General features: G+C 41.4%; 2 protein-coding genes and 2 long non-coding RNA genes across 4 annotated transcripts; 2 read left to right on the forward strand and 2 right to left on the reverse strand.

Moving 5' to 3' along the window:
* The first annotated feature begins 2,240 nt into the window (after positions 1–2,240).
* LOC137780186 (serine/threonine-protein kinase pim-2-like) lies at positions 2,241–3,924 on the forward strand. The gene is made up of 6 exons (XM_068568581.1): positions 2,241–2,388; positions 2,573–2,772; positions 2,880–3,137; positions 3,230–3,410; positions 3,504–3,668; positions 3,785–3,924. Exons 1-6 carry the CDS (start codon positions 2,310–2,312, stop codon positions 3,874–3,876), a joined length of 975 nt encoding a protein of 324 aa, XP_068424682.1. The 5' UTR covers positions 2,241–2,309; the 3' UTR covers positions 3,877–3,924.
* A 231-nt stretch (positions 3,925–4,155) lies between these two features.
* Positions 4,156–4,636, forward strand: LOC137780071 (uncharacterized). Its single transcript, XR_011077103.1, has 2 exons — positions 4,156–4,365; positions 4,475–4,636. It is a non-coding gene; the product is annotated as an uncharacterized lncRNA (long non-coding RNA).
* Positions 4,637–26,266: 21,630 nt separating this feature from the next.
* LOC137780129 (BTB/POZ domain-containing protein 3-like) lies at positions 26,267–33,509 on the reverse strand. Its single transcript, XM_068568486.1, has 4 exons — positions 32,571–33,509; positions 31,506–31,596; positions 29,537–29,655; positions 26,267–28,871 (listed from the first exon to the last, which is right to left on the reverse strand). The coding sequence occupies exons 1-4, from the start codon at positions 32,876–32,878 to the stop codon at positions 27,839–27,841; spliced, it is 1,551 nt and encodes a 516-aa protein (XP_068424587.1). The 5' UTR covers positions 32,879–33,509; the 3' UTR covers positions 26,267–27,838.
* Positions 33,510–60,917: 27,408 nt separating this feature from the next.
* LOC137779568 (uncharacterized) lies at positions 60,918–64,824 on the reverse strand. Its single transcript, XR_011077075.1, has 3 exons — positions 64,737–64,824; positions 64,157–64,286; positions 60,918–60,949 (listed from the first exon to the last, which is right to left on the reverse strand). It is a non-coding gene; the product is annotated as an uncharacterized lncRNA (long non-coding RNA).
* Between the last annotated feature and the right edge of the window lie 7,265 nt (positions 64,825–72,089).

Consider the following 72,089-nt stretch of genomic DNA (forward strand, 5'->3'; position numbering starts at 1 on the left):
AAAGGTTTTTCTGGTGGGTTGTGCTTTTATAACAATGTGAGGAGAAAGTCTTCCAAGGACAACCAGAGCTGTCGGAGGCCTTTAAACAGTACATTTGATTCAGTAAGGCTGCCGTGTCCGATAAGAAAACATGCCCTGTACCTGTTCAGGTCCCCAAATGGATCAATAGAGGTGCAGAGTTTGTCTTTGGATAAGCAACTATGTGAGTTAGTACACTTTCTCACTTGGAACCAGTAATCTGTTGGCCTGTTGTTGTTTCTGCTGTTGTCAAGCTCCTTGAAACTGACATTTCGTTTGTAGAAAATACCAGTATTTTCTGTTTTTCATCATGAATTGTAAGGGAATAAAACTGCTTTTTTTTTTAGAAATGAGTCAACTGGATTATATTGAAACACAAAACATGATCACAGCAAACCGTAGCTCAGCTAATACGCTTTCTACCTAGATGTTCTTCATATTGTAAATTGCAGCGGTGGAAGTATGTTGTTCAAAACGTTACTTGGGTAACCAATATATTGGCATCAAAACATACTATGAAAGGAACAATATGGAACTCTGACGGCTGACGTTTAAAATAGGGGCCGCAGGCTGGATTAAAAAATCATTTGAGAGACGTCTCCCTCCTCTTGAGAGTCCGTTACCCGGGTTCTGGCCGTAGCGTTGACGCCAAAGAAGCTGGTAGATTGAATTCCCCCTGGGGATTGATGAAGGGTCGTCTTAACCTATTGTTTATTATATAGTTTATATTATTGATCTGAATCTATGAAATAGTATTATTGCAGAAAGGTGACTCAGCTGTATTATTAAACCCTCTAAACACATGTTTTTCTTCATTACAACCAGTGCTTAATTAACATATCTTTTAATATATCAAACCTGCCATGAGCACATTTCTTGAATAAATTAATGTAAAACAATTCAGATAAAAATTGTTGTGACATAATGATTTTGGCAAAATTTCAGGTAAAAATATATGTCACAATGCAAAATCATAATTATGTGCTCAGTGAAATTGACTGATTCAATGATATTTAGCTAATATATTTTATACTGTTCAATGAAAAGCATGTCAAAACAAATGTAAACAAACAAAACATGTTATATTAATTGAATTATTAATAGTAGATTTTTTTTTTTTTCTGAAAAATTTTGAAAACAATATCAGAAATATATTCAATGTGGTCAATTTAATGAGTTTTATGTCCCTCATAATTTTACTTGAAGGAGAAATGGGTCTGGGTTCTTATGGGGGATCAATATTAACAATTCATTAAAAAAACTGAGGACATTTTGTTTGTAAGAAAGTCAGCCAATATGATTGAGAAAGAGTCAGTATTGAGCAGTAGAGGCTCGGCCTTCTCTGCTGGCCTAAACAGAATCACAAAGTTATAGCTATTTTATAATATAATTAAAAAAATTAAAATCTTTTTTTTTAAAAATAATTAAAAGTTATTTTTATTTTATAATGTCAGGGTTTCTAAGCCTGTCAAAACCTAGAAGCCAGAATCTCAGGACTTACTGATGACCCCTTTCCCACAGAGGTTTATGCGCGTCTGGTAAATGAAATCCTGATGATGGTACTGTTTTTTTTTTAACATTTGCAGTCGGATTTAATCATAAACTAGCCACAGCACTGTAGTTGCTGCTGCACCTGGGGGTGCTGGTGCTTCTACCTGCGGCCTCTCCTTGGCGCGGGAAGAGGTTGCTGCGGCTGCAGCTGTGCTGCAATGTCATGTCTGCACTGTGCAGGGTCAGTGTGGCGGTTTTGTTTATAGATTTGGACAAGGAAGGTGGCACGTCGGCTCCTGTCGCGTGCTTTAGAGCGCCCGTGCCCGGACCTCGCCGTACCTCGCCGTACCTTGCTCACGGCGGCTCCTACTTTTTTTTTTTTCGCGTCATGCGGAGCGTCACCGCGGGTCAGTCCCCTCGCCCCGTATGCTCGTGGTGGAGCCGTGTGGCGGAGAGGACTGTATGATTGTGTCGGTCTGTGACATTTTTTTTTGCTGCGATCACAGCTGGCCGAATGACCAACACCACAGACCGCCACTGGTATTGAGTATTGTATGCTCGTACACATAGTACTTTTTGCACTGTATGAATGTATTCAGTGGATAACCTCCATCTTTACTAATTAACTGTACACATACATACACAATTTACGATAAACACTAATCTGGAACACTCATGAAGGAACACGTCATCAAAGCCCTCGCTTTAGAACACTCGGAGGCCAGGTCAGCTATAGGCTCCAGCCTTAGAGGAACAGACACAGAAGTCGTTAGAAAGATCTTCAGCAGTCTTCAGTTATCATGGGCATCATATTTGGAAACCCACAGGAGAAACATAAGCCCTGTGACAATGAGTTGCCGTCCACCTCATGGGATACTGGTAAGTATATCTTATTTTAGCGAGTTTAAAAACAACTAGCCTAAACTATTATTCTACTATGAATCACACGCTATTAAAGAGACATCGAATGACGTCTTGTGTTTTAGTTTGAGGGCCTTTTTGTCCACGTTCGTGTTGTGACTCGGTAAACTCATGTTGTGATGTTTTTTTCTCTCATTTCTAGAAAGCAGAAGCCCATTTGTTGCTCTGAGCCAGAAACGCGGCAAGAGGAAGGCCTTGGACGATGACGGACCAGTTGAGACGAAGAAGAGGAGATTGGACCCGTCTGCCATGTTTAAGGCCAAGTACGAGCAGCTGAAGGAATTTGGCAAAGGAGGATCCGGGTTTGTGTTAGCTGGCTACCGCAAAGCGGATCATTTGCCTGTAAGTGTTACTCCCATGTTCTCACACACACACACACACACACACACACACACACATGCAGACACGGTGAGGAAGTGTAACCAAAAAGTCTTATTTGTATCTCCTAGGTCGCTATCAAGTACATCCCCAGACACAAAGTTGTCCACTATCACAAGGACAATACTGGGAAGCTGATCCCCATGGAGGTCGCCATCATGCTGAAAATAGCGGCCGAATCAGAGCGGCATTCAGCAACTATCGACCTGCTGGACTGGTATGATCTGGAACGGGAGGTGATTCTAGTGCTGGAGAGACCGATGCCGGCCGTAGACCTCCTCAAGTACATGAATGCCAAAGGAGGCTGCTTGAACGAAACGGAATCAAAGGTAAGCTGCTGCAGGCAACTGAGGCACAGCCATGAAAACATGTCAAAGCATTCTCCTCTCTGATCCCTCATCTCTCTCTTTTTGTTTGTCAGATTATACTGAGGCAGCTGGTGGACGCAGCCATTGACCTCCACCGGAAACACATTTTCCACCGGGACATTAAGGTGGAAAATGTCCTTATTGAGACCTGCACAGACCGCATTAGAATTCGCGTCATCGACTTTGGTGCGAGCTGCTTCTTCAAGGAAGGAGATGCTTTTGAAGACTTCAGGGGTATGTCCAGTTTTACGCCAGCTCTTCACTAGCTGTACCCATCAAACAAAGCTCCTCCTCCTCACTGTTTTTTTTTATGTCTCTATATTTTAGGTACTCACATCCCCCCAGAGTTCTTTAGTAGGAAGAAATACAAAGCTGGACCCAGCACTGTGTTCCAGATGGGAGTGCTTCTGTACAACCTGGTCCAGCCCACCTCATTCAGATGGGAACTATACTGTCAAGAGGGGCAAAGAATCACAGGGGAGCATTCAGAAAGTAAGAAAAACAAACACAAACATGTCGGCAGACAAAAATCTATTCATTTAAGTGCACGTTGTGATGGATCACCGGAGCTGTCGTCCTCACCCGTTCTTCTCCTCCTTTCTCTCCAGATTGCAGAGATTTCTTAATGGCGTGTTTACATGAGGACCCGGATCAGCGTCTCACCCTGGAACAGCTGAGGAGTCACCTGTGGCTGAGATAGTATCACACACACACCACACACACACACAGACCTATATATATAATGAACATATGTGACATATGTGATATATGTAATATATGTATTGTATAAGATATATGGAACATATGTTATATCTTTAATATATGTGATATATATATATATATATATATATATATATATATATATATATATATATATATATATATATAAATATATATAAATTATATATATATATATATATATATATATATATATATATATATATTATATGTAATATATAAGGGGCAGGTATGACCTTGGGTGGTTGCATCGGTCATCAGTCCATCTACTATCGTTTGGTTAAAAATACAATGTCATCAATATATAACATAATATATAATTATAATAATTAGCATTACATTATTTATTATTGAAATACTAATGTTGGTCTCTCTTTGACAGGAAGGAGGATGCGAGGAGCTCCTGCGGGACAGGTTTAAGGACTACAGGATTATTGAGCATCTCCAGCAGGTATGTAGATAGATGGATGATGGATGGATAGATATAAAGATAGACATTTTAATTGGACTCACATTATCTCTGAACCAAGTAACTGAAAGAGTTGTATTGTACTAATTAGATTACTAACTCTGCGCTTCATCGCCTCAAGTTTCCATGAATTGTAGCTGTCTGGAACCGGCCCTGCAGCTTCAGTCACTTCAGCTGGTTTAATTCTTTTTAAATGGCTTTATGTGTTTGGACCAATCACAGATTAGCACATTGCCTCCAAACATCACTTTCATACCCGTCCTGCAGGTGTTGCTGTTGAAGCACTTGAATCAGTATTTCAAATCAGATTTATTTCCACAGAAGAGAGAAATATATATCTTATAAGCACCTTCACCTTAGAACAGCAGATACGAAACACTCCCTAGATCATCATACACTGCTCGATATCTTACCAGGTTTATGATCATTATGATAACTCAACATTAACGTTGCGGCTCATAGGATTAATCTTAATTTACCTCAATGTGTTTCCTGACGTTGGATGGGGAGTTTTTGAATGCCAATAGTTCAATAGAGGCACTTCATCTGGTATGAAGAAGGTTTCACTCCAACATAAGAAAACATTCCTCGCAAATATGGCGATGTGTGTTGGTCTTCGTCGTCATGTCGTTGCGTGACTACCAGGTGTTTCCATTTCCACTTCCATCATGAAATCAGTCATCGTAGACTCATATAGTTGCTCGCTAGCTAGCATTCTGGGAATTCTGTGTCAGTGTCACCACAGTCCCCGATGTTGGTCTCATGATTAATTTTTTTTCTAAAGATAGATTTCATTTTGTAGCGAAGTAACGAAAGTTTTAGGGGGAAATGTATCAAATTCAAAGTATCCGTTTTCTTTGCCAAATGTAGTAAATTAAAAGTGAAAGTCAACAGAAATATACAAGTAAAGTAAAGTACAGATAACCAAAAAATACGACTTCAGTACAGTAACAAAGTATTCCTACTTTGTTACTGTACACCACTGGAAATGACAAGAACTGCTTTTAAAGAACATTGTGTCCTTGCCATTTTTTTTTTTACCCCTTCCACTTGTTCTTTTGTTGTGACTGAATGAATAAGTGGATGATATTGACTTCGAACAAAAATGTCAATGAAGATTGAAAGACAGCGCTTTGCATACTTGTGGCAAGCAAAAAGACACTCTGTGAGAGCAGAGGGTGTCTATTGAACCTGGCCCTCATCTCACCAGAGAATTGAGATGTTAGTGCGAGCTGTTAACAGACCTCCTAATCAATGATTCACAAACACCAGGAATTATCAGCAGGGACTTTGCTCTGCTTCACAAAGAGGACCAAGGCAAGGACATCCTTCATTTTCCAGAAACAAAAGATACCACAGACATTTTAAAGCCCATTGACGATTAAAAAGCAAAAAACTTCTTTAGTCATTCAAGGAACAACTCGAAATATTTTCCCTATTTAACAATTACCACTCGGTACTGGCAGTAAGTTTGACTTGGTCTTTTTTAAACCAAGCTCATACGTGTTTGAGTTCTTTTACAGCACGTAATTATCTAAATGTCCTTATATTGTTGTTGCCTTAATGAGTGTAATTGGAGCTGCTCCCCGAGCATCAAGAGGCTGCGGCGCTGTTCTTTCAACACCTGTTGCCCTTGGGTGTAACAGGAAAGCCCTTTCAAGAAAAAGTCTCCCAAAAGAACCAATTAGCTAGTTTGACAAGTTTGCATAGCAATTACCACTGAGAGGAGATTGGGTAGCACTTAAAGCCAATCAAAGTGACAAGCAATCAGAAATTAAAAGACCATTACGTTTCAGCATTTACTTAGAATAATCGCCACTGCAGAGTGGAAAGGAGAGAGATTTACCATGTGTCCAAGTGATGCGTGTTTTATGGGAAATTTTTCTGCTTAACAGTCAAAGTGCTTTTGCATTTGGAATGTATATACAAAACCAAAATGTCTTGTGTATGATGGCAAAAAAATGTATGTTTGCAACCATAAACATCGAGGCCGTGGAATGCTAAACATAGGCAGCCAAATAGTTGAATAAGGATGCACCGCTCTTTTATAATATATGAACAAAGAACAGCTCTAACTGAATGTATATAGCTAATCAGGAAGACAAGTGTCCTTGTTTATAGCCAATTGGCAGTAATATCTAATAAAAAAAGATCCACTCTGACTCACCAGATGTAGAACGCTGTATAAAGCCTTTTATCTATGCCGATTGTATTCTGTTAAATTACCCTCCACTGTCATCTTCCTCTGTTATACTTTTCAAATATCTCTATCTGTTCATTGTTTGAGAGATAATATTCATTGATATTTTAAGACAACACCTTTAATCATTTTCACGTGAATATTTTAAACACAGACTCAATTCATATTATAGAAAACAACACAAAAATATTTCCCTTCGGGGATACAAATGTATGAATAGAAGATGTTTAGCTTGGCAGGAAGGGAAGCAGTAGAAGTACAGTATAGTGGAACATTGCAGCGCTTAAAGTTCGCTATCAATTGAGTGGCATGAAAGAACATTTGTAGCATATCTGCTGACATACTAGAAACATAATTTCTATTGATTTTTTTACAAAATACAGTGAAAACAAAGGAGGAGGGGTTGCACAGAGAAACGGACATTGCAGAGGCATCAGTATAGAAGAAAGATGCATGAAGTGAATAAATCATGATTTTGTTAAGAAATATTTAAAAAAAATGCTTGTTAATAAGGAGCATTATATCATGATACCAAGTACTAGAATAAAACCGTGGAAAATCCTTCTCTTGACTAGCATGAAGTCTCAGCAGAGTATCACAGTTCCTGTGATCAAGGTCAGCTCTCATCCTCCAGACCTGATTTTTTCTTGTCGGTATTCCAAGCACCTCAGAAACCGTTGGCAGCAGTTTTTACTTGGCAGATACTTCCTCGACTCGATAGGGCACATGGAGGAGACGCGCTCTGAATAGTCGATTCTTCCAACCTGTGGTCAGCATTCCACATGCGTCCCTCGGAGCTAAACGCTCTTCCTCCGCTCTCCTTTTAAGCCGTCTGACAGGAAGGATGCGATATTGCACCTGGCCTCTTTCATGGCTCCCTCCCCCCTTTCGCCTCTGCCTCACTGTGGAACTGTTCCACCACTCCACACTAATTGTTCATTCCTTCGCTCCCTCTTATTCCGCTCTGACACCTCCTCCCTGTAGAGCTCCAGCGCTCACGCCTTGAGAAAGGAGGACAACTCGTTATTCAAACTGTTAAACAGATGAGTTCATAAGCAAGAACGGCTCTGCACCCCGGGATACTGAAACACTGGAACCTCCCTATAAATCCTTTTTGATCTGGGCAGAGTTTCAGCGCAGCAGACCTTTCTGATGCCAGAATGATAAACATAACATCCCCCCGCTCAGCCTCAATAAGTATGTGCTGTTTAATGAAGCCCAATCAGTGGGAACAACCTGGCAAAAGATCTCAATCAAACTTCATGTTCTTATCTAATGACGCCCTGTGGGACTTCCAGGTCCAGGCTGGATGCACCTCGGCGTCCAACGCCTATGTCCTGCTTTTATGGTTAGCATCCTGAACCCAAATGTGAATCTGTGCTCATTAAAGTGCATTAAATCAGGAGAACGCAACAGCAATATTCTTTTATTTTTTTAAATGCTCTATATTTCTACGACAGCTCAGAAGTTGTCTATAAAGCTGTAGCCTTAGGAGTAGTTTGTACATTAGCACATGCTACATCACAGTACAGTGGGCGTCATGCGCTGTGATGGTGCTGAATCTTCCCATTTATATTAAACAAAAGAAGATAGAGGAAATCTATTGCAATATTCTACACATGTACAAGTTGTTTGAATTATTACACACTAGTTTTTTATGGCTTGTGTAGTATTAAGTGTGTCTGTGCATTCAGTAATCTTAAAGTGACAGGACTTTTAATAAATACAACTCAAACGCATAGTACAAACAATATTTCATAATGCAGCATAGTTCGTCAGTACATGTTCCAACATATACAGCGTAATAAACTATGATTATTTGAGTTATGGCTAGTTATTATTTACATTGATCTCTGAGTCTATATAATTAATAGTTAATATGTTTTTTTATGATGTTTGCCAGTGCCACTTCAGCTTCCTAGCACAACACACAACCTTTTTAATAATAGGCAGAAGCTTGTTAAATGTAATTCCCAACTGATGTTCAATATTTGGTCTTCAGCACATGCACAAATAAATCAAGGTTTAGTTCACAATATGTTTATACGCAATTTTCTCCTCTGCTTGAACCAGAATCAGATGCATGCAAAATATGCATCTAACAGCAAGGCATGCTTGAGTTGCAGATTTTATTTTTGTATTCATTGTCCGTGATCCTGTCACGTATGAGAAGGATTAGGGATTCATTATAACATGTCCTGTCAGTGTTCAGCCTGTGTACATGTGTGCAGCAGATCAATGGCGATTCTCCAGCAGGAAGCTTGGCCTTGTCGTGTGGCGAGGGGGTGCACACAGAAAGAGTGGGCAGATTAAAGCAGCTTTGTCTCTATGTAAGTGGATTATCAGCAGGTAGAGTGCTCCCTGTGTTTCTGCAGGGATTGTGTTAGTGCACTTCCTGCCTGGCCAAAGAGGGGACCATCTGCCATTTAGCTCTGATGGATGGTCCCAAGCAGACGTCAGTCTCCTCTACGCAGAACACATGCTGAATCCTGATCAGACGGTTGGCTCGTATTAGTGAAGCCCATCACTTTGTCACGATGGCACTCTTGCTGCTGAGGTTCAAACAGGAATAACTATGCGCACGCACGCATGTACGCACGCACGCGCGCGCGCACACACACACACGCACACGCACACACACACACACGCAACACTCAGACACTCACAGGCATTATGAACTGTAAGACAGGGTGAACAGATTTGGGTGCTTAAGCAATGTGGCATTGTTCCAATACACACTACACCAGGTAGACATATAAACAAGCCTCATTATGGGCTGCATTATGTCCATTCCTCATTATATCGGTGAACAGACTGTAATATTTTGACTGGCATCAAATGCACGTGGCTGTGCCAATTCCTAACAGGATTGTGTGTCTTGAAGCATAAGCTCACCCAGTGACAAAGTACAGTATGTCTACTTGCACACGAGAGATAAAAGAGAAACTGAGGGACAGAGAAGGAAAGAAAACAAGAACGAGGAAGAGGAGAGGGAATATAAGATGCAGTTTATCGAGAGAAACATCACCACGAAGACAAAATATCCAATTGATCAAAGTCCTACTGTAACCCCATGGATCAGGCCGGGGATCATCCAGACATTAGACAATAGAGAAAGAGATAACGGCCTTTTATGTGACAAGTGGGAGACATTTGAACGACATAATTTATTCATTCATTGGTCCATATGTAATAATAGAGAAGATGTATATGTGTGCAAAGATAGCTGAATTCTCAATTGGCAAAAAGATACTAAAGCTTGTCAAGTGACCATCCACACCTGCTTGTGTGTAAATCATTGACAAATAGAAATTTCATTAAAAGTTGTTAATGTGGTATGTTCAAATGAATGTATATTATTTAAGTTACCACATGACAGTTTATTTAAGGTCAGATAATACAATCTATACATTTCATCAGTAGCTAGATTCTTGATGTGTCATAATAAACACAAGACTTGTCTTTCTGCCTGTACTGTGTTGTAGATCGTGCCACACAGCCACATGTGTGCTTGTAGATAACAGTGAATCATTGTGAGCTTTCAGGCAGTATCTGAATCAGTGTCACCAAGACACTGTGGTGTATCTCCTATTATTCTACCATTGTCTCATTGATTATCATCTCTCCGTTTACCTCATATATAATACATTTCCCATTCAGCTTGATCTTTGTGGATTATTTATTTTTTCCTTTCATCCCCAGAAGGGAAAGGCTCTTTTTTTCTCCCAATAAGATATTTATACAATTAACAGCAACTATGTGGATGGTGAATCGGTGTCAGTCACAGAGCACAAATGGGTTTTGTTGCGTTGTGAGGAAAGTGGACCCTCTCAGTGTGGCAGGCATGCTCTCGGCCAGATCTGATGCCCTGATATCCACCAAAAGGCAGCCGGGAGAAAGGCCCTTTCTATTCCTGTCAGCCGTCTCCTACCACTCTAACTTTATCTCATCAAGCCTGTCAAGAAACAAATTAGAATATGGCAAACGCTGGGGAAACACAAGCCCCGTCCTTAGTGACACACGTGGCATTGGCTGACAATCTTGTTTTGCCACGAATGCTCCCATAATTTCATACATGCATTTCTAGATTGATTACAGTTTGATGCACAGCTCTGGTTTGTGGACATTGCCTTTTGAATGATGAAAAATGTAATTCCATCATGTTGGTGTGATGCACATTACACATGTAATTGCCTTTAAAACCTAATTTGCAAAGGGGTAGAATTTTGATTATACAAAAAAAATGGTTTTGGATAGACAATTCACCTTTAATTTAATATTTAAGGTGTATAGACACTCTTTAAATCTTTAACTATCAATATCTAAATATCTATTTCATGATATTCTGGGTTTAGTGAAAATAAAGATGGAAAGAAACATTCTGGATCTCTCCATGTAACACTGGGTCCTAGATTTGTGACCTGAGCACTCAAAAAGCAAGAGTCAGCATTGAGAAAGCAGTCAGAGCAGAGGGTCAATGCAAGCGGGCAGAACTGTGAGGATGTGAGGTGTTTTCAGAAACTAGCTCCCAGAAGCTTAGTAGCGAAGGGAAAGAGATTAATGGTAGCTCATACTGTCCATTGGACTTCATCTATTTGAGACCAATCTGTCTATCCTTATATGTAGGAATAAAAAAGAAACCTTCACGCCAGGGTGATCCCAAAGCTCTGCTAATTAGGATTTTGGATTCACCTAATTAAGTAATTCACATAGTTTAGTGTTCAGTTGTCAAATATCTCTGAAGGTTTCATGATCTTTCACTGCTGTGGCTTCCAGTTGTTTCTGCAACTCTGAGAATCTAATCAAGCACAAAGACCCAGTGAAATGGAAAAAAACAAAACATTTTTAATCCTGTCCCCATGATAATTGTTCGTTTAGCTCTTCCTATATGCCAACTATATGTCAACAAATCTATACCACTGTATTTTTGCATTAAATCCCCCTTTCTTCTTTGTAAAATGTTTTTAAATGTGAGATGACTCATTCTGTGTTAACAAATAATCCGATCAATTGAGGCTTGAGGGGAGTAGCAAGCCACACCAATCATATGAAACCGCACTTCACAGTCTGTGTGTTGTTAAAGCTAACAGACCAATTTGGAGAGATAAGAAGAGATGTGTGTTTGGATAGCAGGGGGCAACAACTCTGTTTCCATAGCCAAAACAATGTGGCTGAGGTCTAATTAATTATGACTGTCGGTTGCACACACACTGCCCTCACATATTGTGAGATCAGGCGGAGCACAAGATGAAAGAGAAACTTTTCTCATTCAATTCAATTGGCTCTGTGTCACTGCACTACATACACAGCCGGCAACCTCCAGTTCTACCGAGTGAAGATCATGCGGACGTGTCTTATATCTTGCTTTATCTCTACAGGGAGCGACTCATCCGGTTGCAAAAAGAAGTCGGATTCTATGAAAGTGTATAAGAAAATGACACTACTTTTCACTTGATTTATTATTTTCGTAAGCATTGCAAACATGAGTTTATGACCTCAATTGCCAATTTAAAGTCTTCTTTGATACCATATCACGTCTACGTCACTCTTTAACATTCTGGATACTGAATATTGTAACTTCCGTTTATTGGTTGGGTAAAAAACTACATGGCAATGGTCATAATCTAAGATGGCGATTCATGCCTTCAAAAAGACAGTGCACACCTAATGCGTGACATCACGATTTGATTAATTTTAATTACATTTTTCAATTAAATGTATTTCGTACAGCCCAAAATGATCAATCTTTACAATCAGTACACATATGACTTCTTATAAACTACTCATGGCAATGCAGCAGCTGAAGGTATGCGGGATTATGCGATACGGCCAATGGCAATGTGTGAATCATGAGTAAATGGTGAAACACACAACAAGTTTTACTGACGCAGGAGACGCAAGTTTGCAATAACTTGTTCACTGACAACTCGCCCAGCCTCCCTGCTATTACTAGCCCTGCTGTGACTCTGCAGCTAATTTCCCTTCAATACACGGTCTGACTCACTCACCCACGAGTTCCACGATACGGTTAACTGTCAATTAATTTAAATGTGTCCTGTTAAAGTAGTTTATCACTGATAAATCATGATATCTGTAATTAACGTTTTATTTGATTCATTTTCTTTAATCAGTTTGTTGAAGTTGGTCAATAACTGCTTCGTCCGCCTCCTGATCTAACAGGGAGATGTGTGTGTGGATCCATCAGTCCTCTGCAGCTCACTTAAAACTCTAATCCCGTCCACTTTTGCGAAGTCCAATCCAATGTTAAGGATGTTATTTAAATCCCCCTAGTGACTGTACACTGCTCAGATATTCCGTTTCACTGTGAAATATGTCACAGTGTGAAAAACTACTGTCTCTAACTTCCTTTTATCCACGAGAATATGGAAGAGCCAGAGCTTTAGCATTCCTGGCATCACCTAGTGAGTGCCATCCTCTGACAAGTGTGAAATTAATACAACTACCCTGATTAGAGTGTGAGCAGTACACCGTACCATCAATCAAACAAAATAAGACAGACAATGTGACAGCTTATGGCGTCATATGGCATTCAAAGGGAGAGGGCACTTTAATATAATTAAAAAATCACTTGCATGTGTGCCCATGATTACGCCACTACTTGCATGCGCCACATGGATCTGTTACACAAAGAACAGAGTGAACAATACCCTTAAATTAAATGTGTGGCATCTTTAATAATAGTGGATGTTATATTTCCTAGCCTGCTCTATGCTGTCTGTTGTATGCTTTGTAGTCTCCTAGTCTAGATAAAGTAATCATTCCTGCAGGGCAGGACTCCTATCTCACCAATCTGAAACAGCTATCAAGCCCATGCCTTGCGCAGCTCTCGTGGTCCACCATGCCTGCCTCTCAATAATAACCCTAAATCTTCACTCCAGCCGTCCATCAGCTGTCCACTGCCTCGGGCCACTTATATTCTATCAAAACAACCAGCATGAACATCTCAGTCTTCCACCACCTGCAGTGCCTTTCACGGGCCTTCTCATGAGCGCCAGGTGGTAGGTGTGTAACTAAGGTAAACACCTACTCACCTAACGGCCGGCAGGAATGGTTTCGCCTTCAGCACTGAACGCACTGTAGAGGGTTGAGCGGAAGATTCGTTGTTTCGCTTCAGTGCCCCCACGATTTCTGATATAAAAATCATCACAGAGGATCAGTGCAACTTCTGAAGTCAGTATTTAATCTTTGAATGCTTGCTTAACCCCAAGAGTTCTCGCTGAATGTGAACAGTCACACCCAGCCGCAATCCAAAAGCAAAGTGATCCGGTTGTCAGTCAAATAAAGCCCCACACATCACTCCCCCTCACTCCCCTTCTTTCCTTTGCTTTTTGACCCATTGCTGCTTTCATCTTCCTCCTTCAAGTACAAAGTGAACGCTGTGCTGCTGCTGGGACTCAGCCAGTCAAGGAAGGAGTCTACCACTCAGACACTGACTACAAACTATAAAATCACCGCGACAGCCTCGACTCTCTCTCTCTCTTTCTCTCTCTCTCTCTCTCTCTCTCTCTCTCTCACCCTGTCTCTTTTTCTCGCCAAGCTCATAAACGATCAGGCCTCCATTTTGCAGAAAAGACATTTTGCCGTAACTGCTGTGCTGTTCGTTTTCTGGGCTGCAGGATTACAGGTTATATTCAGGCCTCCAGATATACACTGGCAGACCAGTGTCCCACTGACCCTCCAAAGCCTGCAATTTAGCAGGGTTATTTATGAAGCGAGGAGAACACATCCTCCCCGCCTGCTCCTCTGCTTTCATGATGCCGGACAGCCGCAGCAGCCGCTCACACTTGCGCCTCAGCCCTCCCCTGCTTGGTGAGCATGGCACTTTCTCTGTGAGTCACAATCCTATTACCCCTCTACGGCCTCGTGGTGGGGCGATAAGAGCAGCCCGGCGTCCTGCAAGAGGGGTAGAGCTGAGCCTCCTTTAGCTGCGGTAGGTGGCTTAACCATGGGAAGAATGCTCCGCACAGCTTTCGCTCTCATCATTTCAGTGGGACTTAGCTTCTGCAAAGAGGTGTGTGTTTGTTAAAGATGAAATTGCCCGAGAGAAATAGGCTGGAATATGACTGTTAAAACATCTGTAGCATTAGAGGCTTTGAAATAAACATCATGATACAAATGGGTCAGGAAATAACTGTGACATTGGAAGAGAAAACAGAAATACATACTTTTTTTTCCTTCATAAAACAACACAATGCAGTATCATATTGAAAATGTACTTCCTGAATTTAACATTCACTCTAATATGCAGGAGACTTTGTACAAACTGAGACAAATACGCAAATAGCAAAACACACTCAAAGAGATACATAGGGATATTCATCCAAATCCAACTTTATATTTATGCAAAAAGCAACAGTTTTCTAATAATGATAGAGTAATTTGAAAAATGCAGTAGACTGCAGTATATCTCCCCGTGTACTTGCCTCTGCTGTGTACAACCAGTGGCTCTGACATAGTGTGATATATTAAAAAGCAGACAGCCTATCTCATCCTCCTCTCACCACCTGAAAGGAAATGAATGTCACATCATTGAGATTGCCTCTCTTTCATTGCAGGTAATATTTTAGATGTCTCTATGCTATTTGGAGCTGCCTCTCCTTTCCCCCATTTTGCAAATGCACTGAATTGCACTGGCCTTTGATTACCTTAAAAGTATCTTTTATGCAAACATGCATTTGATATTTCAGACCATATTCTGCGCATGTTGCAGGTTTAGCATCCGCATTGTCCAAGTTTCTTGTAAGTCAGCTTGTGTGTCATCTGACAGGGTGTTTCATTGTTACACGTGTAAGAGAGAGTGTGCTGACAGTGCTCTTAACCCTCTCATCAAAGCCCCAGCTTTCCTCCGAACCCCGTCCTCGCTAAGGCCTTCATGTGAGCATCAATCCCAGTTCAGCCCTGTACACTGCGCCTAATTATGCCGAGGCCAGCATTAGAAGTAGAAAGAGACTGCAAGAAGGATAGGGGCTAAAAAAAAAAGGGGCGGATAATTAGGAATCTGGTCCGTTTTCCTTTTCCACTTTCGCTCCTCTCCGTCTCTCACTGTTTCATCTGCATGTTTCAGAAGGTTTCTCCAATTACTGAGGCAGTACCCCCAACTGTTTCTCCATCCGCCACCACGGGGGAAAGTAGGAGGGTGAGTGAGGGGAGGAGGAGAAAATGGAAGGATTCTAAAAACAGTGTGAGTTTAAATTAATGGTTTAAATTAGCAGTTCTACAGGATGGAGTAAAAGTGAAGGTGAGGGATTTTTTGCGGTATTCACATTTCAGTGGCAGTAAGAGAGCATCTGACCGGATGCGCATGGACAAACATGCGGTATGCCACACATATGCACACACAATGCACTGCGCTTCTTAAAAATGGCTGTATGACGTCAGTTGAAGTAGGATATGCTGCCAGTAGCCCCAAGGGAACATATAGATATCATGCATTCATGCAGAGTTTATCCAGGTTGTATGAGTCATTGAGGTCTTTCCCGGCCATGAGTGAGGACAGCTGCTTTTAAATAGCAAAGCAGTAATATCAATCTTATTGAAATATTGACTGATAAGAGACACCTTGGGGCTTACAACCACACACACACACACACACACACACACACACACACACACACACACACTCACACACACACACACACACACACACACTCTTATCCCATTTCTCAAATTTGCAGAATCAGCAATAGCTGAGGTGACAATATCACGCTGCTGAGGGGAGGATGGTGAAGGTGAAAATGACGGAAACCTGGCAGTGAGAGTGGACTGGTGATTTAGATTCACTGTCACCTTTCCACACTGATTGGAGTTGAGGTTAATGTTCTGGAGAAAATACACGATGGATACTAGCTTCTCTAGTAAGCAGTACTATCCCTTCTGTGAGAGGTAAGCAGATTAAAATGGTTGACCAGTGAAGATGCATTTTTTAAACAGTACGACAAAGTACAAATAGCCTTACCACAGTAACATCACTGCAAAACAGAGGCTTTTAAGAACAAACAACTGATAGCTTTTATGACAGGTTTTCTATCAGGCTTAATTCCTTCATTATTCCCCGGCATGTCCGAGGAGCATGAAGCTCTAGATGACTGCACAGCTGCCGTGTGAAACCCTTTCACTGTGCCGGAAAGAGAAAAATAGTTTTAAAACAGACAGCTATTACACTTTAATAGTCCCGACTGCTTAAAATATCAGCTTTGATGGAAAAAGGCCCTTTGATGGAAAAGTTTGGAGTACTTGGCTTAATGGAAATAATGCATCTCGAGCGAGACATGTAGAGAAGAGCATTTGTGACAGTAACTACAACCATTATCTTCCATTTTCACCTGGAAAGACATTGAAGAAAGGACTCCCCCGCCCATGTCTCCTTCAGCTACTTTTCCTGGATGTGGAGTCATTGTTTCCCTGTTCGGTCGCCATTAGTTTTCCTCTAAAATAGCAGACGGCAGCAGAAACCTCTGTAGCTAATCTCCTCCCTCCTAGTTGGTCAGTATCAGCCCCTTCCTCGCTCTGCCGCTCACTTTCAGCAGAGATTAGGATGTATGAATTCATTGGGCTGGCTGTGGCTGTATAAAATGAACACATGTGAGCCTTGTATCTAGCCATGTGTGCTACACATCCACGGATACACTATCACTTTATATTTTTGTTGACCCCATAATTCTTATTTGTCCATGATTTATAACTGAGAATTGCTTCAACATCCCCTCCACCACTCTGCATTCACACACAGAAACCAATGAGAGGCATGTCATTGCACCTTATGAATAAAAATGGATAACATTATGGGGGTTTCATTTCAACCATGTAATGTTGCTGTCATTTCTGCTTCTCCAAGCCCAATGTATGCTCCACCAGAGAAATATCCCCCAGATCCCAGGAGAGAAATTTCATTCTCACATGGCCATAAGTCCTGCAACATCCTCAGAATAGGCAATCAGCCAGCAGGGATGGATGGAAACAAAATTGCTACTGGGTATAATAGGCAGACCTATTAAAAACATACTGCGGTCTTGGGAGGAGATTGTGTGGTTACAAGGTCAGAGTGGGGCCCAACCTAATTTACACGAGCCAGTAATGTTGCCTCAAAATGATCTAGAGTACCTACCTGACAGTGTTGTGAGACACTAATGCATTAATATCATGGCATTACTAATTTTCTAAATTGAAATAAGAGATTTACAGCAAAAACAGACTGGAAGAGTGGCACTAGCATATGTGGTGGGGAAAGAAAAAGCAGAGAGAGAGAGAGTTAGTTTTAGACAACACAACATACAACAGATTAACAAAGCACCATATTAACCTTCAGGTGCATCTAATTGTTGGGAAACGAATGCAGCGTGGGGGTGGAGGTGTGGGGGAGAGGGAGGAGGGTTAATCAATATTTCAATCTGGCTGGGTTTACAACCTCTAATCCTGCAAATCTTCTTGAGGTCCTGAAGTGCTGTATTGAATATGTGAATGACTCGGAGAGCACTACTTAAGCATAATATATGTAATGTGTCTGCTTGCGTCTACATTCATTCCCACTAGTGCGCGGTGATTTTTCAAGATCAGTCAACCTTTCTTCAATTTATTTAGAAGCAGTTTTCATTGAGTATGAGGTTTAATTAAACCTCATACTCAATGAAAACCGTCATATATTAACGTTTAGAATGTGATTTGAAATGGTGAAGATAAGTGTAAACGAGAGTTTTAAAACTGAAAGTTTTGTTTTGAATCCTATCCTTCAGTTCTGCATTCTGGGATTTCTGAACGTGTTTCGACAGACACAAAAAAAAGGGTTACGTCAAAAACCCCAGACAAGCCGGGAGTTTATCGTTCAGATTGGCTTGAATTCTATCAGAAGATACATGATTGGTTGAGCCTCAAGCTTCTGCCGATGGCTTTCAACGCCGGTTTTTGTTTGTTTTAAATAGTTTCCTTTGGTAAAGATGTTTCAGAAATCCCAGAATGCAAAGCTGAAAGAGCAGCTTTTATTCTTTGAAAAGGCAGTGTTAAATATCTAAAAGGAGTTTGTTAAATATCTGCAAAACTTGGTGACACAGATTTGTTACACTAACCACAATTCACTGCAAAAATGTAAAGTCTGAAGCACTTATCTTACACATTCATATTTTATTTTTAAATGTTTAAATCCTATTTGTACATTTTTAAACTGCACTTTGCACTTTGAAAACATACAATAAACCTTGCAGATATGTGTTGTAGTTTTAACTTGATATGCAACTTTATTCTTATCTCATACTTTAGTCTTTGGTACAAAAAAAGTGTGTTGCTTTACCTGCTGACTATTGTGTGCAGGTACCTAGAGTCTGTTCAGACCTTATGAGCCATCAGCTTGATCTAAATACTAATGATACACAATTAGAAAGAGCAACACCTGAAGCTGTTGACCACAGTTGGTTCAGTCGTAGACAAATCCAGTACGGTGCAGAGAGAGTTAAGAAATCTTCTTTATCAAGAGCAAAGTGAAGCCGGCACATACGCTCTACCTCGCACATAGCAAATGTGTATCATGAAAACACAAGCTGATATCAGAGGAAATAACAAATATACATTTTCATACTTGCCACTCTTTCTTTCAAGTGCAGATCGGTTACTTTTAATCAAACGCTTTCTTATTTTGTGTCTTTGAGCTCCGTGATCCACCCAGTATTGTCATTTCTGCGGGATGAGGTGCCCTAAAGCCTGCTGTCTGTTCCTCCAATCACAGGTTGCTGAGCCACTTGTCATCTGCAGTCAGGCCAGTTATTGAGAGGCCTCCCTCAGGCTGCCTCTTTGTCTTTAGTGGCTCGATTAAATTAGAGTGACACCTGGCATGGATCCTCCGCTGTAATGGCCCTTCGTTTCATCCCATCCCTTTTATCAGCGTAAAAACACCTCTGATGAAATATGACAGACCTATATGTCCTTCTCTGTGCTCCCTAAACTGTGTGAGGTCAAAAGAAACAAGCCATTAGTTCATGAGACTTTAATGATACAGCACATTTAACAAATGTATTCAAACAGGTATGAATAAGAAATAGTAAACGGTCTGCAATCCTTGCATATTGTACTCATTGGATGAATTTGTTTTTAAAATGACATGAGCACTCTAATATTAAACATATGGTTAGTGACTCATGTGCACTTGTCATGTTGAGATTGTGGGAGATGGTGAGATTTCTAACCTTTCAAAGGCAATGGCGAATATTGTGCAGAAGCATTTTGCTTTATTTCCTGGAAATAGAAGACTGCTTCGTAAAGACAGCCTTCTTGTGGTGGTTCTCTGTTACACTTTGCCATATATAATGCATTTTATGCACCTTTGTTATGCAAAAGAAGCATGATGAAAAGAATTTCATCATTGAGAAAAGGAATTCCAGCTGCCCCTCCTCCTCCCCGTGGTCATGAGTGCTGCTGGAGGTGCAGCACTGCACACTGGAGGAAAATCCCCTCCACTCCAATCTTGTTGAGCTGACGTACATGGCCTTTTGAGATTACATGCATCTCTTCTGAGCAATAGACACAAGGGCAAAGAGATGCTAATGGGGCATGCTCAGAGCAGCTATACCTGGATTCAAACTCCTTCAGCTTGCTTGTATTTCGTGGAAGCAGAAACTACAGACTGTGATCTCAGTGCACCAAGTACTTGATGAAAGATATTAATTATTCACATAGTATCTTGCTTACGGTGTCGATGCACATTTCCTGACCTTGCAAATTTTGAGCATATTTAACTAGTCTATTGTTCCACCTTTATTCACAAATGCTAATTCTGCAAGAACTGCAAACAGTTCTATTTGAGCATTGGATGCTTGCAAGTGTTTGGTTCGGGCTCTGCTTGCTTGAGTTCTGGTCTGGATGACGACATAATAATTGATAGCAAAAGGTATAAAGTCAGAATTAGATGCACCACTGGTTGGTGGTTATTACATCTCTCGGTTTACTCTTTGTTGCCTTGGGGTGACCAAGATCTTCTGCAAATTATCTGACTGAGACTCCAAAGGATTTATCCTGTTTTGCTTTCAGGCGGTCATTAAATCATCAAATATTTAAAAGAAACAAGGAATCCTTTCAAGGTTAAAAGCTAAATATTTCAATAACAAGTATGTCAATCCCATCTTCTATCATAGCAATTTTATGTTGTGGTGAACAATCATGATTACACATTGTTATTTTTCTTCCTCTCATCCCACTACTACTATCTAGTAGTTAAACAGGTTCAGTCGAAATACCACTGACATTACATCTGACCACACATTGAACATCAAATGTATTGTTCTTCCTTCTTTATAGCCGTGTGAAAACACACATGAAGTGTAGATCCCCCCTCCCCTGAATGAATAAATTATGCTCATCCTATATATTCATGATTGCCTGCCAGTATAAACACACATTACTCACAGTCATGCAGACAGTGGGTCTGTTCAGGACGAGTGCTTCAAATAAAGGTCGGATGCTCTCTTTATCTATCGTTCATACATCATTTCAGTATTTTTATGGGACTTAGAGTATAAGCAGCTTTATTTATCAGAGCTGTCACCTGGCTTTCTTCACCACAAAACATGTATAATACGCCAGGTTAGACGGCCTGCACAAGAATACAAAACCCACCAAGTCAAACTAGGAAAACTTCCGCAAAAAACACTTTCATTCATCTCATGTCCAACGATTATTTCCAGCAGCTCAGAGCGAGAAAAGCTTTGGTATCTCAAAGGGAAATGAAAATAAGGGGAAGGTAAGGCACGGTGAAGCTTAAATTGAGGCCATTATTGAGGGCAGTGAGGAAATAGTTTGGGGCTCGACTCAAAGAAGCATAGGCAGAAAGAGTTTTAGTTAGGTCAGATGAAGGATGGCACCTCCTCTAAATCTCTCAACTGATTTAAAGGTTCAGAACATTAACCTGCCAATTAGAAGATATACAGTTTACGGCTGAAGTGCCATCCTTTGACGTTACCTTGTCTGATTTTTTTCTTTATCTGAATCAACATAGAAAAATAACTTCTGACACTGAGAAACTTTGAAACTGTCTTTCTCTTAGACAGTTGAGACAGCAGTAGCTAATGATCTCCGTTTATGGTAAGATGAGAAAAGATTATTTGCTTCACCAACATCAGATTCATCATCAGCTTGACAATTAGACCGGCATCGTGCAGCTGCGCTAATGTTCATGTCGACGGATTATGGAAATGCAGGGCTGCTGGGACTGCAGACGTGTTACTCTCAATCCCCTTTTGATTGAACATACAATATCCGCCTCAAAGTTATAATGAATTGTGAGACTCACGCTTTTAAAGTATGCATTAGGACATAATCTCCAAAGTAATGTGTTTCTGAACGATGCTAATTGCATGGACTTTGAGATACGGTGACTGGTTTTTCCCTTTTTTAAGCAGGACGTGAATATGGGCAGAGGAACAGGAGAGAGCGGCCCACTTCCTAAATTAGGCCACAAAAGCAGGCTGGTAGAGCTCAGTCGGGCTTCAAAGAACTCGGCCACAGTATCACTCCACTGTAGATGTTGTTATACTCATTGCCATAATTCAGACAGAAATAGCAGATGCAGGAAAAAATGTTTGGTCATTTTAAGGTTAGAGGGGAAAAAAATGTGCATTCAGCAAATAAAATTCACCTTTGTGAATGTGTATTCAGGGACAGGAAATGTATTCTGCACAGTTAAATTGGGCTGACTCCCAGTCCAGTTGATTTGTCTGACAAAAGAAATATCTCGTTGTCAGGATAATGGCTTCATGAATTACCAGACGCCACCAAGTGATAAGATCCTAAAGTAGATAAAGTTGGAATATGAGAAATTACATGGTCAAAGCATTATTCTAGCAAGGACTATACAATAATACAATATATTCATATTCACAAATAATTCACAATCATTTCAAATCTGTCACAAACCTGTTCTTTGTGCTTACAAGAAATAATTAAACCGTAAAGCTTGATTTTCTGTGTTCGTGTTCTGAATGAGTGCTCACAAAGCTCGACTCCTGTGCCTCCCTATGCTCTTTCCCCGTCTCCGTATCGCTCTCTACGACACATTAAAACACATTAGCCCTCGCTCATTCGGCTCACAGAGACAGCGAGAGGGAGCGAGAGCATGTGTACAAATGAATCAGTGCTGTTTGTTGTACTGTTTCAGGCCCAAGCTGTTTCAAGTATCTTTTTTGAGAGAGCCGCAGATCATGTTTAGTAAGCTCACCCTCATTATATCAGACCCTGGGGAGAGAAGGGCCCTCTCTCTCCATACTATCAAAGCCACGGAGCTGCCTTAGAGGACATGCTTCAGTATGAACAGAGGCTCTAGAGTACATACAAAAAGCAGCATGCTCAGCCCTCATCGCCACTCTCAGTGGGAAGCTGCCACCGTTCAAGGTTTTGATCAAACCTCGCCGTAATGGCTGTGGATGACAGGTATACAATACCGTGGTTGTGGGAATAAATAGCTTGATTAGCATAATGCATCACCAACAAATTCCGCTTTCATTGCGTGTGAAAGAACGACTTTTTGCTTCAGTGTGGCATTCATATATGCCTTCTGGGATCGTATATCATAGGACAAACACACAATTATGTAAACAGGGTATTTACCTCTGCACTAACGTTATTTACTTCCACTGTGTGTCCGATACTCTGTCACAATGTTGTCTGTATTTTCTGGCTGCTTTGAATAGGCTCCGCAGCTCCCATTGTCCACCGAAAGCATATTTCCACTCTTTTCAGCAATCATAATTCACCTGATACACAGAGCTCTTAACTCCAGAAATCCCAGTCATATTGATCCATCTGGAGCTGAGCGACATCGCTATAAACGGGCTAATCTAACATAAAAGCTGCCCTTTCAATGCCCCAGCCTGTTGAAACGATTTAGCTGTGCCTGGTAGCAATGAATATATAAATAGATAAATGAGACACAAAATCACAGGCGCCATCCCGCAGTGCATCCCAACCGCACCTGACCGGAGGCAACAGCTCTGAGATGAGAGATTATTAGCAATAATATCCCATACATTTTGCAGGTCTTTTTTACCGCTGGGTTTTGAATGAGGATGACAAAGAAGTGAAGGGTGGCTATCAGTCAAACTCCGGTCTTCTCCCTCCCCACACTTTCTGAACTTTGTGACCTTTTGACATTCTCACGTGTGATTAATTGCCACTAAAACTGTCCACTAATAATCTATGTGATAATTATCAAGAGAATGAGAAATTCACCTGAATACTAGTCAGACCGCACTTAAGGCTTCCCCTTTTCCATCCTCCTCCGACATCCTGCACTGTTCCTGCTCGACTGGCTGCCTGTAGGCTGAGGTTAGAGCAATAAGGGTGGCAGGAGGCTCAGATACCTTTACATCTATCAGGATTACAGAAATAACCTTCAGCAGCCCTTGCCAGATGCTCCCATAAGACTTACTGGACAGTTTTTGCTCTTCAAATGCAGCTGTGTACAATGCTGTACAGAGACATGTACACCTTTGGAGAAAGCATATGGTTTAAGAGGATGTAGGGGAAGAGGGCTTTGAGATTTCCTTTGAGATTTGTTGAATTAAAAAACAGATTTTAAAAATGATTTTCTTTGATGAATTCATTAAAACCCACTGCTGTATTTCCTTTCCCTTTTGGCCATTATTAATTCAATGACATTTTGCTCGGATGGAAATTATCAGGATGTTGAGTAGCGGGTATAAGATTGCCTGCAGTGAACAAACTGATGTTTGATAAAACAACAAATGTGGTTCCTCTCACTATTTTCTTTTTCCTTGTGCGGTGTTTTTTTTTCCAGTTCAGTGGATTTAGGAGACATTTTTATTCACGTTGAAACCTCGCACCTCAACCCCGTAGTCAGTGAGGGGATTATTTGTGCAGAGTGATAATCACAGAGTAAGGAAACAACACCATCCTTCCTGAGATACAAAAGCACCTTCTGGTCCTCTTTCTGAGAAGTATCTGCACTTGGAACAATGGTTCTTCGAGGGCATTAAGAGTCTTGATCAGTGGTAATCCACAGTCCTCCCCCAGGTCAGACTGAATCTGCTCATCCTTAATGTGTATTGAACAGTAATTTAACCCTCAATAAGACTATCCTTGGCAATATGTGCTGGTGTGTGTCAGTATCCAACAACTACCCCTTTTCTCTTCCCTAACTGAACCCTATGTTCATTCCAACGCTTGTCTATGTTTCGTCCAAAATTTACAGTCACATTCCCGATTAATGATGAATATTTCATGTCATCTTCCTCTTTATTCTGAATTATATATCTGAATTATACATCACCAAAACTTCCGTGGTAAAATCTAACAGGATGTCAGCTCTGTAAATATAAGTAAAAAAATGTGAGCGATATTTAACATTTACTTTCTCATTTGGATTAACATATTGTATACACACCACACTGACTTCCTCGTCAGTCATACATTGTTTTCCTTATCTGACCAACTAACTTTAATTACATGCCTAACCATGCATTTTATTTGTTACCCCGTAGGATTTAATTGCATTTCATTCATAAAATCAAAATGACATACCACAATAATTGCCACCTCTCGTGAAAAGAAAAATACTGTTTTCACTAAATATAGCCTCTCACATAATGAGTCTGTGATATATTTGTATCACGTGCCATCACTTGCTATTACCATGTAATAGCAAGTGATAAGAGCTGGCAACGTACTTGATTGAAGTCTATCTATTGATCCAACAGTTGTTTTTCCTTCATGCAGACCAGAGCTGTTTCCATCACAGTTCTGGCTGTGAGCTGGTCGACTCTGGCAGCACTGTGACCAGCACCAAACAATTTCAGGTCTCCAGGCTTCAACAGCAGTTGTTCCAGGAAAACTAAACAAGAAATGGTCTTTGTTTTTTCTTCAGAGGTGACACACATATTTATTACAAAGTAACTCCTGTTTGGGCTGTTTCACTCTAAACTGTACCTGAATTGTAATTTTGTCACTATAGACCAGTTACGTTTGCGAAAAGAAACTGTGTCTCTCTGGTCTGTTGAAAGCAGGCCGGCTTCAGACTGTTGGCACCTTCTATTCCCTCGCCGCCTCCAATGCAATTAATGATCTTGCTTACAACATTAGCTCCACAATCATGAAAAATCGCACTGAAGCACCAGGTCCCCCAACATATTGAGTTCAATTCATCAAGGCCTTCATGCTCTTTGGCGATGTCAAAGTTGGTCTCAGTGTTATTGAGTGTCTTGGTAATCAAGTACCTGCCAAAAGCTCACAAAGAGCGAGGATTCGTCTCCAGATTCAGTAAATGACTCGACTTATTTTGGAGTTTTGCAGCATACTGTCTCAGTAAACTCAGAAATCCATAAAGTGTCTTAGTTAATCCATTTTTTGGTCAGTGCTTGAGCAATTGTTTCTGGATTAGAATGTTTTCACTTCATCTGCAACACAAGTGAACCACCGAAGTTTCAAAGATATGAGAGGAGGAGAAATCCTTGTCTGTGACTTGCCGGCCTTGTTTTTATCAGCAGACAGACACACCAGGTCTGAGCATGGGTCAAAGAATGTGGTACGATGGGAATCAAACATGTGAGGTGTTTAAGATATTCAAGATTGTAATGCAATGCTTTCACTATCTCTTGAAACATGTGCCATCTGTGCCAAAAAGCCATTCTTTACAACTGCAATCTGTAAAAAATGCAAGATATGTGGAGAGAGTTTGCTATGACGTCCATCTTTTCACAGTTTGGCAGAAGTCTATCACCATATTTGAGAGTTTTGGCCTATAAATCTAGTTCAGTGGGATGCAAAAAAGTTTGACAGACAAAAAGCAGGGTGTACAAGTGACACGAAGACAGGGATCATCAATCAGGACAGCCCTGCTTGGCATCGTAAGTAACTGAAGGGCATAACCTGTTCCCATCTGCTAATGTCAGACAAAGTATGTGCCATTATCACTTTTTACAGACGAACGACAAACATGTACCACTCGTTTTGTTTATTGGCATCATTAACAATCATACACATTCGTTGGTCTCCCGGCAATGTAGCACGTAAACACAGGACGTGAACACCAGTTTGCCCATCCATTGCTACAGCAGACAAGCCTGTGTATCCCACACCAGAAAAAATATCCATAGCACGAGTGAAGCAGAGTAAAGCAAAATTAACAAATTTGATTACAAACCAACATCAGTGCAATTCTGTAGCATATTCAGTATGCAAACACTGATACTGTATGGGATCACATTGCGAGGGAGAGCTCAGCAGTTCCGATTTTTTTAACAGAGAGAAGTAAAACTCCATCAGGTAAACAGTTTCTATCTCAGATTCGATTATTGATCTTTTTGCTGTAAACAAAACCAAGGCGTGCCAACGATTAGTAGTACACGTGTAAGCTGAACTGTAACAGTTCTGCCCATGCTGTAAGCACTGCAATGCAGACAGATTAAACCAAATAAATCATTCACTCTGCAATGGAGTGGTGAATGGCGATCAGTAGAATTTCACTGTAAACATCATGATACTGATCTAAATGAAACCTCACTGCAGTGAGGCGAGTGTAGGCCGACATGCTACAGAGACAGATGCTGTATGGTTATGTGTTTCATTACATCGAGTGCCCCCTAATCTAAGACCCCTGAAACCCTTTCTAAGTGCCCCATCCTAGATTCAAAGTATCAAAAAGCTGCAGATTCAAGTGAAACCACTCAAATACAAATACTAATTGAGTTTTATGTTGGGTATTAACTGTCATACAGCTTTCTTTACCTGCTTTTGTAATGTTGATGGTCCAGACTGAGTCGTGGCATGAAACGCTCATTGAATAATATAGAACGTGAAATATTGCTGCTTTATACTGTATGTGCATTCTATGCACGCATAGAAATAATAAACATACTGTAGCATATTCATCATATAAGATATCTTTGTGACCTGCGTTGGCCACAATTGTGGCATCATATACATTTCAGAATTTACATATATGCATATATACCTGCACATCGAGTGTAAGATATATATATTTTTTTATCTTTAAGGACTTTTGTTCATCCACGTAGTTGGATGATCCAACATCTTGAGACATTTATCTGGTCCTACTCAAGTGGACCATTTACTGAAATCAAAACCACACAAGACCTTAACACAGGTCTGAAAGTTTTTTTTTTGTTTTTTTTTGCACAATTGTGACAAAAATAAATACCAGAAAGTGACACTATCCACAAAGTGATTATTTTCTATCGTCCTTAAGTGCACTAAAAGTCAGTCAGGTGTGGGCACGGGGGATTGTCAAGCGTAAAAGATGAGCTCAGGGATCTGTCCCCCCTGCACTCCAGTGCCGTTAGTGCTGTCCGAGGAGCACTGGAACTGAAATGTCACTTTCCCACACTGCACCTCTGTCATCCCTTCCTGTCCAAAGTAGCTGAGCTCGCTCCCGTCCAGAACCACACTGGCAGTGTAGAAGGTGTCAGGCTCGATCTGGACTGGATACTCAAAACATACTGGGAAGGTGTTGCTGGAACCATCAGAGAAGTATTTGCTGAGGTGTTGTCCCAGCAGTACTCCTTGACGTTTCAACTCAATCTTGGCACTGTACTCTGCTGAGCCACAGCTAGATCCATACAGGCCAAACCCTGCGATGAAAACTCTTTTATCCACTGCAAACTGTATGCTGTCACAGCGGCCCCGATAGCGCCACTGATTGCTTCGGTATGCGCAGGACTGGAATCTGTGGCAGCGCTGGGGTGTCAGGCCCTTCCTAGGCATGCTGACAAACTGCATTTCAGGCTTCTTGGCTGCTGTGTACCACAGGAAGATGTCATTAGTCTCGTTAAGCGTCAACACGCCCGACTGGGCTGCTCCATTGGCAAAATCGTCCAGAGCCATTGTAGGGATGCGTATCAGGTACATGGATTTGCCCAAAACCTTACGCCTGTTGTCAGTCGACGAGGTAAGGTCCTGTCTCTGGCACTCAGCCTCAGCCCAGCTGAGCGCCGCCTCAAATACCACTATCTCTTTAGCATTAAGTGTCTCTCGCTGTAGGATACTCTCCAGGGTCTGGGTGTCGATGTCGCAGAAGCCCTCCGAGCGTAACGCCAGCTCTGCCTGGGCATCAATCACCTCCCAGCAGCGCTGTGTCAGGTCCGGCTCCTCGAACAGGCAGCTCTGCGAGAGTAACACACAGGCATTCTTGGCACTCAGGCTGGTTTCCAGGAAGTTGACGCATGCACGTGCCAGATGAGGGACAATGTACTTCTTGGCAGCATAAAGAGTGGCCAACACTGTGTCAGCACTCAGGTCAATCTCGTCACAGTAAATGTACCTGTTGGCATAAAAGTGTGACTTTCTTAGTTTCATAGACATCAGCTCAAACAGTACATAAAATACATGCAATGTCACATGGTTTGTTAAGAGGAACAAACTGTGAATGTTTGGATAAAGCTGACCGACATCACAGCATTGTCAACAGCAGCATGCTGTTTCTGTTCATATCATATTAGAAAACAATGACATGAGATTTTAAGCAGAGTGAAACTATTGTGCAAACTAATCAAATGGGCCAACAAAATAATATTCCTCATACAACCTTATCTACATACCGTAGCTCACATGCAAGGACACAATAAGCAAAACCCAGAAAAAAATGTGATGGAGGAACAGCAAGAAGGATGGAGGAAGTTATTCACTGTCAGGAATAAAATGAATCAAATAAGCCAGATATAGATTATATAACTCAGATAGAGGAAGAAACACTGAATTGAATACATCTGGCAGGGACAGTGCAAGACAGGTTTGTCCAAGATGTGCCAGAGATAGGTGTGAACTCGTTCCATCAAACCTTTTTTTTTTCCACAGACATCAAATGAAAATAGCAGTTATACATAACGAAGCCACTGTTTGTGTGAAAAGGATGGTATAGGACACACACAAGATTGGGATGGTTGAAGGACGCACTGTGTCTCAGAGGTAAGAGAGGAGAATCCTTACTTTAGCATTGCCAGAAATGCTGCTGGTTCAACATCTGGAATGTGGATCTCGTCATTGTTCTCAGCCAGTTCGCCATAAAACATGGCGTGGAACACTGAGCTGCCCACTGCCAAAACATACTGTTGGAAGAAGAAGAGAGAACAACATGACGGAGTGAAAAGAGAGATGAAAACATGCCGTATAGTTCGTCTGTGATTTCACTGGAAACCACAAGACGTGCAGTGACACTGCAGAGGAGAAATGTGAATTGTACTAAATCCAATTAGTTCACATGTTACTCTTTACATAAAAACACAAATGCCTTCATGGATATTGAACAATGCATCATTCTAATCAGTGGAGAGACTAAACCTGTTGAGTTTCTCTCATAATGAGCAGAGCTCAGCCAGTTACTGTTTCCCTTGAGGACAGGGAGACACATTTCTAATGAACCAGATTGCAAAAAACAGGAAATCTGAATAACACAACTGAACCGAGTGCAGCAAAAGTTCAATTAACTGAAATTAATGACTTGTTTGAACTTATGATGAAATCAGATGCAACACAATGCTACTAATAATTGCAGTGAAAACCACTGTATACAAGACTATGAATTCATATTACACTCAAATACATTCATGTTTTAGTGTGTGCATGTCTGTGCTGTGTGTGTGAGTGTGTGCTGCACAAAGTATGTGTTGGTGTGTATGTAGGTGGAATACATTTTCTCAAAAAAGACACACAGACTTTCACTAAAAATTGCTGTGAACCCAACTTTAAATAAACCTCGCGAAAAGAGGTATTTGAAAAAGCAATGCTATTGTTGTCACACATGAATGTTACAATGAAATTCATTGAAGGGCGAGTATATAAATACTACATATTAAAATAAGATTAGTTCCACCTCTTGACCTCTTGTATTTTACAGATGTTCACATACATTCCTGCTTTTAGCTGTTAGCGGTATCCTCCATCTTTTATGGATATAGCTTTGTAAATTAAATCATAATGCATATCTGAGTTCCTGCCAAATAGACACAATAAAGATTGCTGCGGTGAACGTCACTATACCCCATTGGTATAATGTCTCAGCATAAAGTGCAGTTAAGTCATCCTCAATGTCCTTCCATAAATGCTTTCTATAAAGGCACAGAGGAAGTGCACTGCAGCTTCAAATCATAGATTATACATGTGGGTCTCATATAAAGAACAGAAAAGATGACCCGTGCCGGGCTGATCTGACAGGGTGGATGTGGAATGGATAGCTGAGCCAAATTCATGGCTGCAAAATGACTTATCAGATTTAATGTGAACATTATAATCATATTCAAATGGAGTAGAGCAAATGATGTGCTTTTAGACAAGGCATGTGGTCAAGGCAACCATAAACCTTAATCATTTACTGTCTGTGAACACCTTGGAAAAAGCAATGAGGTCATATGGTGGACTAAACAAAGAAGCATGTTTCAACTGGCATAAACTGAATATGGGCCTAATTATAATAATAAGGGCTACTTATAGTGCACTCATTGTACGTCCAATCCAGAATGTAAAGTAGTAAACAAGTGCACATGTATTTCTAAGAAGTGAGATGCAGAGTTGAATGCAAATGACTCTTTGCCTTATCACAGTAACTGTGTGCCGTTCGGTGTGTTTGATGAAAAGTTGAGTAATTGCACCGCTGTGTCTGAAAAGCTGCGCTAAAGCAGAGACAAAGGCACTCCATCTTTGTGAGATGACTGCTGAAGAGGAGATCCCTTCCTCCTGCCACTAACCGTCTGCCTCATTTACATAAATAATTGACGACTGTCTAGAAAAGACACATGGTGCGGAAGTGAGCGTGGAGCACAAAGGATTTAACTTCCATTACTGCTGCCAACGAGGGAAGATCATTCTTATGCTGATATGATATGAACAACATTGCGCTGATTGCCTGTTTGCTAATTTCCTCCACCGCCACCGCGACTTTACTGTTTGATGAAATTCTTACTCTGTGTCCTGGCAGCCGCTGGGTCCTTCCAGGCTGACCCACCACAAAGTGAACATCTGCCATCAGCTCATTGTTGAACATTACGGAGTTTCTGAAAAGGGAAGGAAGCAGTGTCAACAAAACAGGAGACAATTAATTGCACATATTTTACCCTGTACTTTTGTTTTAGTAGAGAAGATAGGAGGAGAAAACACATAACTCTGAGATAGGGTGAAATTAATCCATATAAACTCATATATATGTATTTTATGTGAGTGATAAAACATATACCCATTAACCTTTGGAGGAAAAATAGAACATTACAGGTATATTTTCTTTTTGTTCCCCTTAAAACAAGAGTTGTATCATTGTATAAAGTATTCCATGTGCTCCAGGCACGGCGAAAGACATTTCATTGATTCAACAGTCTTATTACAATACACTTAAACTCTACATAAAAACAGGCAAACAAGACAATGAACTGAATGGAAAATCCCCACTGTGAAAGAATGGGACCAACAATAAAGCGGCGTTCATATATTATTGAATAGTGGAACATGTCACCGGGGTGGGTAAACAGGCCCGTGAACTCTGGAGCGACAACAAAGCCAGGTCGGAAAACACACACTTTGCTCTGGACAACTGGGGTCTTTTACTGATGGGCCAAGGTAAATATTTAGCTTTTAGAGCGCAGCGTCTGCCTGTTGTGCATATCAAACGCACAGAGCCTGTCCGCCCTCTGTTATGTCCAAGAGGGTGTAAACAGAGATACCCCCCAGCAGAGTCAGGGCAGGGCAGAGGGAACACCCACACGCACCCACACACACACACACACACACACACACACACACACACACACACACACACACACTATGTAGTAAGTATAAACTAATCTACATTCGTCTTTATACGTCTAATGGATGTTCTGTTCATAAAACTTGAAAAGCAAATGTAGTGGAACCTTTTATGTCTCGTTCTTCATGAGAGATGTTCAGTTAAAATGTGTGATTTTTCTGCCCTAAATGAACTCTTCAGTGAAACTGTAACGTGTTGTGAGACAGAGAGAGGCTTGCTGGCTGTGCTTACCTTTCTCTGATAGTGGAGTAGAGTCCTTGCCAGTTACAGTTCTGTATGGTGTTGTTGTTGTTGAGGTTCTGCTGCTGGTACTGTTGCACTGTGGTGGTGGACTCCGGGTTTTTGGTGGGAAAAATATCCGCTGCCATCTTCTTCTTCTTGCTCCTCAGAGTGATGATCTCATAACAGACAGGGGGCAGCTTAGAGCTGCCACTGGCATTCCCTTTCTTGGAGCTCTTACTTGACTTGCTTTTCACTGACTCCGGAAGCATTAAGAAGAAAGTCAGACATTTCATGTTCCTTCCCTTGGCATCGACCATGAGTGTATTCAACTGCCGAGCAGTGGGCTTGCATGCAGAGAAGACATCCACCAGGACCAGGGCAGGTGTGAGGGAGGTCCGAGGGAGACAGTAGAGACTTGAGCCGGAGGCAGCCGTGCAGCGATCACAGGTCCTGCAAGAGGTTTCGCCCTTCTGTAACTAACAGGACAACTCTCTTTTTCGTTCCTGTTATTTCACTCCTATGAAGAGACTGGCCATCCAAAGGCACTTTTCCTGTGTGAAGTTTGATCTGCTGCCTGAGAGGCTCTTGTGGTTCCCATCCCTGCTTGTCCAAAGTGATGAGATCAGCTCTTTATTAAATCACTTCTTTTTCTCCTCAGCTCCCTTGCCTCTCTCACTCACTGCTTCACTGAGGGCTGGCCTGACAGCCCCAGATTTAGTACAGCTGCAGTGGTCCTCAGGCAGGCAGCGGTGTTTACTCAATTCCTTTCATTTCCCACTCTTACTCCATCTGTGCGTCTCTTCTTCTTTTCAGATTCTCCTCATCTGTGGATCTACCCTTTTTTTTTTCTCTCGTTGCCCCTCTCTCTCCTTCAGGGAGTCCTCTGCAGGATGCTGTAGCCGTGGATACTGTGCAGCTCCGCTCAGCCACTCGTTCTGCTGACTACGGAGGTTGAATGGGAGAGCGCAGAGGAGATGGAGAGCCCCCCTCCCCGCCCCTCACAGCATCGTGCACGGCTCTCTCCGTAGCTCAGCCAATGGCAGCGCACAGCATTTATGATTGGCTCATGCAGACTAGTGCAGCACAGGCTCAAATATGCAATAGTCAACGTCTCAATTAAAGTGACAGCCATTTCTCATCAGAATGATATATTTGTCTGTAGTTTTTTTCCCTGTGTTTGCTTTACCTGAAGCCAGAACATTCAGTTTGCGCTACAGGAAATAAAGAGTCTGTGTTATGTTTCAAAAGGGCAATGCAAATTTACACGCTCTTTTTAAGGGCAGAATTTGCTTAATTTATGCATCCTCTGACAGTCATACTTATTTTTTTAATGAGTTCTTGTCATCAATGTGTACAAAGAGTCGACTTTGCAATACACTGGTTTTTCCTGCTTTAATTGGACTTATGACCTCTAAACAGTTCATCCAAACGAACCTTTTATAATAGAAGTAAAAGAGCCCATATGTAAATGTCTTATACCACTAGAATTATATCATGTAGCATATTGCAGTGTACTAATATTCTCATACTTTTAAATATTTTAGATTTGAATAAATGTCTAGTTCATGCATTTGAAATATGGGAAATTGCTGTGAAATACCATTGACTTTCTTATGAAAAGCTAACTGTTTATATTCCCAACCCAGAATATGTGCTCGTGCTTAAGCTTTCTTGTTAAGTCATCTCTTCAGGAGAGTACATGGGGATATAAATGTAATGCACTCCTTGCACTATGTATAATGCATAACGTTCCTTTGCTCTTCTTGTCTAGTTGGGCTCGTGCACAGTTGGTATTCTATTTAAAGTGCTGAGATGATTTTGCTTTTTGGTGGTGTAAAATGTTATGAAATGCTGGCATATTCAATTTTAGAATACTGCTATGTTTTATTTGTTTTATTTAATGGCGCTTTGGGAATTCTACTGCTCTCATGTACTTTGTATTAATAATAGCACCATCACTATATTAATAGCAGTTAATTTCCCTTTTTTTATCACATTATATTTGCAAAAAATACAAATTTAACTTTCGAAAAGAGCAGGAAGAGATTGAGAATGTCTTCCTGGATACACATCCCATTATTGATTGTTCATAACCCTGATTATGTCTTAGTGTTCGCGGTGCTGATGAAGCTCCCTCACGGCGTGCTAGGAACAGAGACACTATGGTAACATGGAGCCAACATTACGGCACCATAATACTCTCAAATTGCAGGCCACTAGAGATGTTACCTTGGTAACCATATCCACAAGCAATAATAGGATACATGTAGTATACAGACAATACAGACATCAAAATTAGGAAAATAAATCCAGTGTCATATTTATCACACAGTTGTAGTATTTAAGAAGCAACCTTGATAACTGGTGAGAGGATACACGTGTTGAACCAGCGGTTATGTGATTTGTCTGTTATCCGTGTCTAGGGGCCTATATATGATAAATAGGATGTCGTTTTACATCAACCCCAGATGGATTCCTGCTTTCTTTAATTGCATTTCCTCCCCATTCATCAGCAGAAAATGTAATCGTGTTATTCACACGTTCAGAGTGACGAGTGAGAGGAGGAAGTAATGGTGGTGTTGTCACAGCGTCAACATCACCTTTGTCTCGCACTTCGTCATCACATAATCACACATTTTTACGGAAAATGAAAAAGTAGCGCGACGGTAGTAGCACGCTAATCAGCCTTGTGGTTGACAAAGATCTTTATTCTGTAATTAATCCCTGACGTTAAATATTGTAGAAATGAACAGCACCACTGGCATGTGTGTGCGCAGAAATTCAATAGATGTATATTATCCATTTTAATATCAGGCTCAACATATCTCAACTGTCACTCTTTAGCTATTTTGAAATAATCGCACTTAAACTGTGAACATGTGCTAAGATATTGGATCGTTTCCTTTTTTTAAACCAGTTTAAACATTTCCCTCGTATTTCAGTGCCTGCAGTGCTCCAGCCTGCTCTCTGTATTAACGTCAAAAGGTGAAGTTAAAAAGCAGCAGAAGTCCAGCTGTGCCTTTGTCGATTGCCTTTTGATGACTCAGTGCAAACCTTTATCTTCAAAGTAGTTGGACCAAGACGCCTTCATCTTCTAAGAAGTAACTGCAGCCGGTGTCAAATAGGTAGAAAAAGCAGAAATAATCTGGTTCTTAAAATGTCATGAGAATACTTGAGTAAATAAAGTTGCTCTGTCAGTTAATCTCTGCTGTTTTTCACAGCTCATGCTTGTTTTTTTGTGTGTTTTTAAAAAAAAACATGCTTCTTAACAAGCTTAAGAAGCTTCCCTGAATTACCCTGTACAAAAAAATCATGCAAATTTATAAAAATGTCAAACTTGACGTGTAATGGCAAATTCATTAACAACTGTATATATTTATGTAGATAATATTTATATAACAGCAAATTCTCATCAAACAATTCATCCGTGCATCATATTGCAGTGTAATGACTGGCCTGCGCTCACAGCGGTGCAAGACACCAATTTCTAACTCGAACAAAAATGAAAGTACTGGGCAGATTTTTTATGTAAAAGCCCTACTCGTGATCACAAGGTGATGCGCGATCCCAATGGAATTCGGGAGAAAAAGCTCAGGAAAATTTCTCCAAAGCCTGTTAAATACTGAGGTCCTTCGTTCTGGTGGGGAAGTGACTGCTTGCCGTTCTGAGCTGGAGCGCAGAGATGCAGCAGTAAGTGTGTGTGGTGGCAGGACTCTTCTGCAGAGAGACACCTGCTGTGAGGCTTGGCTGAGTAGAGAGGAGGCTGTGAAATGAACTGTGAGGCGGGCCTGGCACACAGAGGCAGGGACAGGATCCAGCATCTCGTCCAGTGTTCTCCCCCACAGCCGCCACCAGTAAAGCAGGCAAGGGCACCTGACAGGTGGAAGGGGCGGAAGTAATGGCATCTGCCCAGAGACGGGGCTCAGAGCTCCTGAAAAAGAGGACCGTTAGTCAGCGGGGTCTGAGAGAGAGAAAGCCGGCAGTCATGCACAAGAACAGTGGGAAGCTTGTGTGTGTATTCATGTGAGTGTGTACGTGGGAAGTGTCCATATGAAAGTTATTGTGCGTTTATGAAACGGAAACCTGTGGTGAATCCAAACTCTCTTTCTGACACTGCAGTCTTTCTCCTCCTTTTTTTTTTTTTGTTCGGCTTGTTCACAGAGACAACAAATTCATCCAATTGCCTCAGATTTAGTGTGAATTTAAAAGAGAATTGGAAAAACAGCAGGAGATTTTAACAATGTCTTTTTTTTCAAACATATGGACTATAACACACTTTAACTGACCAGAAAAGACAACAACACCATAGACGAGATGATAGCCTCCCCTTCAGCTCACAATCAATATGTCACAGTCACAAGATGTATGGGGGTAATTTTACTTGTCTCGAGAGCACAGAGGAGCCGGAGACTGTAGGCGGGCTGCAAGAGCCACCAACTTCTCTGGATCACATGCACAAGAGCAAGCATTTTAGGCTCACTTTCCAATCTATATCTCTGATATATATATATATATATATAATCTTGCAGCTATGAGTGTGTGTGTGTGTGTGTGTGTCCTGCGCAGTGCGTGGACACAATAATGATTGGATAGACTTTATAACCCCGGCCCACCATGTACTCAAACCCTGACTCCCACACACTTTCTACCAATACTCACTCATCACCCTCTCTGCTGTCATATAAAAGTTGATAGCCATGCTTCCCAGTGTGATTAAATGTATTGGGCGTAGTGTGAGGGTAGTGTATTTTCTGGCACACAGGTTTGTTTGATATAGTTGATTAAATGTGGTTTGGTTAGCGGGGTGCGGCACTTAAAATCTGTCTATCACAAGCTAACTTCAACCAATCAACCATCATCAGTTTGGAGCCAGTTTGGAAATCAAACACTTGCTGAAGTCAGTCAGGAGAAGAGCTAAAACATCTTTTTTTATTAACAATATAAAAAATACTCTTCAGCTGTGATATAACTGATGCTAGTGCAACGGCTACGCAAAGCCGCCTCCCTAAGCCACACCTGAAGCTCCTCCCGGGATGCTGATTGGTCCAAACCACCAGTTACAAACAAACACATTAAGCCTGACCAAATGAAGCTCCAGTGTAAGTTTGGTCTGGAAGACGAGGCTATTGCAAACCTAAGCCTGGAGTTTACCTCTCGAACGTCAGCCATTGACTTCTCAGGCATGCTCACTTATAGTTTCTTTGGAGCTGTCAATGATGATAGCAGCCGTTCAAATCAGCTGGTCTCTTCTAACCAATAAGCACAACAAAGCAATTATAACAATCTAGCAATGACATTGCTAGACTATCATCCTGCAGCTGTCTCTCTATTTTCAGGTCCTTCATGCTTCTGTTACGCTCCCCTTCACCTCCTCATCTCCGCCCAGTCTTCACTGGTCCTTCAGCTTCATCAACTCATCATTCAACAGACTCCATCTTGCTGCTGCTCGTGGCAGATGCCCTCGATTAGAAATTTATCAAAGACTTTATCGTCACATATCATCTGTTACTAATAAACAATTATCGTTTATTCATCTGACGTATCTCTCAAATGAATTTGTTTGTCATCCTGTGATTGAAATTGTGAGAATCCAGCTGTGGTGCAAGTTAATAGTTTGATAGTGTGTGTAGACCATGGAGGGGAGTTATTTCACAAAACCGGTTCTCAATTTGAATTTGCGTTACACCTAATTGCTACTTCACCTATGAACTGCAGAATAACACTGGAAGGTTACAACATTTATATTGATGACTGGAAAACTTAAAAGGGTCTGACTAAGAGAAGCTGTACCCAGTCTGTTTCAGATGAAGAAAATTCACAACGAATACCATGGTCAGCTTTTCCAAAACAATAAAACACATGAGCAGAAGAGTGAGGAATGGATTAAAAAGTGGCGGTGTAAAATATAACACGACCAACAACTGACTAAGTTCATTTTGAAGATTTAATTTACTTTGTGCATGATTTATTGTTTTAATAATAAACCATGTGTAAAAAAACATAATCTATTTTTACACAGTAAAAAAGGCTGTGTGTGATTTTAAGGTGTTCCAAGCAAAAGCAAAAGCCCTCTCTCAACAGCATTCATTGAGACTAGAAGACTCAAGCAGTGTGGACTTTGTGCTTTTCAGTGAGCTCACTTCTTATGAAGATCAGGATAAAGTGTGATTAATACATATTGCGTGTAACACCCAGGAGGACATACTAGGATCACTCTTATCCTTTTTCTTTTTCTACAACCATCCAGATCAATATTCAATTTATAAATTGCAAACACTTTTGGCAGCAAGCTTACTTTACTCTACTCAAGTTTGACTGGGAGGATATACTTCTTAACTAGTTTATGAGAATAATAAAGTACTATTTTATGAGCCCATATTGTTCATTAAAATCACTGACTTGGATGCTCTAAATAACGTAACAACATTGATTGTCCTGCAACAGTAATTCAGTCTGGACACAGTTTATCTCCTTTGCATAGATCACTGAGGCCGGAGCGGAGCGCTGCAGTGGAAACGCTTGATGTTTCGCTGACATGATAGTCCTGATTTATGGGTGCTGGGGCAGCCACAGGGTGACACCCGGTACTTTTTAAACTCAGACGGAGAGGTGATTTGAAATATTAAGCTTTCAGTAAAGAAAATGGGGGGCAGTGCAGGGAATTAATTTTAGAGACAGAAATCCAGACGTAGTGTCTCTTTCAGCCTCATATGACTGTGATTGCACATGTGGAGTGTTTTGCCACCCAGGCGGGGATCAGCTCAGAGGTTCTTCATAAGCTATCACTCAGACCCTGTTTTCTCTTTCCAAGCATTTCAAATATTAATGAAAAAAAGAGATTATTGAGATTATTAGAAGGCAGTGGATAGGTAATGATGACACCAGTGGGTTCAACCCTCACTCTGATGCTCCTCACAAACAACTTTTAGCTCTCCATAGCTTTCCATATTCTTGGATTTAAACGGTTAATCCATGACAGTCTTGTTGTTAAAAGTAAATTATTCACCATATCTTCCCTCTCTCTATGGTTAGTCCTTAATCATTTTTTAAATCAGTCCAATGCCTCTGTCTCTATGGTTACTATCAAATTATTGAAAACATCTGCTTGCTTTTGTCTTTTTCTATGGGAACACTGGAAACGCATCACAACCTCCCCGTCATACGGTATGCTAGCTCTGCATATTGTCATCACACACACACGCAAACACACACACACACGTCTGGGCACACACTCAGGTTTGTATGACTTCCGGGGCCATCATTATGAAGCCCTCCAAGGCAAATTTGTATTTGTGATTTTTAGGCTATACAAAATAAACTGAATTGAATGGAATCACATTGATTTACATTAATTTCAGGGAGATTTCCCCGAACCATAACCTCTACCAGCATAATCCCAACCCTGGCCCAAACCATTACCTACGTCTTAACCTAACCTAAAACCAAGTCTTCACTCTTATTAATAAAAAATAAAAAATTGGAGTCATGTGTAATCAGAATAATGTCCTAACAAGACAGGACAACCCAAGTCTTACACACATACTTCCTCACAGGACCTCAACTGGTTCAGCTTCAGGTTTTACGATCTTCTCATCCCTAATCTGATGCAGACAAACTTACCTGCAGCACAAGCTCAGCTGTTCAATGTTAAATGGTTTAGTGACAGGGTTTCAATTGTGCCGGTTTCCTTTCCAACCAAACATCACAGCAGACGATTTACTGATGAGCAGAACATCAAGCAGACAGAAGGCGCTTTTCATATAAAATCTGTGATCTTTAGGAGCAAAAACCTGCATGTTCTCAGAGCTACAGAGCTGCCTATGCCTGCAGAACAGCATGATGCTCTGCTACGACTAAAATATGGAAATTAATGTGTTGACGAAGCTGTTTCAGTGTTGGCTGGAGTCCCACGGATGCTGAAAAGGCTGACCATATGGTTCGTCCTGTGATGGGATTTACAGCAACATGTCTGCAGCCTATGCAGATGCAGGAATTGGTGTATTTACACAAGCCTCCCAGTCACGGTGCACACCTTCCTGTATCTTCAGCTTACACATTTTCAAACCGCATATTACCATAGGACCTGTACTGTCTTGGATTGTGATAAATATATATATGAGCATCTAAACAGACTCCTTATGTGTTCAAGCTGTGCCAAAGGAGCCCCAGAGGAGCAGAGTGCTGACCAGGCAGGAGAAAACAAAGAGAGAGAGAGTTTGTAATGAGGGTCCTTTTGGCGAGGGAGGAGGAGGCGTCTCCTTCCTGTCTTAATGAAGCAGGAGGAGAATGGCAGTGGGATAACAGTAATAATGTGCTCAGCTGTCATATACCCATGGCATTCATACAAAGAGAGACGGAACTGGTAACATGTAAACATACAATAACCAAGTGAAAGCAGATATCAACATGTTATTGTACGAGATGTTTCGCTAGATTACTAGTTTTTGTCACTTATTTTAGGTCCAGGATTTACAGAAATATGCTGCCATTAAGATGCTGTGGCATTGTAGTCTGTGTTATAGGTTGTTGCAATGTGGATGCTGCCAGGGGACCCCAATGTTCCATATTACAACTTGCAATTGTGTGTGTGTGTGTGTGTGTGTGTGTGTGTGTGTGTGTGTGTGTGTGTGTGTTAATCACCAGCAACCACTGGGCAAGAGAAGGTCACTGAGGAGATTGGGTTTTCTGAACTGAGTGAAAGCGTTCCCCGTAGAAAGCCGTGGAAAAGTAAAACGTGAGATATGGTTCTGTGGAGCACATGGGAAAAGCCCTTCAAAGCTGATTCTTAATCCTCTTCTACCCTAGACCTCCTCCCTTCTCCTTCCCTCAGTTTAATCTCTGACACTGCATTAACATTTACATTTTTCATAGCAATTTGAATCTCGTGTGTGCCATGACCACCTAGATTTATTCATTTACACTAATTACCTCCTGCTGGGATGGGAATGGATTTAACCTTCTCACAGCTAATTTCTCATGATTTCTCTAAAGCTGCACCCAGCCCCATGGGGGCAAAATATGACCTTTTCCTACTTTATTATCAGCAACAAAAACAAAATGACACTAATCAGGGTAATGTGGTCCCTTTAAAAAACATTTATTCCATTTCAATTTGAAGCAATAGATGTTGATAATGAAGATGTACTTTCAATTTATGTTTGTCTGTTTGTTTCGTGGTGTTTTTTTTTTCACAGAGATTGCTGTGGAAGATTGTAAAGTTTGGCTGATGTCTTTCCATCTAGCCACCCATGCTAACAGACAGCCTTGGGCTTGTTGCTTCTGGCAAAGACACAATAATGGTTATTTGAGACAAAGAGACTTGTGTATATCCTTGAGAACAATGCCGTACGTGGCGATGTCTTGGTACGGCACAGGATAAGTGGTGGTGAAGACTGGTGCAAATATGTTCCATGAATTTTATCACCAACTTATTCACTAAAATAAAAGACTTAACCAGGGATGTCCGCCATGATAGCGAGTAGAAAGTGACATTTATGCAAGCAAAACATTTGTAGGAGGATCAGACACAGAGGTTTTAAAAGCCACTTAAACAGTCCTGCGGGCCAGTTGTCCAGATGGAGCACGTTCCCCAACAAATCCAGCAAATTAATTGCTAAAATATGTCATTTCTCATCGCCTTCCAAAATGATGCATGTGAACTTATTTCGCTGGTGTCCCGGGACGACAACTTTTGCCAGTGTCCCATGTCGTCGCTACAAAATGGATTCCTAAGAAATGTGACGCATGAGATCATGTGTTTTCTGAGCTGTCACCTCTGTGGTCGAACAGTCGGGTCGGGTTCAGGCATCAAAACCTTTTGGTAAGGTTCGAGAAATATTGGTGTCAACAGTAGATCTGCGAGACAACAAAAGAGTCCCTCGTACAGAAACTGAAAACATTTAGACTGATACTAGATTTTCTGGGAAAGTCCTATATTTCCTGCCGTTTCCGACAATTATAGACTAACCTTTACACGAACGCAAATCAAACATATGCACAGTGCCAAATAGATTGCCAACTAAAATATTGTCTATTTATTTTCCTCTTTGATTAGTGTCTAAGGCCCCAAGGTGTCAAGTAATTTATCAGCACGATTAATTTGAGTCCATTTTTTTTAAAAGTTCAGCATTGAATGGTGGATTATGGCTCGTTCTAATTAAGATATTTTTCTGTGATGCGATAGGAAGTGAGAGTGATTCAACACAAATGCAAACAGTTTTTACCCTTTCTACCTCGCACATTCAATAATTTGTATCTATTATTCATGCTGTATGCATCTCACTGAGGTATGTGTGGCTGCCCTGATACAGTGCATAATTTAGATATCAAACTTAATGTTTGTCATATATACACTCAAAATAATCCCCCTGATGTAAAAAACAACCTCAACAACAAGCGTCACAGTCCTGAGAGATAAGGTCCCATTTTGTCCTCTTACTTCTGAAGAACTGATTAATATTTGTGCATTGCTTCATTTTTTATTTCTAATAAGTGAACACACATATAATTCAACATGCTCTTTATAGTAGCACCACCGCAGTGTCTTATTTTTTATTTGTGATCAATATTAAATCGTAACCCCCTTCTATGTTTTTTATTTTCTTGCTTTGTACCTAATTTGTGCAGTCTTATGAACTTCAAAGTACATGAATTTAAAACAGAGTGTGTTTGCAATATCCTACTTTGCTTATTATCCTCATGGCTCGTTTTTTCAGTCCGCATAATGGGTTCAATGTTACCCGAAGCTGTTGATTTACGTAATTTAATTTCTGTGGTTTAAAAAAATCCTTCATATAAAAGTGCAAATATAGATCAAATCTTATGTCACCGTGGCTCCAAACAATCTATTTAGACCTTCACATCTATCGTTCTTTTGGAAAAAGGAGCCATGGCTGACTAATTAGACTGCTTTTGGAGATTAGTCTGACAGTGGTGCAGCCTATGTGGGTGGTGTGAATGCCTGCAGCTCATATCCAACATTCCCAGAGAAAAGACTGCACATTATTATTATGAGAGAATCTTTGTCACACTATAAAATATACAATAACTTGTATTTCTCATCCCATAGATTAAATCCTTCAAGGATAACATAAACAGTTTTTTTTCTTCACTTTCAAGGATGTTCATGCCGTAGAAAGAAAAGATGCCATTTAACATGTAACACACATTAACAGTACAGGATGAAATAAAAACAGATCAGCATATACATTTTAAAATAGAATAGGTTAAAAATATGTATTTGTTTTTAACAAATTACAAATTTAAAAGTGCCAAACACATCAAACTATAAAAGCACTTTAATGTATATTTAATGATAAGATATGAGACCTCTAAAACTACCTTGAAGTTGTATCTCCCATCCATCTGGAGGGTAAAAGCAACATTTGCACATACGGTTGCTGCAGGCTTTCCTGTCCTGCACAGGAGGGGTGGTGCAGCCTGTCGCTGCTGCACCCCTGAGTGCTGTGAAGCTGATATATATAAGAGGGAGGGGCCTGTGAGCTGCAATCAGCCCATTTCCATCAGCGTTATTGCTGCCTGACAACATCCAGCTGTCCCTGATGTGCCAGCAAGGGCCGATGGTGCGCGTGGCAGATCTGCTGCTTTACTGCAGCACTCACTTAGACGCACACGCATATACACAAAGGCATACATGCCCACACAGTCACACATGGGAACAGCTGTGTTGACACACACACAAATTAAATAATTTGTCTATTCCAGTTATGTCATGGAATCAGATCTGTTATTATGGGTTATGAATCTAAAATTGTAACTCTGAGAGATTATTTATGTCAGGTATGAATAACACTTTATCAACCCACAACATGAGGCATTACTGGATAACTCATTTTACAAAAAAAAAGATGTCTGGTACTGTGTATCAGTCCATGGCGTGATCATTATAAACATGCACACATTATGATAATATTAGAATTATAACAAACTGACAGTTATAGATGAATAAAGGTAAACGTAGTTAAAATGTTAGTACTCACCTTTACATTCCACAGCGTCCTTTACAGTAACCCCCACACTTACACTGTCCTCAGACTCTTTCTACTGTACATACAATATCTAGTCTTCATGCACATCAATGTTCCATAATAGGAATCCCAAATTTTACATTGCATGTGTTTACTAATATTTAATATTATTGTTAAAAAAACACCCTTTCTCCCATTCACTTTTGATACTTTTTTGGTTCCACAAGGGACTTGAAAGACGCTCCTCGGTGCCAGAGTTTGACGAGATGACGCCCTGTTCTACTCGAGACTGAGAGCACACCTCAGCAGAAGCTGCACTCAACAGTGCGTCTGTGTTGGGCCTCGCCATCCTTTTCCTGATGTGTTCTCTCCAGCTGCTCCCACTAACTTATGATATAATGACATTATGAATTGTGAATCCAGCTGGCTAAACCTGATTTTACCTTTCCAACAGCTGGACTGTTACGTGCTCTGGGCACCCACCATGCAGCTGGGGCAATGCCTGACACCAAAAACCTACCTGATGACAACATTCTACTTTAGTGGGTGAGACACTTAACCAGGACAGTCAGCGCTATTTCTGACTGCCGGCTCTCTGATGGATGCTGCCGCTCTGTCAGAGCTGCAGATGTGAACAGTGCTCTTCTAACTTGAAGCTGTATTCTTAGTATCACATACTTATATGAGAACCTTTTTGTAAAGAGAACATGATACAGACATCACTGTTGTTTGGTTGCTCGTGGACTCATCGATGTTAAAAGACAGATAAATTCACTCATGTGTCTGAAATGAGCTGTAGATAAATGGGTCAACCATTCGGTTAAGACTTAAAGTCTATAACAATGCTCGGAGCAGTCCTGTGACCCCATAACTATTCCTCAATATATAACAAGAACTGTTATATAAACGGTGTACTTCAACGAGTATTTTCGTCCTAACATGGCCATTCGCGTAGCAGTTTAACATTGCATGAAACATGTAGTTGAGGCTAATAGGAATATGGGAATTGGTTTTCTGGATATATTTTTCCATTAAGTGTTAAACAAGAGGGGTTCGACCTGCTGTGATGAGAGCAACTGGTCGACACCATCATTTCAGAGCCAGTGGGGCTAAAAAATAACAAATACTATGACATATACAGAGGAGTAGATGATTTTGTCTTTCCTGTAGGTCAGTCCTATTTCATCCATGCATATTGTCTTCATCACTGTATTGACAGTCAGTGCCTCCTGACTCTAGTACATAAGGTATTATTGTAGAAAAATTGCAATGCCAAAGTAATCAATTGCAATTCTGACGCTTTGTGACTTGTTCTCTTATGTGCATCGAAGACTCGAGCTGGCTGCTGTGGACAGAGGACTGCAGGGTCGAGAGCGTAGCCACACGGAGAAAGTAACCATTTCTAATGTCTTAACTTAACCATGGTCAAATTCTGTTCTCTTGGCAATTTCATTTTTAGACAGAGCGTGAAATAAAAAATGTGTTTTTCTGGTCCGGCAGGCTTATTGATTTTACTCATTTAATACATTCAAGATATAATACTGTAGCTCCACTGAGCTGAGGAACCTGTCTATCAGTCTCTTATCAAGCATAACTAACAGCTTACATTTCTTTTGGAGCATTTTTATTAAGCCAGATGGAGGTCGACTAAAACAAGTGGTTTTGGCGTCACTGGAAAAAAAATGATGCTGGAGAACCTTTTGGATTGTTAACATCCATACTACAGCTGTATTTCACATTTCCTTTAAAGCATGCATTACAACATTTTCATCCCTTTATTTGCAGTTAGATATAATCAATGAACATAGACACAGGAGTAAACATGTTTTTAACAGATGCAATTCAAGTCCACTGAGATCGAAAGCAACAAACAGGAATCTGTTTAATTTGGCAGACATGTAAGTTAACAGGAAAATGGTGGTAATGGAAATGCAGTGTCATTTGGCAAACCGCTGAGCTGAGAAAATGAATTAATGAAAAATCAAATAGTTCTTAACATCTTCCCTCTCACTTTCTTTTTTTATCTCCTGTTATATCATCCAAGAGACAGTTATTGCTCAGTTGCATCCCAGAAGAAACTGTGTTTAAAAGTAAGGACAATTTCCCCCTTGCTCTCAAAGAGGACTTCAGATCAAACTAATCAGATTTAAATGGATGTAAAATGAACCAGTGGAACTAACAATATCAATCCTGTTCCTTTCCTTCCACTGAAACACCACAGACGTGTTGCTCAGACAGCACACGCTGTTACTATGATTGATGTACAACATGAATTGATTTGTGCATTTTGGGCCATATTTTATGGCTGAAATAGACAATATAAGCAGATCCCTTGGAAGTCCCCATGACTCTTAGGATTTTAATAACCACATATAAGTCATAGAGCATAGAACCCATGAGGTAAGAGTAAAGAACCCTAAAATCATAGAACCCTGAGGTCAGAGCATAGAACCCTGAGGTCAGAGAACCCTGAGATCATAGAACCCTGAGATCATAGAACCCTGAGATCAGAGCATAGAACCCTGAGGTCATAGAACCCTGAGGTCAGAGCATAGAACCCTGAGGTCATAGAACCCTGAGGTCAGAGCATAGAACCCTGAGGTCATAGAACTCTGAGATCATAAAACCCTGAGATCATAGAACCCTGAGGTCATAGAACCCTGAGGTCAGAGCATAGAACCCTGAGGTCATAGAACCCTGAGGACAGAGCATAGAACCCTGAGGTCATAGAACTCTGAGATCATAAAACCCTGAGGTCATAGAACCCTGAGGTCAGAGCATAGAACCCTGAGGTCATAGAACCCTGAGGTCAGAGCATAGAACCCTGAGGTCATAGAACCCTGAGGTCAGAGAACGCTGAGATCAGAGAACCCTAAAATCATAGAACCCTGAGGTCATAGAACCCTGAGGTCAGAGCATAGAACCCTGAGGTCATAGAACCCTGAGGTCAGAGAACGCTGAGATCAGAGAACCCTAAAATCATAGAACCCTGAGGTCATAGAACCCTGAGGTCAGAGAACGCTGAGATCAGAGAACCCTAAAATCATAGAACCCTGAGGTCATAGAACCCTGAGGTCAGAGAACCCTGAGGTCAGAGAACCCAGAGATCAGAGATTAGATTAGACTCATGTAATCACAGCTGTGATGACTGGTACTGAAGATGCAGGCAAAGTGGCCCTAGACAGACGTGTGGATGACAGAGCATGCGGTGGAAGGGGAAAGGCCAGGTACAGCGCCTGGGCTCCCTGATGCCTCCTAGAAATTGAGCTTGACTGACCAAGCTTTAGTTGTGTCCCAAAATAGACAGATAAGTACCCATGTCTCTTTGTACAGGTGATCGCTGGGTTGTTGGCAGGCTTTGCAGTATGTTGCTGCATAGACGTGTTACATTTTGCCGGATGTTGACGTCCAGGTCCAGGTTGTTAATCAGCCACAGTCAGAAGCAAAGGTTTCTGTCCTCCCTTCACCTTGAATACCATATCATAGCATGCACTTTGAGAAGAGCATGTTTGTAATCATGCCACAGACAGAAGGGATGTTTCAAAATACTTGTGAGAACCCTGCACTGCTACGCATTGTGTGTGTTGTTTGTGTTTAATTCATACTCAGCGTCTGCGGTGGATTGGCTCAGAGGGGTGGCTTGCAGACATTTGAATTAAAGCTGCAAAACTATTAAAAATGTATGGTTTGCATGAATGCCTGACCTATATTTTCCATGGAAATAAATAAATAAACAGGGTTTAGGGGAGGATGATGCAAATCTTCAGAAGTGGGACACAGGATGAGCTAATAACATTATAACAATAAAGACTTTTGGATTGCACACCGAGAGTCTTATGGAGACCAATCCCATCTTACTCATTCCCGCCTTTGCTCTCTGCCCATAATCAGTCCATCCCAAAAAGCAGCCCGCACGATCTGTCCCAGCATGGCTGCGTTTGAATTGGCCTCTCCCAGTTCAAGTGTATATTGTGACTCAACTCCCTGCGCACACTTCAGGATTGCAGAGAAAAAAGCCTTTGCTTTCATGTCGTTGTGTATTTATTTTTTGGCGCTAGAAAATTGACACAAGGTGTTTTTTGGAGTCTTTGTCTTACTGACAGGGATGCAGCTTTTCTCCTTCATAGTCATTAGTCCGTCCATCTTCTTTTCTTCCTGCCTCTCTTCATGCTCCTTTCCCCACCCTGTCTGAACCCCTCTGTTGTCTCTGTAGGTTTCTTCTTCACTCTGCCATTCAGTCAATGTCAGGGACCATTGCAGTGAGAATAAAGGCCACTGGTTTCTCTCGCTTCATGATGAACTGTCGCTGTCTGACTGAAGCAGCCTCTAAAATCCAGAGAGAGAGAGAGAGAGAGAGAGAGAGAGAGAGAGAGAGAGAGAGAGAGAGAGAAAGAGAGAGAGAGAGAGAGGAGAAAACAATCCCATCAACAGCAAGTGATTTGTGTGAAACTTTCACAGGCTGAGTTGTGGAGCCTGGGCAAAGCCTAACAATTCTAGCTGTTTGAAGGAGAAGTAAAGGGGTTTTAATTCAAGACTTTAATATCAGTTTGTCATTTAGATCCTTTGCATTAAAAGGTCACCTTGTCGTCCCTCCCATGGTCTCGTGTGGCATTAGTTTTCAGCCTGAACCCATGTATACAGACAACTGAACCAGGGACCTAACACTGACCCTCACTCTTAACCTTTAACCCTTGTTTTTTTCTGCGAAGGCCATCCAATCTCTAAAGCAACTCAGAAACCACTGTTTCTCACTGTCTGCGTGTATGTGCCTGCGTGTATCCATTTAGGCGTGTATCTCTGTTTGTTTGTGTGTCTAAGTTCGGGCGAGGCTGTTGGCTGTTGATATGAAGCAGAAGAGTGTATTCATGCTGAAATGACTAATCGGGAAATATAGTGTACAAGCTCATTTGATTCACCAAGCAACGTATTCCCTTTGCATGGATAACTGCAGGTTTATACCCTAAATATAGTTATTGTGTATCTTCTCACTCCACTGCAGCCAGTGTATTGTTGACTCTCAACCTTGCGATAGATTATGAGAATCACGACGCAGCATTATGGTTTTTTTTTTGCCTTCTTGTGTGTCTTCTGTTTTCTACCCTGAGGGACTTTTGCCCCCTCCCCTCTTCCTTCCACACCTCTGCTCTGTCTACTGCCACAAGCTTGGCATCAAAGGGCCATTAAAAAGGCTTCCTCTAAATGAACTTGACAGCAAAGCCACGGCGTAGTGATATGGGTGGACATGCAAATCAATATTTAACATCATCAGCCACTGGTTGGTTGAGAACGGGGACAGGGTGACGAGGTGCGGCCAATACTGTCATTGATTTAGACCACAAAACAAGTCGAGGAGGTTCGGTCAGGGCTCAGCGGTTGCATCTTATACTTGTACTGAAAGTATTGTGGTGGTATTCAAAAGCTAAGGATCGTCAGGGAGCGTTCTGCTTCAGCTTCCACAACTCTGTCATCCTGCTCTGGGAGAGTTCAGCTCACAATTTACAGCAGGATGAGTTGGAGGCTGTTGTTCACGACGAAATCTCATCTGTGCTTTGTTTATCCACCAGTACATGCCATACCCGTCTGTAGTCTCATTGCAGAGAGAAAGGATCAGTGTATGTAAAGCAGATGGAAGGCATATGGTGGCAAAGACATTAAATTGTGCCATTCGGTTCTACAGACCGGCTGAGCATTGTTCCACTGCACTAACACTGTTGATGCGGCTTGGCAGCCCCATGAACAGCAAACATGTCATTCAGTTGTAAATTATGTTACACGCAAGGTCACCTTGTGTATAGGTTGGGAGGGAGGAGGAAATGAGCTGAGGGTGTAATTCATCTCTTCGTGTCAGAGATGTACATCACAGGGTGGAAATCGAACCACATGCAGTTAAAGTCTTAGATAACACAAACACAAACATAGCACAGATGTCTATATTTATGAGCCTATCGAAGTGTGCATCTAAAGACTGCCAGTTCTATGTTTATTGCTATAAATCATATGTTGTTGGAATTTCACTATCTGCATCGCTAAAAGTATAATTTATTATTGAGGTGATCAACCTATATAAACATAGCTATTCAAACAGTTTTTTGAAAATATTTTTGGGGCAGTAATCTCCTGGCCCCACTGATTCTCCGTCCTTGCTTGACTTTCAATTCCAAGCCAGGCTCCCTCAAGGATACAAGTCTAAACATTATACAGAGAGCTTAGGAGCCATTGAGATGTGGTCCCTCTACTCCGAGAGGCAAACGCTGCCAGGCAAGGAGTCCCCCTCCCCCAAAACCAGCTTGTTGCCAGCAAAATGCCAACTCTGTGCCTCTCCAGCTTTGGCAGTCTTGACCATAGACTCTAACTCCTTCACACATCCCCTCCCCCAGGCAAACAGGATGCAGTGTGGAAATGTATGCTTCACGTCTACTTTAGCGATCCTTTCTATTATTGTAACGTCAAATGTCTTTAGAACGGCTGCGTAAGGGGACATCTTGCATTCTCAAATTGAGTGGCTCACATTTTTTTTTCTCCAGTAAACACAGATTGCGTCATCTAATATCACTCTTTAACTTGATACCGTGCCACATGGGGAGACTGGCAAGGTCAAATCCATCCCCACAGCCCCCAGCTGGCACTAACCCCAGTAATATGGGTGTCTGGGAGAGGGAGATGTTTTCATGCTGGATGCACAATTTATCTAGTGTTTACTCTCCTGTCCATTTGCATCACTGACTGTAGACCTGAGTGACATCAACAGGAAGCCGTAGTCACAGAATGTTATTGCTTTTCTTCCCTGCTTGAAAAAAAATCTTGGTCAGCCTGGAAATTGTCTCCTAGGTTCTGCATGGTTTTTCAGCATGCATGTGCACGCACACACACACACACACACACACACACACACACACACACACACACACACACACACACACACACACACACACACACACTTATTATTTTGACCTTTCATTGATGATATCACTCTCTAACTTTAACCATCCTCACTCTGCATGCTTCATTTCTGCACCGAAATCCAACGTTGCCCGTGTATTCATTCTGCAGCAGAGCCTCGACTGTCTGTTATATATATATATATATATATATATATATATATATATATATATATATATATATATATATATATATATATATATATATATATATATATATATATATATATCAGAGATATAGATTGGAAAGTGCAGAGAAGATAACGCATGCTGGTGTGGTCACAAACAGGCTGAGGGATTCAGTGTTTTTGTGTTGGAAGCTGAGCTCGACCAGAGAACATTCGGTTCACAGATTGGTGACGCTGTTTTGCTCTCATTGTTTGCGGGAAGAGATGTAATGTAGACTCAGTGTGTTTTATGTGCAGTGAGCACTGCACTGAACTCCCTTCAAAAAATAGACGTTCAAACGCTCCATTGCTTGGGCAAAAAAAGCAGATCAAAGTAAGTTTGAACACCAAAAAAAAGCTGAAATGCTGTCAAAAACATATTGTTGACTCTAAAGGTTTGAAACACAAATTAGAAATTGGTAGTGTACTTATACATGTTGAGTGAGTTTCATCTTTTCAACCCTTCATTACACTACATTTCATCACAGCATATTCACACAGTGTTATATGTATCTCCGTCATTGTTCTGCCCCGATCAGGTTGTCAGTAAAATTAGCAAAGACCTACTAGTATATGTAGTGTCTGAGCAGATTATCAAGATACAAAACTGCAAACATAAGCTCTCTTGAAAATGTGCCTTTTTGCACCAAATGGTGCCAATAAATCTAATTCAGTGATTTAAATCAGTTGGTTTACTGGTTTATAATCGTTTGCCCTTTTATGTCACTCCAACATTTTTATTTTTACTTTCACAGGCCATAAGAAAATATCAATTGTGCACAGCTGGATATGCTTGTTTAATATCCAGAAATATGCCATTGGGAAAGTATGGTCCCATGTTATAAATTACATAAGCACAACAGGGCTCCTTAACCCTGCCAGCAAATACATAGTCACACCTGATGATGAGCAGGATGACCTGATTTCCTGTATCTCCAGAGACATCTGTGCAGATGAAGGAGCGCGATGCATCAGGACCATATTTCACTTCCACAACCTGTCATGGAATCAATCCTGCCTTTAGATGTGCTCTCTGTAGGGAATGCATCAGTGAAGGTGCTGTGGTTTAACCTTCGCTGTCTCTCACTCTTTTTATATTTCTATCTGTGAATAGATCGATTCATCCATCCTTATAGTTTGTCATGCTTTCTCTTCGTCCTCCTAAGAGATTAGCTCTCCGTCTTTTTGCTCTCATGCTGACTTTCTTTCTGCCTTGCTCCTCCTTTTTTTTCCTCTCTCCTTGTCTTCGCCTCCTTCTCTCTCTCTCTCTCTCTCTCCCCCTCTCTTTCTCTTTCTATGTCTCTCTCCCCTGTCTTGGTAGCGCGGCAGCTCTTGGAGCTGAGGGACTATGATTAGGACAGAAGAGAACTGGCTGTAAGACAGAGACAAACTCAGAACTGGGTCATCATTGTTTCTGTGTGAGGGCCCGCTCTGCAGATGAAAAGCTTGAAGACAAGAGGAGCAAACGATGCTCAGTACAGCACCGGGAGCCCTAGACGTTTCTGGGCTCCAGAAATACTCATGCAAAGGAGGAATCGCAACTGCAACACAGAATTTATGTAATAGGAGCTGAATAAAACATGCTTCTGGCCCGCTTTTTTATCTGTGAACCCTTCAAGTTAGTAATCATCCATTGGCGGGCTCTCGCTACGTGGCAGAGAGGCGGCACAATTGCAGAGAAGTGCCGCGGTCATGAAGAACAAGACAAGGAAAACCTTGGTTGTCACAGGGTAATAGTATTTTGACATTGATCATCATTTTTCTCCTGCTCTCTCAAGCTTTATCTCTCTTTCTCGTCGTCTCTCTCTGTCTTCCAGCCCTTTAGCAGACAGTCTGACAAGGTCTGTCCCACTGGCCGACCATTCAGCACTCATCATGCGCATCATTTCCTCTCATCATTCCCCCTAGTGTGCTTCTTCCATCTCCTCTAGCCTGTTCACTCTCCATCAACCACTCCGCATAAACCCTTTTATTTGTGTGTGTGTGTGTGTGTGTGTGTGTGTGTGTGTGTGTGTGTGTGTGTGTGTGTGGCATGAATGAAGTGTATAAAGGTGCTTACTGTGACATGTAAATGCTTGTTTGTTTCAGTGTGTGTTACGCCAGGGTGAGTTGTGTGTCAGCACAACATGGGGTACCCGTTTGAAACAACCAGATCGTGTTAATAACAAACTTTCATCGTTTCGTAGGTTGTATTGAAACAACAGGTATCCGAATCAGAAGGCAAACTGCATTCAATGTGATCGCTGGTCCATTAGATGGCAATGTCTCTAAGATAAATGAGTTGAGCAAGGCAGTGTCGAGCCCTTATCCTGCATGTCACCGCCTCGATTGCCACAAACATGGCATCAAACGGAACATCTTGCATGTGCATGTACTTGTGTTTTCTTCTGTCTGTTGTTTGTGTCAACCCTTTTTTTGCAAATCAGAATTAGTGGTGCCTTGGCCTACTTTCCAAACCATCGAGGAGCAAATAATCAGCCCGAGCTGAGGATTTGCCTGGCAGTCTCTCAAACATGGATGCTTGAGAGGGATCCTTTTCTGCAAGTGTTGGGTTTCACCGCTAGGCTTTTAGGAGCATTTGAATACTGGGACTTCTACTGCCATCTAGAGTGAAATCGCAGGCAGTTCATGGGCAAGAGTAGGAGTTTTAAATGATTGTCCCAAATAATTTACCTTGAACATCAAAGGAAATATCTCTATTTGTGCGTGGAATAGGCACTAATGTAGGCATGCGTCATTTAACTACTTTTTCATGTATTCACCCAAAGTCTGAAATATGCTGATTTACTCCTACAGACGATACCATTTTGGCATTTTTTTCCCCTCCTTTGTGGACTTTCTCTTTCGCTGCCTCTCCGCCTCCTTCCTACTCCTCACAGCACAGAAGTAATGCCAGAATAGTTCCCAGTGCCAGAAATTGCTTGGAGGTTTATAAATGAAGTACTTGTTGTTCAGAGTGTGGGAAGATTTTTTTTTTTATTATACAAATAACCCAACACCAGCTACAAAAAAAAGAGAAAGCTAGGGATCATCAGAGGCTTAAAAGTCTTTTGATGTTTTATCCACCTCAGTTTCTCATTTGATTTCTTCCTCTACCTTATGAATATGTCTTCCTTTGTAGTCTGCGGTTAGCTTCTACCACACAATTCAAAATACCCCAACCATTCTTCACCTATTGTGCTCCACAATGATTTTTCTAATCACCATTTTCATCTTTCTTTAATTAAACATTATATTGGACAGAGACACGGGCCATTATGCTCTCCATATTTTACAGAGAATGGATTGGGAAATGACTAATACCTTACGCCGACCTTTGTCGATCGCTGCATGCTGGCAAGTCTATGCAAAGCAATTTCACCAATACATTTATCTCATCCGAGGCACACCTTGGACTTAATCCTAATGGCCTTTTCATTAGCCTTATAATTGAGCAGCTTGGAGAGTGTTGAAATGTCTCCCAGCCGCTTTTGAAAAGTAGCCCCACGTCATCTCCATCCTATACACATTATTATGGGGTAGTTAAACCCACGTTAACCTCCAAGTGCAGTCATCAATCACACACGTTCTCCCCACTTTATTTGTAATCTGTGTGATGCAGTAAATAACCTGCTGGATTTAAAAAAGAGCCTGTATCACATGGTTGGGGGAAATGAATGTAATTATATGATATACATAAATAGTTACCTCATGACAAATAGCTGACTGTTCTTTAGTACATCTAGTATAAAACACATCTCAGACAGTAAAAACTAAATGTAACTGTTGAATGCCTCTTCGATTGCATGGTATCGTTGTATGATCCATCCACTTCAATATTTCCTTTGTCAACTCTGAACGCTGGTATTCATTGTAAAAACATCAATAGATTCAGATTGTAATTAATGACCGACACACAAATTACAATTAAACACATACATAATAATAATAATAATAATAATAATAATAATAATAATAATAATAATAATAATAATAATAATAATACATATTTTAGGTAACTGTTAGAGACACATAAAGCTACTTATACGGCAATAAAACTCTAATATAAATCATCCCTGGCCAGATCTGTGGATTAATTTTCACTGTACACATTTACACACACACACACACACACACACACACACACACACACACACACACACACACACATATATATATATGTATATATATATATATATATATATATATATATATATATATATATATATATATATATATATATATATATGAATATATATATATATATATATATATATATATATATATATATTCATTTTGAATATATCTATATATGTCTATCTATATCTATATCTGTCATCCCTGTTCTTATTTTATTCTATTTCATCTTATTTTATTTTGTGTGTTTAGTTCATTCCATTTGATGTCTGTAAGTGTGGGACGCTACTATGACAAAAAAATAATCCCTTGGGTATTAATGAAGCAGATATCTATCTATCTATCTATCTCTGTCTGTGAGACAGCCACTAGATGGCAGTACTTACCCGGCTTGTGTGGACTGGCGGTGCACGCAGTGAGAATATTCCAGGGACAAAGGTCAAATCACACTGCAATGTTGACCAGGAGAGGGTAAATGTCTCTGTGGACTTTCTCAAGTACCCAGTGCAGCTACTTAGTGTGAGATTTGCCAGAGGAAAAGGCAGAAGTCCCATTTCCACCTCAGCAAAATGAAATCAGAAGCCCCTGGGATTTGACTCTGACCTTCCTGGCTCTCGCTGCCGCTGAGTGATTACTGAAATATAAGAGGCTCGAAGGTGTAGAGCTTAACTGCAGGAGGGTTTGCTGCACAAAGTTACATGAAAAAGTGAGATGATTTACATCAATTCATAATGAGTATCGTCTAATTAACATCTCGATGACTGCTTCATTAACTGTAATTAATTGTGGAGCAGTGAGGCAGTCACAAACGCACAAAGGGATTATGATAAGAAAAGGAAGATACAATATTGTATGCATTAAGCAACAATCCTTTCTGCTGCACAGTATAAAACAGGGCCAATGCCAGTATTGTTTGTTTAACGGTTAGTGGACAGGAATTCCTTTGGTTCGCTGCAGACCTGCATGCATTTTATTGGCTTGTGTGGGATTTGGGCAGGAAACCAGAGCTAATGCCCCCTCTCCCACTTCAAACGGATGCCAGGCACCCTTAAATGTCATTGGGTGGTTAGAGAGTTGAAGAAGGTGGGAGGGAAAGGGGAGAGGGGGGGGGGGTGTTGAGGAGCTGGGGCTCGCTGGGCGAAAGAGAGAAATCCACAGCTCGCCCCACAGCTTATCAGTGTGTGCTGGATGGAGCTTTACCGGGCCGCTAAGGAAAACCAGATGCAGTGGAGGTTGCTCTGTGCCACTACGTGTCAGGTACAGCCTGGGTCAACCTGAGGCGCCTGGGTAATGCAGGAGGAGGCCACTGTACAATTCAAACTGGCTGCAGATGTTTCCCGACGAGCATACAGTAGTGTTAGGTCCTGCCATTCGTCCTCTTGCCATTCGACAGCGTCTTCGAAAACGTTTTGAAGGTTTCATGGTGTCACTTCAATTACTCACCCACGGTGGATTCCCTCTGCGTCTTGGATTGACAACTTGCAGAGGGTTTATAGCTGAGAGTATCAAAGCCTGTGAGTGTGTTTTGGGGTGTGTTGGTCACTGGGAATACCATGGTGTCTTTCTTCTCTTGCCAGCAGCAGTGTTTATGGGATTTTGTCTCATTTTCTCCAGTGTTAATTTATTTCCATAAAGGCAGCCATGACACATTCTCTCCTCTGCCCCCTCTGTCTCGTGCGGCGCTTTACTTTACCAAGCTATAAATTTCTCTCCGTGTTTGTCGGTGCTGAAGGGTAGAACAGAACCGATTGACCTCAGACCCTACTGGTGGATATTTAGACATTCAGCTTCATCATCATCATTATGATGAAGCTGAATCGGTTGACAACCCGTCTCTACCTCTCTATTTAGCCCTTGCCTCTCACTCTCTTTCTTCGGCGCGACATGTGTCTACATCCTTCTATTGCATTGCTCTGTGGTTTGGGATCATTTCTCACTATATTGTTCTGCTTCCCAAGGTCTGTTGTTATGATTTATGTGTCAGTGGGTAAATGAACATGTTGTGCCATGGTCAACTTCAATTTCTCATGTCTGCGACTAAGTCTCCCAAATCTCCAGCTTGTCAGTATCAAACTCCTCCCTGGCAACCAGACAAAACCATCCATCTCATCATCAGGATTATGTGGAGCTCATTTGTCTTTGATTGCAAAAGCATTAATGCACAAATGTTTTGGTGTCTGACCTGTGAACTTTCTCAACAACTGGCGGACTGACTGGTGAAAACTGACTGGTGAAACTGGTCTCATCACTTCTCCTCTCAGGCTTTTTAGACTGCAGGGGTCTGAGTCAGGGTTTGGTAGCGTTTGTGCTGTCTCTTTGTCGGACTAGCATGATCCACTGCCACTTAACGAGGGAGAACAAGGCTGAGAAATGAGGCATTTCCGGGCCCAAGGGTTTATTCCTACAGCACTGTGGATTACTTTACAACAACAACAAAAGAGACGTGACTCATAATTTAAGAAATCTTCTGCTCTGAACACTGTTCCAGACCACCATAGTGTCTAATCTTCAAAGAGAAATCAGGATACAAAGTTCTCGGACGTGTCTTTACACTATACTAGTCCCTATACACCACAGTCACATATTTTCAATCCTATCTGTGCTTTAAAAAAGGTGGAGCATGCTCTAACCTCGTCAGGCTTACATAGTTGTACCCTCAGACATGACTCTGCTGGATGTAAAAAAGAAAAAGAGAAGAAAAAGCTTGATCTGTCTCTGTGCTTCTTCCTTTTACTTTCCACTTTCCCTCATGCCACAAATACAACAAATATCTGAATGAGTCTGTTGTTTGTGTTTCTGTGGAAATGTTTTTTTCGTAGGTGTTCTGCACATACATTAAACTTCCAAGTGGGGAGGCTTAGTAGAGAAAACGTCCCGCAACAACACAACTAAATAACTATTTGATGTTCCAGGCTGAAAGGCCTTTGGCAACAAACTTTGAAGAATATTTCAACACACAGACATTTTCACATTTGGAGTTAAATAACTAACAAAAGATGACATGGCATTTCAGCCACACTTTGCTTCATCCTCATCATCAATGTTTTAGTTGTCTTTTTTCTCTTCGTCGTATCATCAGATGGCCATCACCTTCCGTTGTGGAGGGGTTTCCGTTGTGACCACATCCCGTTCCGGGTTGATTGTTGGCAAGGCATCGGGGTTGCCAATGCGCTGCAGGACAAGTGGGTGCGGCTGGGAGGAGGAGGTGGACGGGGGCTGGCGAAGGACAACAATTTTAGCGCTGGGTCCCTGCAGCAGGATGCCGGTCAGCTCTTCCTGTGTGGAGTTGACCACCGGCACACCGTTCACCTCCACCAGTCTGCACGTTAAATTACACACACATACCCCAAAATGACAGAAAGCCAAGCAATGTACAAACATTGATTGTAAAAAATTTTTTAAAAAACATAACAACATGACAAAATAAAGACGCTTTAGCGGGACTCTCTCTTCAAGTAAAGGAACAACACAATGCTCATATTGAGCCCCGAGTCCCCCAGGCCCCCAGGCCCTTTGAGGTCTATTCAAGTAGTCATATGAGTTCTGATACTTGTGTTATTTTATATCCTTTCTTTTCAGAATTTATTTGTGAAATTTAAAAAATAAAAATACCATATTTTGATCATAACATCCATCATGATTTGAGAAAGATTTCCCAAAAATGCCTTTTCGAGCCACCCGCTAGTTTTTCCACCTCCATGGCTTAAGGCCTAAACAACAACAACCGACAGAGTTGTAAGACCCCTCTTTGTGAAGATGAGGACCTTAAGAATTGGAATCTGCAATACAAATTCACAATAAAACAAAGCCTTGGCCGGTTACTAAAGATTTTAGTCAAAAAACTGCGTCATTGGGTCCAACAATGGAAAAGTTATAACCTTTATGACTAAACATGCTCAGATTAGGGCATGCTGTGTATTCAAATATGCATACATTTCTGCTTAAGTGAGAAGCGTTTCTTTGAACACGTTACACGAAAGCCGTCGAAGTCTGAAAAGTTGAAGGAGTAGGAAAAAAAAACTTTTTCAGCTACTAATACAACCCACGAGGATGTATCATATTTTATTAGATTCATACAACCTCGGACGGTTACAGAGAAGTGTCTCTTTGTAAAGTGTATCTATTAACAATTTAATGAAACGTGCGAAGTTACAGACTTTATGTAATTACATTAACTCAACGGTAAGTTAAATTTGTTCTGAACGGATAGAACTCTTCCCACAAAGTTTTACTGTATTTCAGCAATTTAAAGTTCATCAACATTGTGGTTCCAGAGATCACGTGGGAAAGGTTTTATTTCCTTGCCCGATAATGTCCGATAATGTCCAATATTGTCTGATAATGTCCAATAACGTCCAATAATGTGCTTAGCGGGTCTTGGGCTGCTCGGGGCTAACGCAACAAAGACATATTGAAGACCTCACCTTTAAACGAAGCTCATTGAGAAGTCCCCTTCATTAGTTTTTGTTTACAGCCAACAGAATAACACTTGAGCAACGCTTTGTGTCTTTTGATTAGTTGTGTGAAGAGCATTGGCAAAGCCTCCATGATGAGTGAACACACAGTGAAGCTCAAAGGCTTCCTTCAGCTTCGGGGGTTCGGTCTCTGCACTCGTTCTTGGAGATTTATATTTCTTTTGGATTGTCTCAAAGAGGAATATCAACTGCACTGCGCTGTGCACGCCCGCATTCTTTTCACTCTCTTCTGCATCCAAGTATTACATTACAGTATTTGCTTTTGCTTTGGGGCCAGTATCTGATGGGTTTCCATAGCTACCAAGCACAGGACAATAGAGCGATGAAAGAAATGGGTGTGATGAGTGACATGCTGAATACTCTCACTATCTCGGTGGCCTCTGTGAACACTTACCAAGTATTTGTCATTAAGGCTAGATAAATTACCTGGTTTTCTGTGTGCGTGTGCGTGCGCGCGCGCGTGTGTGTGTGTGTGTGTGTGTGTGTGTGTGTGTGTGTGTGTGTGTGTTACCTGTCATCCACAGAGAGGTGAGATTTGTCCACCTTCACCACCACTAGTCCACTGCCTTCTCTGTAGCGACATGAAAAGCCATAATGGCCGTCAGGGTTATGGATCTCTTGCACGACCAGCAGCATGGCGGGAGACTGCAGTGACACCAGCTGGCTCAGGCTACCGATGTCCAAACCTTTACTCCGATCTTTCTCCTGAAGGTAGAAACAGCAAAAACACGTTCACAAAGGCAAAGAAACAAAGTTTGACACTAAAAGTAATATTTTTATAGTATAAGTAAGTTTAAGTAAGTAAATAGTTCAGCATTTTGGGAAATACACCTATTCATTTCTTTGGCTGAGATTAGATGAGACGATAAATGCCACTGTCATATCTAACAACCAGGAGAGGGTTCGTCATTTTAGCATGAAACAGTAATATTTAAAATGTGCACTGCGAAATTGGGAAATGTGATGCCAAACTAAACAACATTTTCACTGCAGGCAAAAACTGTTTACTCTCCTGCAGGCACCTGTAGCTTAATTCGGCATTGTAGGGACTACAACACCATGTTTTACATTTATATAACCACAATGACTCATTTATATTTTCACCATTCTTTTAGATTGATAACATTACAAAATATGACCACAGTACATTTGGTTTATCAAAACCTACCTTGCTTTAGAGGTTTATAGACAAGAGGTGATAAGTCTGCATTTTATGAAGGGGAATGACAACTTTTTTTGTTTATATGTTTAGTACGAAAAATGTAAAAATTACATGGTATGGATCATAAAAACAATGTGTAAATAATTATGTTAATGTGGTAAAGGTGGAGGATAGGCAGATGCATGTCAGGCTCGCTGATTCCCTGTGTTTCCAGCCTTTATCACTTAACTCTCGGTCAGAAAACAAATAAGTGTGTTTGCCAAATTGTTGAACTGTTCCTTTTGGGTTCTGTAAATAGCAGAAAGAGAGGAAGAGTGACAGTGCAGCCTCTTGTATGGTTTTCTTTAGCACACCCCTAATGAGTCATATAATCTATCAAACTTTCAAAGGTGTGCTTCTGTGCTTCTAAAACATTAAACTCTAATTTATTTGACTTAAGATTGTAACATTATTTCTCGGGAAAAGATTATACCACTCCATGGAGGTCGACAAGAGATACGATTGAGGTTACGCCAAAGCCAAAAGACCACCAATATGTAATGATTAGCTTTGGACGAGATCACACCGCCACAAGTAGCTTGCAGGGATCAGAAATAACTTGTGAGTCTGACCGCTAAATTCCAATGTCCTCTTATCCAGCCTCTTGGCATATTCCCCCTCCCCCTATACGGCATGTGAATGCCTCGCAGCAATAGATGCCGCCTTGCCAGGGTCAGGGGTCAAAGCTAAGGCTTCGCTCCCCTCAGACAAGTGGGCCAGACAGGATATATCCACGGAAACGCAGCCGAAGCCCCTTGAGAGGCACACTCTGAAGCGCATCATTTTTCCTTTTAGTTTGCCTCAATGTTGGACACACGCCAAGAGGCCAAGGAATTTTCTCCTCATATTCTTTTTGTTTATCCACAGGATCTGATCAAATCCTAACCTACCTTGGCCAGACACAGGGCACATATCCCATGTACACATCAGACACAACCCATGGACGGCTAGTGGGCAATTAAACAGGGCTCACAACCATCACAAAGGTCACTCTCGAGAGAATCGTGTCTCTGTGAGAAAAGAAAGATTTTAAGTTGCTAATTTCCTCACTAAAATAATTAGCCTGCATCGTAGGAAGCTGCAACGTGATCGCTGAACGAACTTTGTTTGAGAAATAGTCCTCTGGCAGTCCAGACAGCGTAGATGCTAAGTGGAAGGGATAGCATTTCATTTATAATGATGGGTGTTAGTTCTAAATCCAGTGATGTGCACCTTGGCTGCTCTAACAGCAGAGATCTTTCACACAATCAACCTTGGTGTAGAAAATTATAGGCCAGAGTAATGGGAGATAACCTGACCCTATTGATCAACCACAACTGGTATCACGACACAACAACTGGAAGCATCCTCTCCATTTCTTAAACGCAGGGGCATGCCATGGCAAGTTATTCATCCTCAACAGACATGGGAGCCCAAAGTGTGGCCACAGCAATAATTCTTTCAAGTCCCCCTCTTTGATAGTCTGTCTGAAGTTGTTGAGTTGTCCAAGCTAAACTGCTTATTTAAAATAATTTCCACAATTTGTTGTCCTTCCCCTCCTCCCTTCCCTCTCTGTTTCTTTTTCTCTACCCCTCGCAGCGGCTTTATTGATGCTCTCCAGAGTTGCAATAGATCCTGGAGATTAGACTGCCAATGATGAAATATTTCCTCATTGTCTGTAATGCAGGGCAGCCTGCGAGACCAAACACGGGGCGGTCTGCTCCTTATTAGAGCAGCAGCTCCATCAGTTCCCAGGCTGCTCCTCAGCTCTGACCTGTGTGTTAACTCTGATTAGGTCATATGATAAACATTAGCGCTGCTGCTTTTCCCACAAACTCAGCACCTAAAAAAGCGTGGCCCCGGGGCGGCAACGTGACACGGGGCACCTTTCAAAGCCGAAGCCGCGTGTGTCCTTTCATGGCACCTCGTTAGGGCTTCTCCAACGGGATAAAAGAGCCACATTAAAAAAGAAGTAGGCTCCTCCGGGGATAGATGGAGATAGTTTTACACATGCTGGCCCAGTTCTCCATTGCACTCTCCCAGTGGCTTTTGTCACACACATTCCATTGTTGGTATGGTCACAGGCTCTCGGATGTCAGCGCTAAACATCATTTTCTCAGAAAAAAGTGCATGTTCATCCAAAGAAAATTCCTCAGCCTTGTATAGCCACTCTCAACTGCACAACTTAACGAAACAGAGTAGACTGAATGGAGCATTGTGTTGTCACTCAGGAGAACAGGGAAGAGAAGATCAAAGATGATGGACATAATAGAGTCAAATAATGACCTTCCACATCAGGAAGCCGTTACCACCTTTCTTAGTTTGTATTAATTTTGCTGCTGGACATTTAAATAACACATACATGATCTTCCTATGTCCTCTGTGCCAGCAGTATAGTTTATTAGTGGGGGAAAAGATCATGCAGTTATACTGTGTTTATTGCACGAGTTGTTTAGATATTGTCCAAAAATGGAGAATTTGAATTTTGGACTTTCTTCAGCAGAAACTTGATTTTATTATCTTATATCACACATGCTTTTCTCAATAACAAGCGTCGTTCAATTTGTTTTTTTAGTAATCAGGACATTCTTTGACTTGGACCACACACTTTTCCCACACATTGGTGTGACTGTGTTTCAAATACTGAATTAACTCCATTGAGCTTGTTGGTTGAATTCTGCAGTGGTGTAAATAATCCATGAGAGGTGTTGGTAATCTTTGTTCAGTAGTACCTTCACATAGCTTTCTTGCAGAGCATTTTGGAGGTGAGCCAGCTGCCGGTTGAGATGTACCATGGAAATTTCCTCCTTAAACACTTGACAGTTCAGCTTCATCTTTTCCAAGAGACGAAGGTCCAACTGTCTGAATGGCAAAAGACAGCTTTATACATACATACACGGTTTAAATGTAAGGTTGTGTACATTTTCCAAGCATTAAATAAACTTAACAAATGGACAATGACGAGACCTATAGGTAGTACCCGCAGGTACTCCTTTTCTTTATGTCTTGTGATTTGGTAAAACAAACCGAAAAAGTCCCCTAATAGTCTTAAAAGATGATTAGCTACTATTAACTTTGTATTCACTTACTCATTAACTTTTCCTATTTTTTGCTTTACAGTAACATCACACATAGTGTCGTATATGTGGGTGGATGGTAGTCAAACACAAACAAGTAACACAAACAGCAAAACCTTTTGGACAACAGTACATTTAACTTATTGGGCATTCTGTAGATTTATAGTCTAAGTGCAGTTTATGTCTTTGGGAGGCGTTGCTGAACAAGCTACAAATTAACAGAGCCTCCACCTACTTCTTCTTGTGAGCAGTGGAGTTGTTAATGTTGTCGCTGAGGGTCTGCAGGCTCTGCCTCTTGTTGTTCAGACGGCTTTGAACCAGCTCCAGCCTCTCCTTCAGCTCAGCGGAGCTAAGCCCGTCTACATCCACATCTCCATTCATATTCTTTATCTCTGAGCAAAATGCCACCAGGCCGTGGTGGAGCTCCTGGACCTTTGTGTTCAAAAGATCAGTTCAAGATCCAAACATTAATACATTCACCACAGTTATGGCAGCGTTGCAGTTTCCCGTTCCATGCGTTCATACATGTAGTTGAAGAGAGATATTGACCTGGAGGATGACATTTTGGAGCGAATCCACCTGTTGGTTTAGCTCTCGGATCCTCTCTTCTTTAGCTGGCTGGTTCACCTGCACATTTTTGTTGATGTTGCTGTTCTCATTAGAGCTGTGGACTCCTGGATTTATTTGCAATAAGGTACCTGGTAACCTCTCCTTTGATGCAAAAGCACACAGAAAGGTGTCTTGTTATATGGTATATGTCAGGTAAAACAAGGTACCTTAAGTATAAATGATCAGTGTTACCGTTTTACACAAGTGCAGCTCCAATTGTCTGTTCTCTGATGTCGATGTCAGCAGGCTGCCAATCTGCTGATCTGGTGGGAGGTCCTCTGATGAACCTTGAAACCGAAACACAGGTACACTGAATACATGCTTTTTTTTGGTTTGTTTTTTTTAAGATAAAGACCATATGATAAGCACCTTGGTTTTCCCTCAGTTTGAAGAGGCTATTATCTTCTGTCGTTCCCAACATTTTGATGCATGAATCCATAATTTTTCCCACTGTGGTTTCCTTTGGTGTCCGGAGATGGACTATCCGCTCTGATGCTGCAACACGACACAACAATCAGAAAGTAGAAAGTATGGGGCCCTGATTTATTCTCACACTCTGCTGCACACGCATTATGTGAATATATGTGACCGCAATTGAATATTTAGTATTTACATTTGCTTGTATGCTGCAAATGTACAAAGGTTGTCTTTATCGTGTCTAAGTGATACCTTACATGCATTTTAACCTTATAATAACCAGTTACTCACCATTAATAGTGATCTCTATCAGCTGAGAATTCCTCTGTGCCATGTAATTTGGGCTGTTGTTTCTTTTAGGGAAAAAAGGCAGAGTTTAAAAAAAAAGATTGTTTTTTTTTGTTTGTTTGCGTTGTATGTATGAGAGGCTGTACCTGAGTTTGAGAGAACGCCGATTCATGCTCAGGCAGCTGACATGAGGAGAGGACTTAGACTTGCTCATTGATACCAATGTTGCAGTGAATGTCTCAACATTGTTCGGGCCTAAGGACTCTGTAGAAAAAAGAAACATCAGTGCCAGCTGTGCAGGTGAAGGTCTATTTGTCATGTTGTAATGATACAAGTGTACCAAGCAGAGAGTCGAGTCTCTGGGTGATGCTGCTGGAAGGGTGCAGTTCTTTATAGATGGCCGACAGTAGCTGCTCCCTCTCCTCCAGTGTCACGATATGGAGGATGTCCAGAGTGCTCACATCCACCGATGCTATGTCTGCTCCACACAGTTTCACTTCTGAAGCAGAAACTTTTAGTCACACGCCTACATACTGAAATTTGAGTGATTTACCGCTGCCACAAAACTGTAATCCACAATAAAATGTTTGTAAAAGACAACCATGTAGGCAAACAAAAAGTCTCTGCATACCTTTTGTAAGTTTAATGACACTAATTACTAATATTTTAACCTGAAGCATAAACTACAAGACGTATGAAAAACGCGGAGAGTGAAGTTAATTATTGCAGGATTATGATTTATGCAATAATGATGTCAGCTCCAATCTCAAATCAACTTTACCTCCATTTGCTTTCAAGTTATTGACGTTCATGATTAAGTGATGATTAATTAAATTGGCAATGTCTGCCTTTGTTAATTTACTAAAGGGCTGGGAGAGGAGACTGTCAGAAAAATGTGCTTTACCTCTGATGAAAGGAAGACATTTATGCAGTCCAATACTGGTAAACCACTGGCAGACTTCATCTGTGTTCAGCGCCCCGAGACATTTGGCCGCTTTCTTGTTCATGTCCTGAGGAGGAGGAGAGGTTACATACCTGCTGCTTATTCCACATCGAGCAAGTGACATATGAAAACAACTTTTGTTCACATCACAGTACAAAACGAGACCCTGTCCATAATGTGATGCAATATACAAACAAACAAAATACTCTTTAAGTGTTTGTTTTTAGATTTATAGTTACAAACTGTACAGTAAAGAGCTTTTTTTTAATTTTGTCAATCCACAAGCTAAGCAAAGGCTGGGAAAAGCAAAACGGGAGGCTCATGACGCACGAGATGATTCTGACTCAAACCGCTGCATGTGAAGACTTATTTAGTAGGATTCAAGACTTCAAGACAAAACATGGTTAAATGCGGAGGCACTTTGCCATTGTCTGTTGCTGACTCATTCAGACTGTGTTTGATATCTGGGTTTCATGCAGCAAATAAACACGTTTCTGTGTTTTTAACTGCAAAAAATTGTTTAGAAAGGACAAAGAAATGTTTACCTAAACACGTTGCTGTATAATTGTTGTCTTAGTTACAGTTTCTCTGTTTAGTGTTCAGGGCTCCCTGCTGCCGGTAAAAGGCTTTACAAGGTGACTGTGGAGTGATTAGATACATTGAGGTGAGAGCTTTGCCTCATCTCAGCAATTTCATCTTTTTTAGATCAAAATTGACCAAAACCACATGACAAATCCTTATTTTTAGCCATTTTTAAACATATCGGGTCCAAGAGTGAGCCTCTAGTTTGAGGTGAAGCTGATACATGTTTTATATATATTTATGTATATATTCATATTAATTGATAGGGTAACACGTAGAGTAAATTTCAGGACTTGAGCAATTTGCAAAACCTTTCGTTTTGTGTTTCAGCTAACACATGGATCGCTAAGGATACGAGCAATCTTGCTTGGCAAATTCTGGATACAGAGATGAATATCCTAAGACTATTTGCAGAGTCATTGCTTTGATAGATCAAGGGAGCTGGGAAATATAAACAGAGCATATTCTGTAATTGTGGCGGCTCTGGGCTGTGTGCTGATGCCACCCTGAAGGCCGTGCTTTGATGGTTTACAGTACCTTCTCAGGGAAGTTTCCATTCTGATCCGTATACTGAGGCATATATGATGCTGCATGAAAGGCGTACAAAAACAAACTTTTGTTATTATTAAATCATAAATCAGTCGTGTTACGCAGAGCAATCTTGTTTGTCCTTAATATAATATTACCAGACTCACCAACGGTTTTGCGTCGTTGTCGTAGCGCCCCCTCCTCCTCCTGGTGGTCTGTGGTCTGGGCTGAAGCGTGGAAAGTGGCGCTCCTGGTCGGAGGGTCCTCGAGACTGCAGGAGCGCGTTATGAGCCTCTGCCACGTAACACAGGTTTCAGTTAACATCGGACTGATAATCCAGCCGCAACTAATCAATTCACAGTCAGTAAGACGTTTTCAAGTCGTAATACACAGTCATAGATTAAATCACTTTTTTTCCCCCAGGAAGTCAGAAGTACATTAAGCACATTGTGTAGGTCTTACAGGATGAAAGAGTTCATATGAAAAGCATTTGGGTAAAATAAAATTCATGCAAAGGTCATTGCATGGCCTTCGTACCCTTTGGGGAGTAAATGTGTCCATGCTGGCAGCGCGAGGAAGCAGGCAGAGTTCAGCTCTCAGCAGGTCGGTGCAGTTCACATCTCTGTTGCTCAGTTCATCTGCATAGTAATATTAACAGTAAGTCAATGCATGAATTGATCACAGTTAATCATATATTAGTTACTCACTGTATGGGAGATAAACTCTTTCACAAAGTCCTTCTTTTTTTACTCTTTTAGCCCTCTATTCTTTGAGTTTTAGTCCTCCTCTGCCCTTTTCTGGCGTGCAGGTCACCAGGTCTATTAACAGGGCATTAGATGGTGCTGATACTGGACACAGCTACAAGGGGTTGCTTGGCAATCCGTCATGCACACTAATGTCTGTCTGGTTGACGACATACTTCTCTGACAACAACCCAAGTTCTTTCCCACAGAAAGCCCATTTTATTACATTTTCCAAATGTCACTTGGTCAGCGGGCAGATATCTTTTTTTCTGCTATCATAACAAGCAAGACGAATGGGGCTGAGAACATGGCATCTAGCTCGGCCCCGGCTTTCTCATGGCAACCCAACGGTGTGGTGTGATAGATGTTGGAATGTTTGCAGCTCTAAGTTATAACGACTTTAAATTGTAAGCCATCACAGATTGAAGCCTAACAAGCCCCTCCACCGTTTAAAACAGTAGTCTTTTCAAATAGTTTACCCGAGAAAAGTATTCGGTCTAATTTCTTAAACACATGTTTTTCATTTCAGAGGCTTCTTTTTGAAAGGCTGGTTTGACATGGATGGGAGTTTAGATGGAGTCAGAATCAGATAAGACAGTGTAATTGGTTTATGTGTGTCAGCAGTGGAATCTTGTCTGGGTCCCGGAGAGACAGTCGAGTACAAGGAGGGGGGCAGTGAGCTGGCACTCTCTTCATCACCTGGCTGGCCTGTGAGTCACTCTGTGGAGGATCATAGAGTCGGGCCTACTGCGAAGCAAATTCAGCACACTCACCTTGCGAAACGTTTCTTGGCTCAGCGTGATGACACGTAGGAGCACCCTCCTCTTACTGACCTCAGACACGACAGTGTGTCTGTAAAATCCTGAGAAAATAATTTCCAGTCTCGCTTTGGGACTTTTTCCCGCATGGGAGAAGAAGGTACACAAGATGCAGAGTTGCCTGAGAACGTTAATGGAGGGTAGCAGTACACCCACCCTACCACAGCCATGTTCAGACTTCACGCAGTCATCCAGAAAAAGCCCAATCAAAACAAAGGACGGGGCATTTTGGGCGGGCTCAGGGACACAGCCTGATGTTGCCATAAAGGGTGAAATCACCAATAACGGAGAGATCATCGTTCCCAGTCTGAACTGGCTCGCCCAGAATGAGGCAAAGCATGAGTGACTTATCTCACCCTTGACTGGTTAGTACAGACAAACAGAGAGCATCCTTGCATGCACACACAAAAACACATGAGCGATCCAGGTTTGGTGCGTGACAGCGATTGACACACAGACACGCACAGGGTTTAATGACAAAGCAGAGCTTTAGAGTCAGAACTTTTCAGCACATTTATGTAATGGATAGGCAAAAGCGATGCTTATCAATTCCAGTATTATTGTCCTCCTCCGGTTTGAAAAGAAATTAAGCTCTTTGAGAGACGAGTGAGAGAGGAGAGCATGCTGAGTCATAGGAACCCAAAACCTGGGAACCGCCTGCCTCGCCACGCACTGGGAATACACACACAATGGCTAAAAAGAGATTCCAACAAAGGGGAACTTCTGCAACTCCCAAAGGAGGCGTTCAAGGTACTGTAGCCATGTCACATAATGACTGCCATTTCACCTGAATGGGAAACTGAGATCAAAACCAAGAGGCAAGGCATAAGCTCAACAGCTGGATGGAGCGAACCATCATCTGGTGCCATTTACCTCTCACCTAGAGTTTGTCTATATGGAAACAAAGGCTTGAATACCAATACTTGCAAACTCACCCAAGTTGTGCTCAGTAAATGGCAAAATATTTATCCCAGTGTTGACGCTGCCTGTGACAGAGAAAGAACAATTTCCTGAGAAAAAAACATTTCAACATTTTGAGAAATATATTTGATACATTTCTTTTATCTAGTTGGATAAGTAGAACAGCGTCAACTTTTTCTTCATGAGTTCCCTCAATAATTCAGTCTGACAAAGCTTAAGCTGCTTCCATTGTTGTTAGGACAAACATCACTGAGGTATCTTGCTATTGAACATGCAGAAACCAAATCAACTTTAATCGTCTCATCTATCCCCCTGTAAAAAAAAGCAAAAAAAAGGATTCCACGCAACAGCACTGGAGATGTTATCACTGTTGCACTCACTTTTCTGAGGGTACTTAGGGAGAGAAGCCACCTGGTAGGCACAACGTGAAAGCCTAGGCTTTGTTTCCTCTTTCTCTTTGTCTTTCTCTTTGTCTTTCTCCTCGGTTGTTCCCGCCTCTCTTTCTTCTCCAGACTCCTCACGCTGGCCCTCCTCAGGTTCAGCTGACCTGACCTTTTTCTCAGCCAGTGTGAATTGACTGGTTGACTTTGCCTCAGCACTCTCCATCTTCTTCTCGTAGCTCTCCTGGTCACCAGCACAAACGCTTCCATCGCTACCAGATGTATTCGCTGCACTTTCTTCAGAATTAATGTCAAAGAACTGATCGTCGTCAGATGGAGTGGGTGGGATTAAATTAATGACTGGTGGCATTAGGAGGCTTCCGAGAGCTGGCGTGGTATTGGTGCCACTCTCAGACAGCAAAGGGTCGTCCTCCTCTTCTTCATCATCATCTTCTCCACTCGTAGAAGTGATGGCCAGTTTTCCCTGGGTCTCTATGGGAAGTGAAGACAAAGGCCTCAGTCGTTTCTTTTTCATGCAGGCAGACACAGAGCTAGCTGAACGGGCCATGCTGTTGCTCGAGGTCAAGAGGTCGTCCTCGAACAGGCTGAAGCTGGTGTTAACTATACCCAGATCTTCTACCGTAATCTGGATAGCCTCCCTCTCACCTGATCCCCGTTGATCCAAGTGTGGATGTAGAGAGTCCCCATTAATCTTCTCTTCCTGCTGCTGTAGAGGATCCGTCTCCTCTCCGCCCAGACATGAGCAGCAGAGCAGCCTGTGTGAAAGACGCTGAGTGCTCTTTCTCCATGGACGCCTCCGAGGTCGCTGTTTCCCTGCATTTGCACCTTCCATAGTGATGGCCGCCTGACAACACACCGGCTATACTGCCAAACACACCATTCTGCACGTTGATCAGATAAACCTCGGCAGAGTGCCGAAGATAAACAACCATTCACACCTCTGAGATGCCGTACTGCCCCGTAATAGAAGCCACAGCATCTGCACACAACACAAACACTCATCTGCAGCACGTGTTGCTGAGGAGAGGAGTGAAATAAATAGAACTGTTCATCCTCGGGGTCAGGTGAACACTTGAAATGATAATCAGCAGGCTTTGATATGTAAAGCAGCAGCATTGTGGATACAGCTCTGGTTTCAAAGGGCTCTAATAAGATAGCAACACCCTGCCAAAATAGAATCTTGACATAAACTAAATATATAATGTAGATAACAGCAATAATTGCATTTGTGTGATTATACTGTTCATGTCTTCGCTTTGGTGCTGGTGTCCATGCATGATTGTGCATGTGTTGTGTCATGTGATTATATTATTACAAGTTAGTGTTCAATTTCCATGG

This window comes from Clinocottus analis, unplaced genomic scaffold, assembly GCF_023055335.1.
Source record: "Clinocottus analis isolate CAN_PGR_092001 unplaced genomic scaffold, fCliAna1.0.p SCAF_8, whole genome shotgun sequence".
NCBI lineage: Eukaryota > Metazoa > Chordata > Actinopteri > Perciformes > Cottidae > Clinocottus > Clinocottus analis.

Coding starts and splice junctions, on each gene's coding strand:
- LOC137780186 (XM_068568581.1), top strand. CDS start 2,310: ATGGGCATCATATTTGGAAACCCACAGGAGAAACATAAGCCCTGTGAC. Junction 3,411..3,503: donor TGCTTTTGAAGACTTCAGGG/GTATGTCCAGTT, acceptor TCTATATTTTAG/GTACTCACATCCCCCCAGAG. Junction 3,669..3,784: donor CACAGGGGAGCATTCAGAAA/GTAAGAAAAACA, acceptor CTTTCTCTCCAG/ATTGCAGAGATTTCTTAATG.
- LOC137780129 (XM_068568486.1), bottom strand. CDS start 32,878: ATGGTCGATGCCAAGGGAAGGAACATGAAATGTCTGACTTTCTTCTTA. Junction 29,656..31,505: donor AGCGGCTGCCAGGACACAGA/GTAAGAATTTCA, acceptor TTCTTCCAACAG/TATGTTTTGGCAGTGGGCAG. Junction 28,872..29,536: donor GCATTTCTGGCAATGCTAAA/GTAAGGATTCTC, acceptor TTATGCCAACAG/GTACATTTACTGTGACGAGA.